This window comes from Melospiza melodia, chromosome 9 (genome assembly GCF_035770615.1).
Source record: "Melospiza melodia melodia isolate bMelMel2 chromosome 9, bMelMel2.pri, whole genome shotgun sequence".
Classification (NCBI taxonomy): domain Eukaryota; kingdom Metazoa; phylum Chordata; class Aves; order Passeriformes; family Passerellidae; genus Melospiza; species Melospiza melodia.
In genome coordinates, this window is record NC_086202.1 from 2,115,075 (window position 1) to 2,187,163 (window position 72,089).

Consider the following 72,089-nt stretch of genomic DNA (forward strand, 5'->3'; position numbering starts at 1 on the left):
GAAACTCAAAGCCCATTGACCAGAAGTTTAAGGACAAGATTTACAGGGAAATAAACAGGAGAACTGGGATCGTGCAGCCATTAATTTAGCAGAGTATGAATTAAGAGCACTGACAACAGCAAGCTGAGTGAGAAAGATGCAAATTAAAGTTCACCTGCCATGATTTAACTGATCGAGTTATACACCAAGAGATTTTGCCACTTTTCTTTCACTAAAAGTTTAAAAACCAAGTTATTGGGGTGGTTTTTTTCTAAACATTGTGCTGTTACAAAAAGCTTCTGGGTTCTTTTTAGGTTTCATTCACTGATTATTTTCCCTCAAGTTTATCCAAGTTCTTCCTGAAGGGAAGACTCCAACTTGAGGCAAAGTCATAAGCCATGGGTTTACTGGGTACATTTTAGCAACGTTAATGGATGTAACAACCACCCTCCCATTCACCAGATGAAATCCCCATCAAAGCAGAAGGATAGTAGGAGGCTTATGACATCCATAAAATGGGTGTCGTTTGCATGGAGATGAATTTCAGCCCCTAGAAGCCAACAGAATCACATTTTCCATTATGTTCAGCCAGCAGAACGGATTTCATTAATCAGCCTCTCATCAAGGGCTCAGTCCTACCACATTACTCAAACTAAGTAATACCTAAGATGCAAATAGGCCCACTAAAGCAAAGGAGGCATCTGGAGAAGTTGTGTCGTTCTCCAGCTAAAGGTGCTTTAATGGACTTTGAGAAATCCCACGTACCACAAGTGAAATCCTCGTACCCTTCCAGCTCTTCAGAAAGGTCCCAACTAAATAAGTCATTCAACAGAAGTATTTAATCCCTCAAACACTGGAGAACAATGGCAAAAGTTAAGCTGTTGAAGGCTGTTGAAGAAAACAGGAAAAATTTAGCATTTACTGCTTTTTCAGCTCAAATAGGGAGTTCAGAATTCCTTTTCACTCAGCAATTCACGTTGATCTCTTTAAGGCACCATTTTGAGTAAGATACAGGAGGCCTTAAGTCCTAGGAATATGGAAAGACTTGGTATGGATGAGGCTTTATTATCATCGATTCACTGGAATTCAAAGTCCTGTCAGTATTTTTAATGTTCTCTATACCCATTTAACCACCCTATTTGATGGAGTGGCTGAGTTTATCCATGATAAGGGATACTTGTCTTTGTACTGAATAAAATCTTTGTTTTCTATCTTATTAATATTTTCCTGAAGTTGGTCAGATGCTGTATTTTCCTTGCTTTATATCCCAAGCACAATCATAAAATTTGAATGACCAAAAGGACTGAACAAAGCAGGAGAAATCCCAACTTTTATATTTGCATGGCGCTGCGATCTGGCAAATCCAATGAAGATTTTTGATCTTTCTTTTGCCAAATGCAAATGAAAACTAAAAATACTTATCTTTCCAATTCCCAATGAATTGAACACTTGCGTATTATTCCCTGTGAAACATCTAATAGATGTTAGTTGATCTTTATGCCCTTTTTTCTACTAGATTCAGTTTGTTGTTTCCTATCATGATCAGTGAGAGACTCTTTGGGTTAAAACGTGGGAAAAGAATGATATATTTGTTAATTGTTGCTGTTCTTGCTATGATCTTTGGCAACACCTGCTGGTGGTACTCTGCAGTGCTGGAACCACTCTACATATATGCCTTCAATGTATAGACCTTCAACTGGCCACACAATCCCTGTCCACCTGCAAAGAACATGGACATGGCCAGTGGGCTTAAAAATACCAGCCCAAGTTCATGAAAACACTTGCACAGGCTTTGCTGTCTAAAACACTCTCTCATATTAAAATGCGCTTGGCTTTTTTTGCCAGTCCAGCTGCTGTGATTTTTACAAAAGTTGTGATTTTATGGCAACTTAATCCAAAAAGAATTTAGTGCAGAACATCTCCCATCCGCTCTCTAGTAACGAGGTACTTTGAGCATCAGGATAAATAACATTTAGGCATCTAATAAAAACTGCAGGTTTTTTTTTTTTAAGTCTCAAATCCTCTTTTTTACATAGCACAGCAGCAAAGCCTCGCATTGTAGGTGAAAAGTCTGTAAATTTGCAGTAACTGAAAAATAACAGAAGGCGCAGCAGCATTCTTTATGTTAGTCTATATTGATCGGCTCTAATGAGCACCAGTGGAGCTGTAGCTAATGGTGGTATGTCTGGTGTTAAGGGCAAATGTGGGAGAAGATTATCAACCCAAGGGGTTTAACAGTTGCTGGACTGCCCTCAGCCCTCAGGGCAATGATGCACTTGAGAGGTCACTGTATCAAATGAGGGAAAAGATTCAGCTCGCGCTGCTGGAAGAAATGCAGCAGGAGCTGTGCTTTAGCCCAGACTACCGGCATCAATAAAACAGTTCTTCTCTGCCGGCTGTTTCTTCCCCTCTCCCTTCCCATCACCTACCTGGCACTGCATTGCTAATTAAGAACCCCAACACAGGGATCTGGGAAGGGATGGCACTGAACTGCTCTGAATTAGGTTGGAAAACGCGCCTTGGCGCCATCCGCGCAGAGAAGGACGAGTCATGGGACAGAACGGTTTCACACCTGACGTCTGCTTGTTACCTGGGGGGGTCGTGCTGCCATTTGATGGGAATTTGCTTGATATTTCATTCAGTGTGTTGCTGCCACCCCCTTCTGAGATCTGAGAGGGCTGAGATGAGTGACCACCGGAGCAGAGAAGGCCACCGGGCTTCAAGGGGAAGTTAACTGGCAGATCCGAGAGAACGCTCGCAGTAAAATGTTTGTGCAGAAAGGAAGCTACAGGTATCCAAAAAGATAAAAATGAGCAGAGAAATGCCTTGAGGTGGATGGCATGTTGCACATTCCATGCTTTAATAGCCTAATGGAATAATTTTAACTGTGTGAGGCTCTGAAACACACCAAGGAGCTCTGTTGAGAACCGAGCGCTGAGATTTCAAATATTTGTCACAATAAACAGCAACATATATTTTTTTAAAAAATCAGAACTAGAATATTTTAATTAATGTTGTAAATAAGCTAATTAAGTATTACCTTAGCTCCATTTTGCCAAAGTAAAATGCTGTGGTTATGGAAAATTATTTATTCGGTCTTTACAAATTCTAAGACATGGATTCCTCTTGTGTCTTAGAGGCCGATGATGGGTCATATTATTTAAAAAATCTTCACATCTTTAATTTTTACAGTGTTCATGTGAAGCAAGCTGGATGTGCAATTCTTTGTTCTAGTCAGAGATTTTCCAACTAGTTTTACCTGAACAAGAAGGAAGAGTCAGGATTTGGTCAAAGAAGAATATTTCCTACCACTGTCAGCAAAAAAAAAGAGACAGTCTAAGACTGTTACCGGGCCGTTGACACAAAAATACCTGAAATAAGTGGAGCAGGCACTAAAGCTGGCATGCACACTCAGAGGGAGCAACGGGGCTGGAGACGAGGAGAAACATTTTCCGCAAAGAAGCCGGAGTTGACACATCCGCCGCTCGCTGCCTGATGGGCTCCAGCTCAGGGGTTTGATGTCTGCAGCTCCCACCACTGTCCATTAGACAGGCGCCCACACCAGGGACGCTGCAGCCACAAGTGACACTAATGTGCTCCACTGCTGACACTGGGGAGCCCACAGGAAAATGTGTTCATGCCCCTGGCTGCTCCACGGTTAAAAAGGGAACCAGTCTGGCAAAACGGACTGAGGGAGTTTGCATCCCCAACGCTTCATCTGTCCCCGTTCTCGTGCCTTGTGAATGCTGAAATTTCTGAATATCCGAAGGAAAAAATAACCTGCATTATTTTTAAAGCGTGTCCTGGAAAGTATTTGGGCATTTCCCTCTGTAGCTTGAATTCCAGTTGGTTTAGGCAAGGCCAAGCTGCTTCTTCACACAATGAACCTGTGAGCAGACTGTGGCAAATTCATGGCATTTGTTTTCTACAACTTAAGTTCCTAAGTAGGACTTTCTAATTTACACAATTATTGCGATTTCCTTCAGTCATAAATGCTCTGTTGCCATGGGATGTGAAGTATGAGCAGAAGACAACCATTTTCATTCACGTACTTTTCTAATACTCTAAAACTCTTCTGTACTCTTTGTTATTTAAATTTTGAACATATTTGAGCTTAAGAAGGTCAGAGTTTAACTTTCAGATGCTTTTTCTCTTCTAATGACAGAGGTAACAATCAAATTCCTAACTCAGTAGCAGAAGTTCCACGGTATAGAAGGATATTTATATAAATATATTTTTTAAAAAATATCTCTATGCGCCTAATTGAAAGAATTCGGTGAAATGATTATCAGAAATAATGTGAATAACAGAACAAGAGGTGTTCTATAATGACTTTTTTCTTAAAGAGACTTAACAAATTTTAAAGTATTGTATAATTTATTTTATACCTATTGTTCCACATCCTACAGCTTTGGACAGATGAGTGTGTGGGATTTAAAAAATATGTGGTGGAAATGCCCATCACAGCACTAGCAGGACAGTGGGTCCATACTTTGGACCTTGTAATAATTACCCAGCTCATGGATCTTAACTCCACAATCGAATTAGTCAAAAATTCCCTAACCAAAGTTCCTCAGAGTTTAATGATGTAGGAATCTAGCTAAGGAACTTATCTGGGTTATTTTAATAGTTGGTATTGACCAGTCATTTTGAACTGTTTGCTTTGAAAAGGACATGCTATTTATTTTTTCTTTCCATTTAAATATCAAAAAGAAAGGATCTTGCTCTAGTTCCAAATGATAATCCATACAATGAATAATCACTTGGTGGCATAACAAATTTCCTCACTTAAATAAAGAAATAATTCCAGCTCTTGAGATTAAGTAGCCACAAAATCTACCTCCAGACCCATCAGTCTCAAAAAATCCTACCAAGTCATTATAACATCAGTAGTAAATAAAATTTTGCCTGTGTATTTTTTTCCATATGCATTCATTGAATGGAATGCAGCTGTTTAAGGGGTTCATAAGAAATGAACCTTATTTTCTTTGCACTGGAGGTTTTCACTGTGCAGTATCCTGGCCTTCATCCCTTAAACACCACTAAATCCCATAAGTGATTCCAAGATGATGTTGTTTAGCACAGTAATATTATTTTCAATGAAGCAGCAAGTAGGAGCACTTGGAAATGGATGAGCAGGAGCACTTGGAAATGCAGGAGTCCTGCCAGGTTGGGAGAGGAGCCCTAAACTTGACCTTTGTGCATTTTACAGGAAAAAAAGAGAAGAGAGAAAAAAAGAAAGGGAAAAATTTTCAAACCTCAAAATTATGTTAATTTAAAAACACTTTAGAAATTAGTCCATATTATCAAGAAGTCTCTTTATAGCTACAAACCACATGGAAATCTTCAAGAAAATGCCCCCCTTCCTACTTACTCATTGATCTGCTCTTGGATAACGTTTGCTCTGCTCCTTGAATCCTGACATCTTCTGAGGGAATCCAGCTGCAAGGATCTTCCCATTCTTCATGGAAATTCATCCACATTCCAGATCACCTTTGAAAGAAGGAGAAGGCTTCCTGGTCCTGACTGTCCTGTTGGACCTTGCTGGTGATTTAAAACAGGTGAAGTGTCAATTAAACCGTTCAAACTCAAACCAGCACAACTGGCCATGGCTGAGCAGCCTAGATGTTTTATCACTCACCTCCAGAGGATCTTGGCTGAACTTCCAGCCTGTTCCCCCATCACAAAACTATCTGTGACATCTTTGGATGATGGAAATCTTTGAACCTTAAAAAGCTCTCACAAGTCATTTGAAGAATATTTAGTAACAACATTCTTTGGTTGCTATTTGAGTTAAATAGCCAAAAAATGCTGAATTTCTCAGTGGAACATGACCCAGCCTTTTTCCACTCATGACTTCATGTGATTTGATCCTCTTTCATTTAAATTCTCTGCATTTCTGTGGTACAAACCCAGCTAAAAAGAATCTTCATCCTGTGGTATTCCCTAAGTTTCAAACTCTATATTTATGGGAATTCAGCAAGGTGATGGTTTCAAGCCAGGTCTGCAGTGGGTCTCAACCCATTTCACTAAATTATTTGAGGTAAATCTTAGTCTTCTTATCTAAACAATGCTCCTTAATTTTTTTAGATAAATATAATCCCATAGTAGAAGGGGTAGAATTTGGCTGAGACATGCATTATGTGACCAGACTGTTTGGCAGAGGATGGGATACTCCCGTTTTCAGGAGCTTTGTCCATTCTCACTTCTCATAGCCAAAAGGACAATGTTTGTGCATCTATTAAAGCTCAGCATGAAGACCTCTGGTAACACCTGCTAAATAAAATTATTACCACTGGCTCCCACCACAAGTTTTGACCAAAAAACTTTCTGTCTTCAAGATTTAGTCCTACATTTTTCCTTCCAAACTGTTTCATATGGGTTTGTTTTGGTTGGTGTTTTTTGTTGTTCGATTGCTTTTTGTTTGGTTTATTTTTTAGTGGACCATCTCTACAGTCCTTTCCTCTCCATCCAAATCAACTAGATTTCTGCTTTTATCTTCTCCCTTTGTCCTCTGCCATCAGCTTCTCAATGAATATCCTTTCAGTGACAATTTACTGGCGTGTCTTCAAGGTTTTTTACCATCCTCTCTGAAGGCTCCATATTTAAGCTCATTGCCACTTGGTTTGGTCACTGAGCTCAAAAATCTTTATTTTACCTCTTTTTTTTTTTTTAAGTTATTTCAGAGAAAGAGTAGACTCAAAAATGTATCTTAAAAAAATTCTCACAGCATTCATGCATAGGCTTGATGCCTTCCCAGAATATATTCCTGCTTCCCATGTACAGAAATGCTGCCTAAAATTGAAGGGTGATTGCTCATATTTAAAGAATTATCAAGAGCAGTGTCACTTATAGTGCCTTGACACAGAAAATAGCAAAACCTAATTCAATATGGTGAAAAATTTGTTGATTGGAAAACAAAGAAATGTATCACTTCCCTCCCTGATCATTTAAAATCATTATAAATAAAAGGAGAGCAAGGAGAGAAAAATCAAGTGCTGAATCATGAAAAGAGTCAGCAGATCAAGGTCTTTCTTCTAAAAAATCTTTAGCAGGGAAAAGAAGAAACAGTAGATATTATTTCCAATTATCTCTCAAATTGGAACAGAGAAAGGAAAATAAAAAAATACACACACACACACACAAAAAAAAAAAATCCCTGACTTGGTGCTACTGGAGTTTGTAGCTGGAAGGAAAGTCCTTGCTTATATTGAAGTAAAGTTCTGAAAATAAGCAAAGAACAGATTTATTGATTTTTGGTGAAGTCTGGGTGTAAAAAAGAGAAAGAATAAAGAAGTGCTCTTTGCCCGCTATGTCCAAATGACATCCCCAGTGGCCTTCTTAATGGTGGGGGAGGGGAGGGGGCAGGTGCCTACCCCGGCACACGGCCACAACTGCCCTTAGGCAAGGGCTAATGGTATTGGCTGAGCCTGCTCTAAGCCTCTCTTTTCTAATAGCCAACTTTCTCTGTGCGAGAAGACAGACAGATATTGATTGGTCCAAATGCCCTTGAGTTGACAACATCTGAAATGAAAATCCACAAGGCTAGCACAAACTTTCTGCAAGTTCAATTCCTTGGAATCTGATTAGGAGGCTGGCCGGCACGAGCGTTTTCATGGAAAAGGTCTCCTTTTGTCGCTGCCTCCACGCGTGTAATTAGCGGCGCGGCCGCGGCTCTGCCAGGTCCGCGGCACAAATGGCAATTTTGGGAAGCAGGTTTAGGATAGCAGGGGTTTCATTTAGGAAACAAAGCCAGCCCAGCCCGTCGTGAAGTTTAACAACAAATTCACAAAGACACGGGTGCCATTTCCCAGATCCGAGCATTAATTAGGTATAGAATAATAAAATGCTTGTTCTCTTTTCATCTGCTCTCAAAAGTTGCTGATAAAGTGATAGAATTTAAAGAGTCCACCTTTAGGGAAGTTACTTCATCCACACAGAAGTTCTAACTCCCAGCAAGTCCAGGTTTATTTTCTAATGACTTTGTTTTCCAGAATTAAAATACTGGAATTACAGTTTGCAAATGTTACGGATGAGGAATGCAGAAGCTGGAGAAGTGTATTTGTACCTTATTAAGGATTCTTTTTTTATTCTACAAATTCCTCCTAAATCAATACATTGACTACTGTATAAAGCTTAAATAAAGCATTATTAAAGTGGAAGCAGCGTTCCTGTCCTACTGGGTTATTTAGAAGCATAAAAGATACACTCGTAAGAATCAGGATCATGCCAGGTAAAGTACAGCTGGAATGCACATTAAATTTATTCAGGCATTGATTTGTAATGTTGATCCTCCATGGCTTCATGTTTCTTTTCTCATTAATCTTAGTTAACCCTCTCAAAACAATGCCAACGTTGGCGTTTGATGTATTGAAGATCCAACCTGCAGAGGATGCTGCTTTCTGGACTGTGATCCCTGCCATCAGTGGGGATAAAGCCACAGAACCAGAGAATGTTCTTTGCTTGATTTTGTGTTAAGTATGAAAAAGAGAAGGTTTTTTCTCAGAGGAAGAAGCAAACAAAGAAAGAAGATGCACAGTTTCATCCCCCATGGTTGGACTGAGGTGATCTTTAAGGTCTTTTCCAGCCCAAACCATTCTAAGATTCTGTGCTGACCTAAGAGAGAGAATGTGAATGTTTTGGCTGCAGAGAATTGATAGATCTGCTGGAGGTGTCCTGTGGGGCAAGGAACAAACTGCTGTGGTGTTTCCACTAACAAACACTCAGCTCAGGAGAAAGTCACTGCAGAGGAAGGCAAAACATTGCAAAGAATCCTATTTTAGAAATTAAGATCTCTGCCTCTAAAGCCAATAACTATTTTAGTTGGAGACTCTACTTACTAAGGCATTTCCATTTTCTGCCTGCCCCTCCCTCCCTACCCGCCTGATAAAGGTGTTTTTGTAGAGAGGCTGGCTCAAGAAGAGGGGCAGGAGAGGTCATTTTTGGAGAAACCAGCTGCAAATACACACAAGTGTGCAGAGACTCAGGAGCCTGGGGCGTTTGCCATCCTGCTGGAGGTGATGCCTGTCAATAAAGCCCAGTCCATTCCTCTGTGGGATGAACTGGACTTATCCATCATTCCTCTGGACTTGATGCTGCCTGTGCACTCTGCTGGCCACCAGCCACTTCTGAAAGTTTTGCCCCATCTCCTTTTGGCAAATACTCATAACAACAAATTTTTTATTTTGTGTCATGACAGAGATGTCAAATTTCAGCTGTTTAAAATAAATGGCCACACCTATCCCATCTCTTGCTGCAAAACTTTAACTGGATTGCAGTCCTTCCTGAGGATGCCAGTGGTTTTCTTATGGAACAGCTTCATGGATTTGGAATTTAGCATCCAGCTTGCTTTAAAATCCATTCATATTTTAATTATCAGGCCCACACCTCCTCATCTGACTTTTTAACAAGCTTAGAATCCCAATGACGCCTTATCGATACAGACCAAAAATAGATAGATAGATAGATAGATAGATAGATAGATAGATAGATAGATAGATAGATAGATAGATAGATAGGTAGATAGATGGATGGATGGATGGTTGGATGGATGGATGGATGGATTCCAAGCTACAATTTCCCCTGTAATTATTTACTGCCTGTAGGAGATCAAGACTGGGATGAAGAATGGCCACCCCCTTTCATATCCATAGAAGTTACACCCAGCATCAAGGGGGTGATGATTTAGCTGAAGACAGACTCTGGGGCAAATATTAGCAGCAAATGTGAGTCTTGTTTGTGGTAAATCCATCCCTTGAAACTATTTCTTCCTTCAGCACCAAATAGTCTTTCTAATCTTTTGTCTTTTCAAATAGCTGTGATGATATTAAAACCATGCTTCATGGCAAACAGCATTTCTGGGATTTTCCTAGGAGATGTGGCTTCGGATAAGAAAGTGCAATTGAGTTAAAGCAGTAGGAGAGCCCGGAGTCAGTGGGGTTTGTTGTGATCCGTTGACCACTTCCCAGTAGGCATCTCTGCAGTCGCTGAGAATTACTAAACACCATTTCAAGGAATATAGGTAATTCAGTCAACCAAAAAACCAAACAAAATAAGCCCAGCATAAAATACATTTTAAAAAACCCTACTGGCATGTGAAAAGCGGGAATCTGTCGAGCTTGCTTTGAATCATTCCTGGTGTACTTAGCTAAGGAAAAATCAGACGGATGAAATTTCTCAGTGTGCACAAAGATTGGAAAATAGATATTTCTGCTAGCACAGAAATGTTTCTGAGACAGAGAAATGACAAAGCTGGCTTTTTTTTTTGCCCCAATGCTGAGAAAGTGACACACCTTTCAGGCAAATATGACACAACAATTAAGGCAGTAAATAAGAATAAAGTAATAGCAATATTCAAAAAAATTACAACTGAAGAAGGTCCTTGCTGTCAGATAGAAGCATGGTACAATTATCCTATACCAAGGCTGGCTCTCTGTGGCCAGGATTTCTGACATATTTTCCTATAATTTTTCATGAGGAATTGAAGCTGATAACAGCCAGGACAAACAGCTGAGGAGCTCTCAGTACAGCTGCCCCAATTCTCAGCCTTTTCATTGAGAGCGCCTGACTTATCATCAAAAAAAAAATCTGTAAAAAAATCCTCAGCCGGACTTTACAACCACTGCTGTCAAGTAAATATTTATCTATATATTTGTCCCTCCAGATGTCAGGGAGTTTACTAAAATACCTGTGCATGCAAAGTGGAGGGAAGAGATTCTGCCCGTATTTTATCATTATTGCACTTCTAAGACAATACCCTGGCTCCCTCTCTGAAGAATGATAGGATGGGCAGGCTGGAGTAGCTGCAGGGGATCCTACGCCTGTTGCCTGCCAAAGCTGCTTACTACTTAACAACTGATCAACTGGCCCCCAAGGCAACAGCTTAACAAGCCCCAGTAGAAGTGGACTCAAGATTTCTTCCTCAGCAAAGAAAATGAAACCATTTACCAGGTATGACCAATATCCAGAAATCAAGGGGACCAGCACCAGCAACTCTTTATCTCCCCAACTCTTCAGAAATAGCAAGGTATTTTTAGGCTAGAGTCCTAAAGTTGAGCAGGGTTTAATAACATTGGGCTAAGAGAGGGGAATGGGGTCCAGGTTTGCTTAGCAGGTTGGTTGTGCCTTGCACAATTCCTGCATCCCACATTTCCAGGGAGGAGGGATGCTCGTGGGTGCTCTGGGGCAGCGCTGTGCCCTGTGTGAGTGTGAAGGAGAGACAGAGAGAGATTGAGGGCTGAGCTGCAGCAATTCCTCTGGGGTGAGCTGTGGCAGCTGTTTACCAGCACAAAGCAATTCTGTGCCGCGCTTTCGCGGAGGAAATGAGGAATCCTGGACTCGGCTGAAACTACAGGGGGGATTTTAGGAGCGCAGAATTTAATTACCCAGGCTGGAATTTGGCCAGGACACTAGGGCTCACACCTCTGCTCTTGTGAAAAGTGCCAAGAGGTCTTTAATAGTAACAAACAGTCAGGATTTGGGGTTAGGGTTTCACCTGAATGCCTCTGCCTTCAGTAACACTTTACTCCTTGCCGGTGTTATCAAAACTTTATCCAAAAGCCCTCAGAACTGCAGTGGGGTTACCATGAAGAAAAGCTTTTCTTATGAAGTTTCTGTTTATCTCAGGATCATCCAGAAAAAGCCACCTTGTAACACGTCTTCAGGTCTGCTGCAGGAAATGAAAGGAATATTTGCCATGCCCAGGTGGGGTAGACCAGGGAGATTTCCCCTAATACATCCAGATTAGCTGAATCAGCTCCATAACCTCCCAAAAGCCTGACACATTTCCTAAAGCATCCATACCCCAATTCTTCCATCCCTCAAGTCATCAATGATCTCCTTGGGAGGTTTTTTTTTTTTTTTAAGCAGTATTTCAAAAGGAAACGTGAAGCTGGAGGGAGGGTTGGCATTTTCCAATTTGTTTCCATGACCTGCTTTTTTAATAGTATTAATCCTGCAGCCATCAGGAGAGGTGTGAAGAAAACCTGCGAGGACAAACCTCATTTGAAAATTGGAACGACCTGTTGACAACTGCCCTTCCTGCACACGGATTTATGAGCACAAGTTGCTGGGTGTATTTAGTGGGGGCTTACGTGGGTGACTGGGGGAATGTTATCCAAATTTCTCCTTGTTTTCCCTGCTGCCATTTCTTCCTCAGTCGTATTCCCAAAATAAACTTGCAGCTTTTTGAATGTTGTCTTATTCATGCCTCCAACTGTAGGTCATTATTCCCCTTCTCTCTCTATGAATTTCCTAAAGAAATTCACAATAATGAGCCTGCAGATTGCTGAAACCCCCTGTATAATGTTTACCAGGGTCACATCATCTCCTTCTGTTTTCTACTTTTAACAGCCTCTTTTTGCTTAGATTGCATTCTTCCCTGAAGAAGAGCTCATAAACATTTTTGCAATGATCAGATTACTGTTATTAATGAACAAGGTACCAACTTTAGAAGTCTGCTAAACATCCAGCCATTTGCAAAAGCCTGGGAAAAGCTAAGGCACAAAAGCTGTGTCTCACTCTTAGATGTTTGTGATGACAACTAAAAGGGTGAGACACCTCGAGAAGAGGATATTGAATAATTTGAGGTTTTGGAAGAGCTGTTTGAGACCTTCAGAGGGTTTTACCAGGAAACACCAGAGCTGAGGAACCTGCTCTAGTGGAAGATGTCCCTGCCCATGGAAAGGGTTGGAACAAAGCGATCTCTAAGGCCCTTTCTGACCCAGGCTATGCCATTCCTAGAATCACGTTCAATACAAGAAGAAAAGATTGCATCCTGTACATAAAATCATCAAATCACAGAATGGTTTAGCTTGGAAGTGACCTCCAAGCCCTTATAGTCCCACCCCTTGCCGTGGGCAGGGACACCTTGCCCTAGACCACCTTGTCAGGTATACAACAGACCTCAGTAAAATAACCTGAGTACAAGAAAGAGGGACAAAACATAGCAGGTTCACTCAACAAAAAAATATAAACAGAAACTTTCACTCGAAATTCCAGGCATGACTGCTCTTGTGCTGCTGCAACAGTATGTGAAATGTGAGCTCCAGGTCTGCCAGCACCAAGAGGATTTCAATATCACAAGCCCTAATGATTTCTATTGCCTCATTGCAGCATCCTCTGAAAGAAAACACAGGCCTGGATCAATGCAGTCATTGACTGACTCAGTGTATGGATAAGTGATGCACATTAATACAGCCTGCATTGAACTGGAGTGGCCCTCGGAATTACAACGAAAGGTAAAACAATGCAGGCTTCCCTTTAACCTGAGCAAGAGCTGCATTGACTTTTCCAGCTCTGTTTTCCAGCAGGCTCTGCCAGCTCTGTTGCAAGGCAGCCTGGCCAGCCCCCGAGCACCTCTGCACAAAACAGGGAGCAGCGTTAGGTGAACCAAGCCTTAAACACAGCCCAGCAGACAGCTGCACCATTTAAAAGCACTTTGCACTCTAAAACATCTCTGCAGAGCTCACTGATCTATAGGTGCTTCATATATTCCCTTAAAAATCTCGCTGGAGATTGTGAGAGATCAGAATCAATATCCTCATTTGATAGATGAGCAACCAGATTAAACAGCAAACCAAAGGCTGCACAACTTTTTGTACCACGTGGTGCTAAACTTGAATCCTATTCTGGGGCTGGGATGGATATAGGATTTTCTCCTGAGCTATAAAACTTCTTTTTCTCACCACCACACTGAACTTGCCTGTAGCACAGAACTGTTCTGCAACTGCACAGCTTCCTTTTTTTCTCATCTTTTTTTTAGAACTGACCCAGTATCACCTCTGGAACGTGGAAACTCAGCCCGACAATCGAGTCCTGATTTCTGACACAGCAGAGCAAGGGGATTAGAGAACAACACTCAGGCTGTACAATTAAATTATAGATGCTGTCCATGCCATGCCCCATTCCATGTGCTGTGGGAGGGATCTGGCGCAGCTGAGGCCCGACATGTTCCACACTTCATTTCCAGGGAAAAGTGACCAGGAGGAGGAAATCCCAGGGCTTAATAAAATTAACACTGGAATTCACTAGTGCCCAGAGGCCAATGGCAGCCCACAGGGCTTGGATGGATCCCTAGGAAGCAATAATTCATCCAGCCAGGATAACTATCCAGAATAAACAAATGGAGATTCAAAAATAATTTTTGATATAAATGAAGCCCTACATACCTACCTTTCAAATGTTCATCTTCAACTTTCATTAATTCAGTATTTGGTCCCACTTTTTTACGCAAAAACAAACAAAACCTACCTCTCATCCAGGGGATTATTATAAAGAGAAGTATGAGGAAACTTACAGAGTTGAAGCTTTCAAGATGCAGATTTTTCAGAAAATTGTGCTTCAGTGCAATTAAGCTGCATTTTTGGATGTTTGTTTGGTACATTTCAACAGAGAAACTTTCTGTCTAATAAACTGAGAGAGCAAATTAGCATTATACAAATACTAAAATATTTACTGCTGCAGAATTTCTTATTTGGTGAATTTATCACCTATATTTGTTGCTGATGCCATTTGGAAAATAATTAATAGGTAAATTCCTCAAAGTAGGGTTAAACTTTAGGTATTAAAAATAAATTTTAAGTAATTTAGTAAAAAGAAACCTTTTTTTTTTCTTTTCCTTGGTTTTCTAACACAGAAAACTGGTCAATCATGACTCGTTTCCACCACTCAGTTGATTCAGCATGGACTGATTCAAAATTTCAAGCTGAAAGACCTTTTTCCTGATGCCACAAAATGTCTACCAAGTTTAAGCAAAAAATATAAGATGTAAAAGTGAGTTAGAAATAATAAAATCTCCTTCCCTGTGCAAACTTTTTTAACATAGAGTCCTGACAAGTCTTTGGGGAGTGCTGTTTTCATGTAGGTACTGTGAGCCAGAGATTCATCAAGTAACACAATACACACAGTACAAACTTCAGCTCCATTATTCTTTCTAAGGAATGCTGAGAAATAATTTATCATGATCTCAGCTCTAAAAGCTTTTATTTCCTAAAAAAAGTCTCCTCACATCCTTTAATTTTTTACTCAATGTCATTTCAGAGTTTCTCAGTAATCATTTCCTGGTTATTAGCAACTCTCAAGTGGGACAGAGTGTTATATACAAGGCTAAAATACAGGTAAAAATCATACATTTAAAATTAAATATCTATTTTTCATGTTTGCTCCTAAATCTTCCTTCACAATGAAAAGAAACTCCAAATACCTGTTGTTAAACACCCTGGACAGATGATACATTGAAAACTTTTTGAGGATTTTAAAAAAAAAAGTTCATGAGCATTTTCATGTCTAGGACTTCCAACATTTTTTTTTCTTTTCCATTGCAAGAATTTCACTGAACATCACAGGTCAATCAAGTGTTTCAGTCTCTGGAGAAAGTGGAAGAAATCACTTGAAAATGGCTGGAAAAAATCTTGGTTCCAGAAGGAGTTTTGAAAAGGTGGAGTCAAGGTCAGCAAAGTGCTAAACGCTGTTCCCGACTCCCACGATCCCTTGGCGATCCCGCTCCTGCAGAAGTTGATTGGAACAAGCCAGGCTCAGGATGCCTTGTCATTGACCACAGTGTGCCTGTTGGACTTGTTAAAAAAAAGAAATATTTTAGGGGAAGCCAAAGCACTCTTGTTTGCACAGCCTGGAAGAGGAAGAACAGATGCTCGATGCTTTAAAAGTTATAAATACGTTTGCTGCGATTTAAGTCATGAAGATGCATCAACACATAATTTTTTAAATCATTCCCAATTTCCTTTGGAGAGCTGAAGAGCTGGGCAACTTTTCTGTCTAATTGGAGGAAATAAAAGCCTTTATATCATAAAAATATTTAAAAACAGGAGCTAACCATAGAACAAAAGCATTTCTGAGTTGGGTTAGTCCAATTTTGTTATGAATTAAGCACAATAATCAAATTACTGAATGCTGGAGGTGACTCTTCTGTCAAGAAAATAAATACAATTATTGACCTGAATCCCGATAAAATGACATTCTCATGTTCCAACTGGTCATTTTTATACTAAGAATAAGTTGGTGCAGGTAGAATTGATTATAAAAGAGAAAAGCTCTTGGGATCCACTGCACTGAAATTAAGCTCCACAAGCTCCTAGGAAAGCTGAACAAACTGACCAGGCTTGGGAGGCTTTGTGCAGGATGGGGCTGCTGGGAAAAAGAGAAAAGAGGATTTTAGGTTTCAAAAAATATCTTCCAAATAGATCAGGTCTCTTTTTAAAGCACTTGTTGGATTCCTAAGCTAGAAAGATGTTAATCTTCACTTTTTTTCCCCTCTATGAATATATTTATTAATTTGATATATTCAGAACTAGTTCAGAATATTTTAGACTGCAGTAGTTGACCTTGCAAATACTTAATTGCACTAAAACTCTGATTTTAACACCAACTTACCTTCTTTTTAAATTTCAAGGGGTTTTTTTACTTCTGTAGATGATCAAAGGTGAAGTCATAGACATGAAATCGTTTCAAGACAAGAGATTAAATTTTTAAACTACAGAAACCTAATGTCTAATGGCATAATTATAATCAGGGATCAATCAATACATTTATTTTTACATACATTTATTATATCTTTTCTAGACCCATACTGTAGCTTTCAACAATAATTTCGGAATTTTTGTTCCTAAGAATTTCAGGCAAAGTTCCAGAACACATTAAGAGAATGAAATACAAGAAAATTAATATTTTTCCTATACAAATAAATGTATGGTTTAATTAATTGGGGTCACTGGGATTTACCACATGAAAATGCACAGGCTGATACAAATTTAGGGATTCTACAAACTCTACATTCTGAATTCCCCAAATGGAATTCCACAAAGACAACAACCCCTGAGGAGCTGCCTCAAAGTGTGAAACTTCACGTGCTGATGAAAAGTCAACTCTAACCTATCCATCAACTTAAAATAAGTAGGTTTAATGTTTGGCCTTGTTGATCTTAGAGGTCTGTTCCAACCTAAAAGATTCTGTGATTCTAAGAATATGAGTTAATTAAGCTCATTTGTACCTATGTAGAACAGAGAAAAATTAAATGTAAGCAGTTTAGGATTTCAGGAAAAGAAAAAAGGAAAGTAGTGTTTGTCCAAACCAAATATGAGAAAGCTTATTTAGAGATTTTACAGACATATTAAAATATATCTAATTTAGAATTTTACAAACATATTAGAGTATTTAAGGGTAGAGCTAAGGCTACAGATGCCAAATTGCCTTGAAAACTTCTCTCAGTGGAGATTTGAGTAGACGCTGCTCCTAAGAGCTCATATTTGTTTTCTTCTAGGACAATACTCACACACTGGTAGAAAGGTGTATTCAAATGCAAAATTCACTCCAGGCTGATAGTTCTGATCTCCTTTAATCTTCCTCTCTTGATTAACAGTAAGGGCTTCTGTGAAGGACAATTGATGTGGTGCAATAGGTCGCCTTCTGGTCTCAACCTTGGCAGAGTAATCAGATACCTGGCAAGCTTAATAGAGGTCACTTAATGCAAAGATTAAAATTAACTGGAAGTCAATAAGGGAATAATAAAGGAAAATGATCACCCTGTTGCTCCTACTTTGTAAAAGTAAACCTCACATTGCAGGCCAGGAGTAAAAAAAAATGAAGTAGCAGGTGATCCAACAGGCCTTCAAAAGCCCTCCAGCAAACAATTTAATGATTTCAGGTACCCTTTAAACTAAGTGGCCAATCACTGTTAAATCCTTTGGTATTCATTGTAATAACACTGATCATGATGAACTCTTTTGGTATTAATGTGGATGTAACATATACGTTTTTAATTATAGAACAAGAAAATCCAATTACCCCTTTGCCTCATCAAAGTTCTTTGCTATCTGCGACTGTTTAAACATACATTATGAAACATTCAAACTGAGGGAGGTTTTTGTGCAAAGCAAAGGCCAAATCCTGCTGGGTGCTGACCACTCCTAACTGGCGGGAATTCTGGGAGAAGGTCAGTGGGCCAAGCACCTCCTGCTCTTAGCAGGATCAGGCCTGGATAGAGCATGGAAAAAAGCAGGGAATGCATTGATCAGCTTTGGAAAGAGCCTTTTTAACAGGCAGAAAGAATTCATTTCTACAGTGAAGCAGAACCTGCTCTGAACAGTTAAAATGATCATCAGGTGGGACAAAATTCACTCTGTAGAAAGAGGAGGAAAAATTGATGGCCTGAGCAAATTGCTTTGGTTTTATTCCATGTTGCACAGGCTGCAGTCTCCACGTTCTGTTCCTGTTCTCTGGGAAAACCTTGAATATAGGCTGGATATAGTGTTTAAAATTTAACTATTGGGAGATAGAAGCAGAAAAATTCAAGATCTAGAGTGAAGTCCTTTTTGAGCTGATATTCTGCTGTAAATAAAACCAGCTTCAGAAATGTGTAATCATGGGGTGTATCAGTCAGGTCTCATAAGCAGTGGGAGTCAGAAACCTTTTGGAGAGTGAGATCAGCCCATACTCAATGATGCCACTTCATTCATTAATCAAAAATAGGGAGGTTTGCTCAAATACATTTGTGGTTACCCCTTCCTAGAAATTGCCCAATTATGTTAAGATATTTAATTTTTTAAATTTTTTTGGCCACCCTGTCAGTTCAGTGTCATAAAAGCAAAATTTGCCAGAACATTTCCAGGAGAACTTCAGATCCTTGTGAAGAATCCAAAATATTACAGACCACTGCTGTTATAGGGAACCTGTGAGGCATCCTCTCCTATTCCAGTTGAAAACTACTAGAAAATCATACTCAAAAGAAAATTTTTATGATACCTCCAGCAGATTAATCTCAGCACAGCTGTCCCAAAGGTGAGCTGTAAAAGGGGTAGAAAAGCTCAGTGCTTGCACATAGGAGTAGCGTCTGAGTAGGGACCAGGGGAAATACAGACCACTGTGGTATATAAATATACTTAAACAACAAATGCTTTTACAGCAAAACGGCTCTGTAATCATGTCAGATGGTAATTTGTAAGATATCACTGAACATTTACAAGATAATTGCCCAATTTCTATAGCTCCATTGCTACTGCAACCAGTTCATCACAAAAGGAACATTCAGAAGGAACAAAACCAAATATTCACAATGCTTTAATGCTACATGAGGCAGTATAGGACTAATAAAGATATTTTAAATGCATTAAATGTTGCTCTTTCTTTAAAAAATTACATTATGAAAACCTTTCTTAAACATTATTTGAATAAAGCCTCATTACTCACAGTCCAGAGAAGTTCATTAGGAAAAGATCACTTTGGAAAGCATTCAACTAACTAGCCTTTCTTCTCAGCAGTGAATTACATTAGCTACTTCCTAGTTATTTAAATCTTGAAATAAAAGATGTAAACGCTACAGTGACATCTTAAGATCATTGGTAAGGCAGGTCTTGCATGCACAAAAATGCCCAGCTGGTCCAGAGATAAAACAGATTGATAATTAGTTGCAAAATGTAACATTTCATCAGGAATATTTTGAATAATCCAATTTATCTTTGTCAGATATGCGGCACATATTTTTCCTTTGGAGACTCTTTGTTCTTTAACACAACATTATAATTTCAGCCTCCTAATTAACGCGCTCGTCGGTCGGCCCTGCCTTGATGTCCCGCCGCCGAGCGGGGGCCGGCGGGCCTGTGTGGAGAGAAGGTGGCTGCCCTGAGCCACAGGCCACCAGTGGCTCCCGCTGCTCCCACCACCCTACTGGGGCCCAACTGGTTTGATACTGGCGAGATCAAAGCCCGCGGCTGCCAGGGAGGAGGGCCTGGCTCTGCCATGCCGGCGGGGCCTGCGGAGCAGCTGGGATTGCTCAGCGCTCTCCAACAGGCTCCCAGAGCCTCGGCTTCCTAATTAACTCCTGGAAAACCGTCCTGGCCACGCTCGGGGCCTGCTGGTGTGGGGGTCCCAAAGTTGCTCTGCTGCCTTCGACGTGGGTGGGTGCGTGAGGGATGGCCGGCCTTGCCGGGCGGCCTGAGGGGCGCAGGAGGGTGCGAGCACTCCTGGCACTGCTCCACTGCCATATCCACTGGCTGGCACGAGGCAGTTCCGGCCTCACGTGTTGGCTTCAACTCTCTGGTAACCTCATGAAAGGGTTACCAGTGTTTGGAGCCCTTCCTGTGACCCGATTCTGTGTTTGCACAGCTCGGAGAAGCTCCTCACCACTTGTGGTGGGAACAGTGATGCTCCTCACAGGAGCACAGCATCTTCACATCTCCAGCTGAATGGGGCAGAGCTGAGCAAAACCAGCTGGAACCTCCAGGAACCAGGCCAGGAACTTCCTATCTCTCCTTCACTGGTTCCTCTGCCTGAGGGAGGGGTGCCATGCCACAAATTCCAGCACAGATCCCACACTGAGCCCACTGCAAACCCAGTTAAATCCCTACTGTCTTCCACTGCTCCAAACATCAGCCCTGACATATCCCAGGGTATTTTTAAGGAAACCCTTCTTCCAGACACAGCCAGCACAGAGGTCAGGTTTACTCCAGAGATACCAAAGATTTGCTTTTGCACCTCTTGGGGAAATCCTGCCCAGCACAGCCTGATTCCCCAGCCCAGATCTGCAAATGCTGCCCCATCAAAAAAACAGCTTAGAAACGTAAGGAAGTTTCCAGCCAGATTTTTATTAACAACAAAGTGGTTGTCACAGAAGCAATAAAATAACCAAACATCTCACCTGGCAGAGAGAAGGCTAGAAGGTTTTCCACCAGCTTTTGTAACAAAACATTGTCTTTTTGTAATTCTTCCTCTGCTTCAGAATTTGTGTCCTCACTGACCCTATGGAAGGAGGTACAAAGTGACCCTGGGTCAGCATGGCTGTGTCTGGGCTGACCAAGCATTTGTGACCTGCAACAACAATTTGTACCCACCCCAGGTGCTTTAAACATTCATCACCCTGTTGGTTTTACCTCATTCGCTTCATTCAATAGGTGTATCTTCACGTGCAATGCTTTGACTTTTCAAATTTCAGCTGGTGTTTAGGAAAATAAAATAGTTTGGAGAGCTAGATGAAAGTTGTGTGCGAGTTTTTTGCCAAACTCTCTTCAATAAGAGATGGAAGTCATGTAGTCTTATCAGCCTGCACCTCTGATATGATAATGATATCAGTACCGCCCAGAAAGTAGGTCACACTAATTCTTCATAGCAGTTTTTGTAACCTACTCAGGGACTACAAGGCCAGCTATTCTAAAGATAATTCTGAATTTCTTTAATAAGATTTTATTGGATTCAGATAATTGATCCGATTATTGAAACCTGGGGAAAGCGCTATTGACCTGAATATATACATCAGTAATTCTTTTTTAAATGAATTTAGGTCATCACAAAGTTATTGCCTCTGCTTAATGTCAGGCAAGGTGCTCACCACAGGCCTGGCAAACAGACACAGCTCCCATGGTCCTGCCCTTCCCAAAACACAGGGGAAGCTCCTTCCTCCACCCTCAAGAGGGGTTGAGGAACTTGAAGCCTGAGTTAAGCACTTTGAGACTGCTCTGACTTTCACAATGAGGATCATTTCTTTTGATTTATTGAATTTTTTTCCCTTGTCTCTCTTTTTAGCCAGCATCAGGAGATGTCCAGAGTTTTGCAGGTGCCTTTTATTCTTCCCATCCATGGCAAGGAACAAGGTGGTCTTTAAGGTCCCTTCCAACCCAAACCTGTCTGTGAGTCTTTGATTTCGTTTCTGATGTGCAAATATTTCTAATCAACCAATTCCAGACAACTCCAATTCATTTTCCACCTTACTCTTTGCTTACTTTCCATATCATCATCTACACAATGATATTTATTCCCACAGCACTGAGCCCAACCAGCCCTTCCACGCTCCTCCTCGAGAAGGAGAAACCACTTGGAAGTAACTTTTAATTATGCCCGTTACCCACCTTGCTCCAAGCCTATTGCAGTGTGAAGACACCAGTTCCACCTTTTGCAGACCCAGCAGATGTCCCTGGGAGGTGACAGGGAGAGTTTCAGAGCAGAGGATCCATGGCCATCCTGTCGTGGGTGGGTGGAAGAGCTCTGGCTGTGCTTCCTTTCCCGCCTCACTGCTTCTCACACAAACACACACAGATAAAAGCTGTTCCTGGGAAGGAAAAAAATGGCATTTCCCCACTTCTTGCAGTTGATAAGTCTCAGTTGAGCGTGGCTGGGCTGCTCTGATTGCCTGGAGTGCCCTGCTGGCCGGGCTATTGCTGCCCCTATTTCCTTGCTCTAATGCAATGTGCCTGATGTGATCTCCCACGGCAGAGCTGGCAGTGCTGGGTGTGATGGAAATGCACCTGGAGACAAGGCTGGGACAGCCTCATTGCACTGCCCATACAGAATGGGACTGAAATTATCTGTACAGCTGAGCTGGGAACCTGCCTCTATCATCCCCCATCAGTTCCCAGTGACTGACTTTCCACAAAATGCTGTGTTTCATTCAGGAGGAGATAGGAAAAAAGGCACATTTTTCTTATTTGTTATTCTTTGCACTCCTCAGCAGCACAGTTCTCAAAACAAAACTTCTCCTTGACCTTACTAACCCCCCTTTTAACGTGACTATGCAGAGTATTTCTTTCTACTTGGATTTTGCTTTTTACAAGTATTTTATTCTTTCTTTTGTACAAATTCCAAGCCACACTCTTGCTACTTTAAGCATTTTCTTTTTCAGATATTTCTGTACTGAAGCAAAATTTTTCTCCAAATAGCACAATTTTAGCCTATTAGCAGCTTGAGGTTGGTTGTGGAATTACCCTTACCTCCTCTACCAACCTCTTGGAATTGCTTGAAACTCTGAAACCATAGGAAGACTTGTCTAAGTGGGTGTGAACACCAAGATGAAACGTACAAAATAATTACCAAATTCAAATTAAAGGGAATTAACAAGCCTTACACTGCAAACCTTTGGGTGTTACTCTCTAAATCAGGATCCTCAAAGGCTGCACAGAGTGCTCGAGACCTTCTCCTTCAGCTGCAGGTGGTGGTGGTGGAGGAAATCTCTGCAGAGAACCTGGGTGATGACAAGTGATGGAATTGGGATTGTTCAGCATGAAGAGGAGAAGGATCCAGGGAGAGCTCAGAGCCCCTTGCAGCGCCTAAAGGGGCTCCAGGATAGCTGGAGAGGGACTGGGGACAAGGGATGGAGGGACAGGACACAGGGAATGGCTTTAAACTGGAAGAGGTGAATTTTGGTGGGATTTTGGGAAGGAATTGTTCCCTGGCAGGGTGGGCAGAGCAGCTGTGGCTGCCCCTGGATCCCTGGCAGTGCCCAAGGCCAGGCTGGACATTGGGGCTGGGAGCACCTGGGACAGTGGGAGGTGTCCCTGCCATGGCAGGGGTGGCACTGGATGGGATTTGAGGTCCCTTCCCACCCAAACCATGCCATCATTTCATGAAATCCCACCCATGCTGGAGACCAGCTGGTGACCACCACTTGCAGAGCCAAAGCCATCCTTGAAGTTCCACCAGGGCCTTATTCCAGTCCTGCATAACCAACTGATTCCTGCCTGTACTTTCCCATGATTTCTTTTGTTGCTGCTTCTTCTTTCCCTTTGCCTTGCGCGGAATTACGAGCTCTAATTACGTAAATAAACAGCCAGCAAACAAACCAAACCTCTGGCAGTCCTGAGGGAATTCCCTTCCCTGCAGACACACTGGCCATTTGCAGGTTCCCACTATCTTTGCTTTCCTCTTTTTTTTTTTTTTCTTTCCTTGTGCTGCCTAGAGGGGAGGATTTGTCACTAAGCAAAGCAAGTCTCTCAAACTTCTGAGAAAATCATAAACAGGCTACAGTCCCTCATGAAAGCAAAGAAAACAAATGTGTGAGCGGCAAAATCAACTATCTCTAATTTATTTATCATTGAAAAGCTAATTGCATCCTCCTTAGAAGCATCAAAAAAGCCTCAAAGTGCTGCAAAACACACGAGCGTTTAGGGCATCCTCTGGGATTATCCCAGGCAGCTCCTGCTATCCTCCCTCTGATGCTGAACGAGGCGGCTCAACCCTACAGGCTCCATCCTCCCAAAAAATCATCCCTAGATGGGGGTGCAGTTTCCCAAAACTCCCTGGATGGGGTGCAACCTCCTGTAGAGGTTGTGTATCCCTCACCAAGTTCCTGTAAAATATAATTTTTAAATTTTTTTTTTTCCCAAGACACTGTTAGATGTGAAAATAGTCTTCAACATCATGAGAAGGGTTGGGATTTTTCCAAACCTCCTGAGGAATTAACTTTACCCTTGGAAGAGTCCTGTGTCATTCAACAGGTGCAGCTCCTGGAAGTATCTAAATAAAAAAAATGAGTCAATTGTACAGACATTCCTTAGTAAAAGAACTGAACAGAAATAATAATGTTTCCTGGGATTTTTATAAAAAACACCAAATTTCTATGGCAAGATAAAACCCTCGATTAAATTTTACAGTCTGGTATAAAAAGTGCTGTCTAAAGGTTGTTATTTTCTATTATCAGTGAGAGTTTTCTTGAAGACACTGAGATAATTTAATGGGCTTTTCCTTAGCTCTGACTTAAGACACCTGGAACTGAGGAAAATTTTCCTGGAGGTGAAGTGAAACATCAGAACAGAAGAGCACTGACATGGCAGGGATGATAATTTTCCCTGTCTTCTATCAATATCCAACTATGAATATTTAGGGATTTACTGCAAGCCCACAGAACTTTAATTTTCCCTCCCACCATTTGATAGTGAAAAAGTGTTAAATATAAGCTGTACCAAAATAAAATCTATTAAAATTATCGCCATTTATTCTGTTTTATCTGTAAATTATCTTGCTGTAGACTCATCAAAACAATATTTATAGACTTCTAAATTTGTTTTTTTTAGTTTCCTCTGGTTGCTCCTTTGCAGTGAAATAATTGCAAGCAGAGTTTGTTTGTGGCCAATCAATATCCTGCTGCCAGTGTTAATGGGACATGTGACAACATAAGGACAGTCCTCCTCCAAAACAAATTCCTGAAAATTACTATTAATCATTTCTGAAGGGTTTGGGGTGTTGTTTTTTTTCCAAATCACAAAAAAGCCAGGAGTTTGTTTTTTGTGTGCACAGTCATAAACGGATTGTTTGGGAGAGCTGTAGATTATCTGTGAATAATCCAATCTTTCATCACAGATTTATTTTGGGTTTCTAGAAACTGTAAGTGGTGAATAACTCAGCTGTGTGTTCAGATGTGTTGGTGAGTTTGCAGATTAACAATGTAAATGTGTGAGTACAGGAAAATACCCCTTTTTTCACCAGACAGAAGCCATCAGCTCTTCATACTCTCAATAAATTTCCAACCTGAAAAATTGCTTTTCAGTAAATCCTCAGAGCACAAACAACAACAGTGAATCACAGAATCAAAGAATGGTTTGAGCTGGAAGGGACCTTAAAGATCATCTCATTCCAAACCCCTGCCTTGGGGAGTGACACCTTTAAAAGATTCCTTAAAAATAATTATCTGTAATGACTTAGCAATCCTCTTTGAAAAATCCCATTTTTAAAATAAATAAAAAGCTTCTTTACTCCAATAAAATCCTATTTCAATCCATTCATTTAACAAACAGGAACACAAATATTATTTATGCCAAGTGGAGCTGACATCACCCTGTGATACCTCCTAAACTTCTGACCTTGAGTTAATTGTGAAGCAACAGCAAGTGAAAATCAGTGGGAAAAGGAACAAGTATAAAGAAAACAACCCCTAAATTAAAGACCTTTTCCTCTCCAGCAGTTTGGGCAGCAGCTCAGACTGTCAGCAGCAGATAAATCAGTTTGCAGGGCTGCGGACAGCTCGTTAATATGAGTGTGAATGGTTTAATTGGGGAAGTGTGGGAGAAGCTGGGGTGCAGAGTCAGGCTGAGTTCAGGGCAGGTGTGGGCACCTGGGGCTGGGTGTGCTCCTACAAAACTTCTCTGCCCAGAATTCCTGGAACCTGCAGCCATCTCACACCTGGCTCTGCTCATCAGTGAAACTCCCAGGTACTGCTCCTGCCTGGCTTCTCAAATGACAGGGGAAAATGATGATGTGGGTTATGAAACTGATTAAAAAGTCAAATTTTACTTTTTTAGCACAGCTTGGGCCTGTTTTCTCCTTTGAGGATGGTGCTTCTGGACATGGGAGGGCTGGAGATGGGGCACAACTTCCAAAAGCCTTGGAAAAGATTCAGGAGGCACAGCAAAGGGATGAGGCAGCCCTGGAAAACACCTCCCTCTGTCCCAGGAGCTGATGTGGAATGATGAGGGCCCACCTCAAACTGCACCAGGGGACATTCAGCTTGGATATCAGGAAAGATTTCTTCATGGAAAACAGAGTCAAGCATTGGGACAGGATGGCCAGGGCAGCAGTGGAGTCGCATCCCTGGAAGTGCCCAAGAACTGAGTGATGTGGCATTTTGTGACATGGCTCAGTGGGCCTTGCTGGGGTGAGATCAAGGTTGGCCTTCATGATCTTGGAGGTCTTTTCCAGCCTTAATGATTCCATGATCCTATCTCTTAGTTTTACCTGATCTAATGTAAATAGTGCTGCCCAAATCTCTAATTCCTCATTATTTAAACACTGCTGATGTCTCAAATTCCTGTAGCAGTGATCCACATCCCAGCCCAAAGCCCTGTCTGCTGTCACCAGCCCGTGCTGTGGGCCCTGCCACATCTTTTGGCTGTTCCTGGATTCTTGTGTCAGCAGAAAGTGGAGGAAAAAAGGGATCCTCAACAACCTCCTGAGATACTCCCTATCAACTATTCCTTATCTGATACATTTTTGCCATTTTCATCCTTGTTAGCCAGGAAATTCATGTTCCAAACTTGACAGGCTCTCATCACAAGCACATCTCACCCTCTGTCTAATCATTTCCATCAGCCCTCTCTGAACTTTTTACACTTCAGCTGTACCTTTTTTGAAATGGAAATGAAAGCAGCGTTCAAGGCAAAGGCTCCTCGCCCCTTTATGTAACAGCATTCAAATATTTCAGCACTGTTTTCTCTCACACATCCTGTGCTGGGGTTTGCTTTTTAGCAGGGAAAAATGGGATCAGTGAAGGGACAGCAGGGTGGTGCCATGAGTTGGAATTGGTGGAGGGCAAATATCTGCTTGTGCCTGGTGTTGACCAAGGCTGGGTCATTCATTTTCTCCAAACTGCAAAGTTGACAGTGAAATAAAGACAATTTTATCTCCAAAGTTGACAGTGAAATAAAGATTAAATCTTGTTGGTGAACTGCTCAGGACCGTCTAATATTGGGACTGTAGGATGTAATTGTCACAGAAATATAAATTCATGGAGCGGTTTGGGTGGGAAGGGACCTTAAAGCTCATTCAGTTCCAGCCGTCCCATCCCATCCCATCCCATCCCCTCCCATCCCATCCCATCCCATCCCATCCCATCCCATCCCATCCCATCCCATCCCATCCCATCCCATCCCATCCCATCCCATCCCATCCCATCCCATCCCATCTCACCTCCACTGTCCCAGGGTGCCCCAGTGTCCAGCCTGGCCTTGGGCACTGCCAGGGGTCCAGGGGCAGCCACAGCTGCTCTGGGAATTCCATCCCAGCCCCTCCCCACCCTCCCAGGAAACAATTCCTTCCCAAAATCTCATTTCACCCTGATGGTTTAAAACCATTCCCCCTCTTCTGGGCCCTCCAAGCTCTTGTCTCTCCATCTTTCCTGACACACATCCTACAAGGAGTAAGTTACTCTGTGTAACCAATGCTCACCTTTGCCCAGGAAAGGAGGACAAGGAAGGGCTGGGTTATTCCAGGATTCAAGATCAGATCTCCAATATCCAAATTCTTGTGCTCCCCTGGACCCTGCAAGAAATAAAGCCCTTTATTTTGCTCTAAATTATTGACTTTATCCCACAAATAACTCTCTCTGCTGGCTGGGAGGCCATGCTCTGTCAAAATCCATTTGTTCTCGAGTGTTTAATGGAGTCACTTCAAAAGCTGCTCCTTTCCTCATCAATGGCAGTGACAAAACAATATTATTTTTCCCAAATATTGGAACCTCAATAATACATCCCACTAATCTCTCAGCCACAAAGGTATTTTAGAAGTAAAGCAGGGTGTTTTTTATGGGTCAGATGTTGTTGTCCTACTGCACTGGAGCTTGTATCCTCCTGATACCACACATGTTTGTTCTCTACTTAATTTTTAATGTATGAATTTGTTTTTATATTAAAATTCAATAAAATTTTAATTATAAAACATAATATATCACACTGAAGTATATATATCTACGGAGAGGCACATCTGTGGTTTTACAACAGATGTGAGGAACTCTGCAAATGTTTAATACGCAGATTTTACCACTAAAATGAGCTCAAACCCAGCTTGCCTGCAGATGAAAAACTCAGGTAGGCCCAGGTTGAGGACACCTAAATGGGTCCCTGATCTCAGTGAAAGCAGAAAGTTGATGAGGAGTTACTGACTATCACCAGGGAGCAGGAGCAAAATCAGAGTCACAAGAAGCCGAAAGAAAGGGAGAACCTCTAAGGTGCAGAAACAGTTTATCCATAAATACGCTTTTATAGTTCTGAATCCTTTTTAATTTATACCTTTTCTGAACTGTAGATCTCTCTAACATTCCCTGGCAGAAGAATCCTCTTTCTCAACTCATGTAAGGTCTGCAGAGCATCTTTTGTGCAATTTACTCATTGCCAGTTGCTATTCAGTACTCTCCATATGAAGAAATTCTCTATTTCCTTTTAATTTTTAAATCAGAATTTATTCTGCTGCACTTGCCATGTCTGTTGTACTTTAGAAGTTATTCCCATGAACCTTTCCACAAGAGTAAAGTCAAACTAACAATTCAGGAGAAACCTTGGATCAGAAGAAGGACATTCAAATAATAACAAATGATGAAAATTAAAGGCTGGGCTTGGTGCTTATTCAAAGTAGTCCAAAGTGGAATTCTCATGTAGATATAAATCAAAAGTGAACAATTAAAAGGGATGGGAAGAGAAATAGGTCTTATGAAGAGAAATAATGTAGAATTTATCAGAGAAAAATTCTATCAGGAAGGGTTTTTTCATTTTAAACATCAGCTTTTCAGTTTTGGTGCAATTTTGGGGTGGCTCCTCTCACCCAGCCTCAAGGTCCACAAAAAGCCATCATGGATTTGGGGCTTGGCCAGCACAGAGAGGCCACTGGAAGTTCTTCTTCTGCTCCTTTATCTCTCTTTTTTCACCAAAACTCTCCGTTTCTCAGCTTACACTTGCACAAAAGAATGTGGAATATTGAAATCCAAATCTGAATAATAAATAAAACCAAATCTCCATGAATTATCCAGAGGAGCTGAGCTGCGCACTGTAACTTGCTTTGCACAACCTTGAGCACACACAAACCCCTAAACTGGCATCCTAGACATTGTTGCACTAAACATCACCAGCATTTTCTTTAAAGACATGGAAAATTCAGTGCCCGAAATGCAGCAGATTTTCCTATTCACTGCCCACATCAAGAGGCTGACCCACATAATTTTAAGCAAGGAGCTGAAATCTCAGCCAAACTCCACAGAGATTCCACGTGATATTGTTTTAACTGTTTGCTGAACTCTTTCTAGAATTATTTGTCCTGAATTTTGGTGACATGAAGCGAATAAATAATCACGTCTCACCTGGGAGTAGGAAATCTGAACAATGAGTTTAAAGCAGCAAAACCATTTTTGGGGAGGGGAGAAAGGAGAAACCTGAGTCGAAGAGCAAGGTCTGCAGGTTGTCTACATGCTTAAAATATTAATCAGTTGGCAACATTTCTCCTCTGGAACAGAAAAAAAAGCAGAAAAAAATAAAAGACATTTCATAGAGCCAATAACACAACCTGAGAAAGCGTAAGATGATCCTTTCCTTAGAAAAATCCATCAGCAGCTAAACTCCTAAAGCAGGGGCAGTTCTCAGGATTGTTTGAAAAAAAAAATAAACAATAAATGAAAAAGCTGCTGGTTCTCCTAAAAGTAAGGAAGGGCTGATGCTAATGATTGCTTTCTGTCATAATTGCAGCGAGCTGTCATCAACAAGGAATTGCAGCTCAGAACTCCTGGGAAGTACAGCAAGAGAGGCAAATCTGTGTCAAACTTCTGCAGATGGTGCAGATTTATGCTCTCTATTAGACTCCAGTGGAACATGCTGTCTCTCACCTTTTGTTTTTTTTAATTAAAATTTTTAGAAAAAGAAGAAAAAGGGGAAAAGAAGTGCCATTATTAGTAATCTCCTTGGCATTTTTCACTCTGCGATTTGCTTTTTAAAATGATGACTCTGCCTGAAGTTTTTAACACCATAAATAAACTGAAACCTTTCTGCTTCCAGAATGTCACTGCTGTTTGTGAGCAGCTTTCCCTTTCTTCTTTCCTTTTGCTTCTTGCAGAGAAAGCTTAAACTCCATCTCCTTGGACTTTCAAAGGTGCCACTCAGATCTATTTTTAAGCATCTATTTTCAGATGCAGAAACTTCTTATTTCTTCTTATAATCAACTTCTTATTCATTTCCTTTTTTTGTTTAATATTATGGGGAAATCTTCAGCACTCAGTGCAGTGCTGCAGACACTGGAAATTCTGGATGTGGGATGAGACCAAAGTTCAGCGTCCCTCTGCAGAACAGGATGAAGGGGAATGGTTTTAACTGGAAGAGGGTAAATTTGGATGGGATTTTGGGCAGGAATTGTTCCCAGGAGGATGGGGAGGGGCTGGGATGGAATTCCCAGAGCGGCTGGGGCTGCCCCTGGATCCCTGGCAGTGCCCAAGGCCAGGCTGGAGCACCTGGGACAGTGGGAGGTGTCCCTGGTGGAATGGGATGAGCTTTAAATTCCCTTCAGCCCAAACCAGCCTGGGGTTCTGTGATAACAAATTGGGGTTTGCCACAAGCCTTTGTCCCTTGGCAATCTCTGGGTCACAGGTGCCACTGTTTCCCAAACCATCATTTTCCTTTTTTTTTTTTTCTTCTAAGACTGAAGACTGGACCCTCAAACCCCTTTGCAATTCAGTCTAGCAGCCATGCAAATACAAATATTTCCATAATCCAAGTATGAATTAAAAGTCAAATTACTTTATGGATTTATTTATATTTGCACACGAGGGACTTCATCAAAACAGACCTCAAGAGCTGAAAAACATTTTTTTTTTTTAAGCACAGCTTTTCTCTTTCAGTGTTAGGTTAACAGGTTCAGCTCTGTGATATTGTAAAGCCAAGAGGGGAAAAGGAACTGTGCTCTGTGAATTTAATGAATTCTATACTTGTGGTACAAGGCATCTAAATGGCTGTGAAGGAAGCATGAGCATGTTACAAGAGTGTTTTAGCAGAATTGTTCTTCTTGGAGTGGTTTGGACAAGGCTGGAGGTGGGATTTGCATGCGGCTGAGCCACTCCAGCTCTGGAAAACCCCACAGAGATGCTCCTAAACCAGCCTGGGCCCAGGGCCTGGACTTGCACACAAAATTATTTCAGTCATGGCTTCATGGTGATTTGCTTCTTTTTGGTTTTTTTTTTTTTATTTTTTTCTTCATAGCTCTCCTTTCACATTTGGGAGAATTTAGTCTTTTTTGCACTGATTAAAATTTGGGATTCTGGAAAAAAAAAAATAGCAGTGACCTTTTGATGCAGTCTACAAAGTACTCCCACTAAACAGGCAATAAGTGAATCTAATAGACACCCCAACCCACGCCAAGTCCCATAAAATCAGGGTGTGAAGCATAAGGGAGAGAGGGATTCGTATTAATAATTCATTCCAAGCAACCCCCTGGAGCAGTTTTACTATGATATGCTATGCAGAATGCTTCAACACACTAATTAATATTTTCAAAGTGTTCCACGAGCCCCTTTTAAAAGCACTTTTGCCATTCATTGAGCATTCTGCATTTCAGGAGGGGAAAGCTCAGGCCTGGCCCCAAACCCAGGGCTGGGCTGCAGGATTGGGGTGCAGAGGAAGACCCAGCACCCCTCAAAGCTGCTGCAGCCCCCCTGTGAATGTCCTGGGCCTTTTGCTCCCCAAATCCAGAAAGAAGTGGGATTAATTCCCCAAAATGCAGGTGATCTCCAGAGAGATCCCATAATTGCACTGAGGAGTCCCTGCTGCACTCCCTGCCCAGATTGTTCCAGGGAAAAGCTCTGCCAATAACCTGAGACAACACCAAGTTCTTCTTCTTAGGCACAGATCTATTGTTTTTTGCCATATTTACAAACCAACCCAATTTCCTGCTTCACTTAGCAAGAAAACACAGCGAGGATATGCTCAGCAATGAAAAAAAAGTGGAGTTTTTTAGAGCTAATGAACTTAACCCAGTGTTGGAATCTCAGTACAGAACTCCATCTCCAGCAATAAATCTCTCCATTAGATTTCTATTAAATGCACTAGAACATGAAAAGAAAGGAAAAGGAAAAGGAAAAGGAAAAGGAAAAGGAAAAGGAAAAGGAAAGAGAAAAGGAAAGGAAAGGAAAGGAAAGGAGAGGAGAGGAGAGGAGAGGAGAGGAGAGGAGAGGAGAGGAGAGGAGAGGAGAGGAGAGGAGAGGAGAGGAGAGGAGAGGAGAGGAGAGGAGAGGAGAGGAGAGGAGAGGAGAGGAGAGGAGAGGAGAGGAGAGGAGAGGAGAGGAGAGGAGAGGAGAGGAGAGGAGAGGAGAGGAGAGGAGAGGAGAGGAGAGGAGAGGAGAGGAGAGGAGAGGAGAGGAGAGGAGAGAAGAGAAGAGAAGAGAAGAGAAGAGAAGAGAAGAGAAGAGAAGAGAAGAGAAGAGAAGAGAAGAGAAGAGAAGAGAAGAGAAGAGAAGAGAAGAGAAGAGAAGAGAAGAGAAGAGAAGAGAAGAGAAGAGAAGAGAAGAGAAGAGAAGAGAAGAGAAGAGAAGAGAAGAGAAGAGAAGAGAAGAGAAGAGAAGAGAAGAGAAGAGAAGAGAAGAGAAGAGAAGAGAAGAGAAGAGAAGAGAAGAGAAGAGAAGAGAAGAGAAGAGAAGAGAAGAGAAGAGAAGAGAGAGAAAAGAAAAGAAAAGAAAAGAAAAGAAAAGAAAAGAAAAGAAAAGAAAAGAAAAGAAAAGAAAAGAAAAGAAAAGAAAAGAAAAGAAAAGAAAAGAAAAGAAAAGAAAAGAAAAGAAAAGAAAAGAAAAGAAAAGAAAAGAAAAGAAAAGAAAAGAAAAGAAAAGAAAAGAAAAGAAAAGAAAAGAAAAGAAAAGGAGAAAAGAAGCAGGGCCGACACTTGACCTCCTCGTGCTCCAAAAATCAAAACAAAGGGATCTCTTTAGGAAAACTAAGGCAGAGCATACCCAGAGAGTGAATTCTGCCCAAATCATTGTTTCCTGGTTGGTCCAAATAATCTCTTGTCTAATTAAGAGCTGAAAAATTCAAGGAGTGAAGTTTTTTTAACCCCTGGAATGTTGGGGATTGTTTTGTAAAGGTTGGGGGCATTTCTTAAAAAGTGACACTGGACTAAATTTCAGCAAAAACTGACTGATTTTAGAGAGAAAATATAGAGAATGAAGGTGCCTGGGATACCTAGGAATGCTGGAAAAATATGCCCAAATTTCCTCAACCCATCTAAACTACAGGTCCTACCTGTCCTTTGAAGATCCAGGAGATCTACACCAGGCTCAGTGCATCACATCCTGGGCCCACTGTCAGGATTTGCCCCAAAGGAGGTGCCACTAACACAGATTGCATCACAAACTCTCCTGACATTTAGGAAAACACCCAAAAAATGGGAATGTCCACTCTGTAGCTGAAGCAGCTGCTGCTCCATGGGCTCAGCAGCCGTGCAGCACCGGGCAGGGAGGGACTGCGCTTCTCCACACAAACCCACGGCAGCCCTGCCAATGCAAATATTAATAATCAAGATAATCATGTTGGTTTTGGACACTCCCTTGAGGATGCCCTCTAACCCCAGCTTGGCAGATCTCAAGAGATGTGATCCAGCACAGCTCAGGAGCCTCTCTCCCCTCTCAGGAGAGCCCCTGTGGGTGCTGGGTGACAGCAAGGACAGGACCCCGAGCCCACAGACACCCAGAAAGCAGCAGAGAGAGCCACCAGGATTGAATCTTCATTCCCAACTCCTGCCCTGCCCCTGCCCAACCCACTCTGCTTCCCTCTGATACCCCAAAACTCACCAGGACTGGGCACATCCCAGCATGGGGGAACAGCTCTTTCATCTGCAGAGCCCCAAACTGGTACCAGTGTGCTGGGACCTTCAAGGGGTGTCTTACCCTGGTACCTTTAGGATGTGCATTATATTGTGACTTTTAGGATGTGCATTACCTTGGAACCCTTAGGATGTGCATTATACTGGGACCTTCAGGATGAGCATTATATTGGAACCTTCAGGATGTGCAGTTTTGTACCTTTAGGAGGTGCATTATATTGGGACCTTCAGGATGTGCATTATACTGGGACCTTCAGGATGTGCATTATACTTGGATTCTTTAGCATGTGCCTTATACTGGTACCTTCAGGATGTGCATTTTTGTACCTTTAGGACGTGCATTATATTGGGATCTTTAGGATATTCATTATATTGGGATATTTAGGATCTTCATTATTTTTGTACCTTGAGCATGTGGGTTACACTGGCAGCTGGAAATCACCCCCACAAAGAGCTCATTTGGTGTAATAGTCAGAAATTTGTCCATTTTTTTCTAGGATTTTGTGCTCTGGCTGCCCCTGATTTGGTGCTGCAGTGACCCTTTGCCAGTGAATTTTTAATAAGGGGTTGTGCCACTTTTTCAGGATGAATTCCCACTCCTGCAGCGAGGGCTCCTTGATACGAGGACAGGTGACACAGGGGCTCTTCTGGAACCTTCCAAACCTCACTCCTGCTCCAGCTGCTGATGAAATGCCCTTTTCTTTTGGATCAGTGCAAGGGTGAGGAGAAACTCTTCCCTGAACAGCAGCTTGGCACAGGCTGCCCCAGCAGGAGCAGTGGCTTTAACACTGGTGGTCGAGACCTGGTGGAGAATTTGGAGCTCTGTATCCAAAGGCAGAGGATCCTTCCAGGTGAAGGAGGAAACAAAGGAGCAAGGTCTTGTTTTTTCCCCTGCCAGGAAAACACAGGAGGTCAGCAACCTGTACCCAACCCCAGGCTGAGCTTTGTGAGAGGGTTCAAGCTGCTGCCTGGGCAACCACGGCAGACAGGGAAGGTGGAAAATCCTCCCTGAGCCCTGAGCACAAAGCCCAGACCTGCCTGGCAGGAGGGCAGAGGGGAGGAAGGAGCAGGAATTGCTTCCATGGCTGTGCTGGTGTGCCGTGATTTGCTGCATTTTCCACCATCCCTCCTGGCCAGGGCAATGCAACCTTGGAATGAGAGCTCTGGGAAAGGGAGGATCTGCCTCAACATCCCCCTGCCTCTTCTTTTTCTTTTCTTTTCTTTTCTTTTCTTTTCTTTTCTTTTCTTTTCTTTTCTTTTCTTTTCTTTCTTTTCTTTTCTTTTCTTTTCTTTTCTTTTCTTTTCTTTTCTTTTCTTTTCTTTTCTTTTCTTTTCTTTTCTTTTCTTTTCTGTTTTTCTTTTCTTTTCTTTCCTTTCCTTTTCTTTTTGTTTCTTCTTTCCTTTCCTTTCCTTTCCTTTCCTTTCCTTTCCTTTCCTTTTCCTTTCCTTTCCTTTCCTTTCCTTTCCTTTCCTTTCCTTTCCTTTCCTTTCCTTTCCTTTTCCTTTTCCTTTTCCTTTTCCTTTTCCTTTTCCTTTTCCTTTTCCTTCCCAATGGAATTTAGTGCTCCAGACTGGCCTGCAGGACTCCTGTTTATGCAGTACCCTCAAAACCCTCCTGACTTTTGTACAGCCCAGGCTGTGCAGAGAAATCTCCAAAACAACAACTCTGACCTTTTTCCCCCATCAGTGTCCCGACATGAGCTCGCTCTGGGGCTGGGGGCTTTGTGGCCCCCTTGCCGTGCAGAAGGGATTTTAAAGTGATTTTTGGGTGTCTAGAGCAGTATTGTCAGGTGTCCTTTCCTCCAGACAGCCCTGTCCCTCCCTGCCCTGCAGGGTGTCCTGCCCATCCCCAAATCCCTTGGGATGCAGCTCCAGCAGGGGTGGGATGGGGACAGATCAGGACTTTGGGATTCCAAGGGGGACTCCAAGTTCTGAGCGTTCTGTTCCCCCCCTCCAGCTCCTCCTTGGCTTTTGGCAGGGGAAAAAAAACCAGGATTGGGTGAAATGTTGGGAGCTGGGGAAGGAATTGTTTGAAAGCTTAAGAGTGCCATCGTGTGGATCTGGGATTGGTGCTCCTGCTCCATGGAGCTCTGAACCCTCCTCTTTATCCCCAAAAACACAGTAATTTTAATTCCCTAATAAATCTGTTGTTTGGGGTCCCACTGTCTCACCCACCCTGCATTTGTAACTCCTCACCCTTTTCTTTTTGTTAATCATCTTTTCTTCTTTTTTTTATCATCATTATTTTTTATTATCATTGCACTTCATTACTGGTTTAACCTTTTCCCTTTTTTTGTTTATAGAACACACTTTGTCCTGGCACAAATCACATGAAACTAAATAAACCATGGGACAAGAAAGCAAGAAGAAAATAAATGTCTTCATTCTGAAGCCATTTCCTTTGTGCTTTTGGACTCTGGGGCTCTTTCCATTTCAGAGTTTCATGTTTTACTGGCTATTAATCGCCAAATTTAAAAAATAAAAAGATAAACTGCTCTTTCTGCCTGTGGTTCAGGAACACACAAAATAGTATATTTTGAACATTACAAATCAGTAAGGATTTAAATTCCTTACATCTCTCAGTTAAAAAAAATAGAAAAGGAAATAACCGAGATTTCCCAAGGTGAGTTACATTTTCACAAAAAAAAACACAGGTAAGGAGTTTTTTATATTCAGATTTGAATGGGCAAGCAAAGATATTTTCATTTTCATGAATGCAATGGATGTTAATTAATAAAATAGTGTTAATAAAGTATTTAAGGGCATGGGACTGATCCTGCTCTAAACTTGATGGCCTCATTTCCTCCCAGTGCTGCAGGTCTGGGCTAAAATCTGTGTGGGTTTTTTGTCAGAAAGTTTTAAATCCAGGTTATTGAAGTCAGGAATTACTCCCACTGCCTTGACCAGGGTGGTTTGGAGCTTCCCAAAAAATCTTCCCCCTAAATTTCCATTTTTAAACAATTCAGCCCTAAATCTGACCTTGGCACTGTTGTCTGCTAAAACACAGCCTCTGGATCCCAAGGATTTGCTCCTTTTTAAAAGAACTTTTGCATTCAAACACCACGGGCGAGTATCAAAAACACCCAAAGCCAAAATCAGAAAAAAATAAAATTAAAAAAAGCAGATTTTTACCCAAAATATTGGTGAGGTTTTGTGTTCCAGGTGTGAAAAGCAGCTCCAGCACCAGGGCAGGTGAGACTTTCATGGATCTGGAGGTTTCAACAACAAAAAGTGAGAATATCAGGGCAGAAAATTGCATCTAATTTGGTTTAAATTCACAGAAGTCTCAGTCTTTTGGGACATATTTTTACTTTACATATTTGTTAATGCGAAATGTTCTCGTCACCAAACATGCTTTAATATTCCAGGGGAAACTGATCCTGCTTTTGCCTCCTTACTCTTCCCAAACCAAAAGTAAAAATAAAGCTGCATTTGCATCACCCAGGTTTCCCTCCTCCCCTATCCTTCAATATTCCAGCTGAGAAAGTAAAAGCACAAATAACACTGGGAAGTTGGGATTTTTCTTTGTTAAAAAATGTGCCAGTAAATTCCTGCTTTTCTCACCAGACCTCGCTGCGGATTTGGGAGAAAGAATCCAAAGCTTTTAAAGCAGGGCACATTTATTTCCAGTGTTAAATCTCAGCCGCTGCAAGTGACTCTTATAAACTTGATTTTAAAAGCAGGCTGCAGGCGGGCTCTTGCAGCCCTGTGGTTGAATAATTCATATTATTTGCCATCATTTAGGGATGCTGCTGAATGCCAGGGAATAAATATTTGGAAAAGTAGGGAAATCTGTCCTTCGACAACAGGGGAAGGGAGAGGTGCCAGCAGCAGGGACCAGCCAAACCTTCACCTCCTCTGGGTGGGGTTTGAAGGACCAAATTTAAATTAAAATTAAATTAAGAGTAAAGAACCAGTTTAAAGGACCTGCTTAAAATACCAGTTTAAAGCTCATCCACCCAGCTCTGCCAAATAAAAGTTCAGTAGAAAATCCTCCCTGGACAAGCCGGAATAAGCCAGGCTTGAATCAAGCAGCAAAAAGCCCAGCTGAGGGAAAATCCTTCCACAGGCTGCCTAAAACATCCCCCTACCTGTAAAGATTTCCCGTCCAAAATATTTGGGGTGTGGAACAGGCTGGGTGAGGGTTTAAAGGAGCAGTTTAAGGGACCAGTTTGGAGGACATGTTTAAAGGATCAATTTAAAAACACAGTTTAAAGGATCAGTTTAAAGGACTTCTTTAAAGAACCAGTTTAAAGAACCTGTTAAAAACTCATCCACCAGCTCTGCCAAATAAAACTCCAGTGGCAAATCCTCTCTGGACAATCCCAAATAAGCCAGGCCTGAATTAAGCAAAAAAGCACAAGTAAGGGAAAATCATTCCCCAGAAAAAGCCTAAAATGTTTCCCCACCAGCAAAGCTTTGCCATCCAAAGATTTTGGGGTCTGGAACAAGCCGGGTGGGGATTTAAAGGACCAGTTTGAAGGAGAAATTTAAAATATCATTTTAAAGGACCTGTGTAAAACTCCTCCACCAGCTCTACCAGATAAAACCCAGTAGCAAATATTCTCTGGACAATCCCAAATAAGCCAAGCAAGAAAAGCCCAAATCAGGGAAAGTCCTTCTTCAGGAAAAGCCTAAAATGTGTCCCCACCAGTGAAGCTTTCCTATTCAAACGTTTGGAGTGTGGAACAGGCTGGGTGGGGATTCAAAGGACCACCTTAAGGGATCAGTTTGGAGGACATGTTTAAAAGAACAATTTAAAAACCCAGTTTAGAAGACAAGTTTAAGGGACTACTTTAAAGGACCAGTTTAAGGGACCTGTTTAAAATTCATCCACCAGCTCTACCAAATACAAATCCAGTGGCAAATCCTCTCTGGGCAATTCCAAATAAGCCAGGCCTGAACCAAGCAAGAAAAGCCAAATCAGGGAAAGTCCTTCCCCAGAAAAAGCCTAAAATGTGCTCCCAGCAGTGAAGCTTTGCCATCCAAAGCTTTTAGGGTGTGGAACAAGCTGGGTGGGGGTCTAAAGGACCAGTTTGAAGGAGAAATTTAAAATATCAGTTTAAGGACCTGTTTTAAACTCATCTACCAGCTCTACCAAATAAAACTCCAGTAGAAAAGTCTCAGTAGAAAGGTCTCTGGACAATCCCAAATAAGCCAGGCCTGAACCAAACAAGAAAAGCCCAAATCAGGGAAAGTCCTTCCCCAGGAAAAGCCTAAAATGTGTCCCCAGCAGTGAAGCTTTTCCATCCAAAGAATTTGGAGTGTGCAATAGGCTGGGTGGGGATTTAAAGCATCAGTTTAAGGGACCAGTTTGGAGGGACCAGTTTGGAGGGACCAGTTTGGAGGACATGTTTAAAAAATCAATTTAAAAACCCAGTTTAGAGGACAGGTTTATGGGACTACTTTAAAGGACCAGTTTAAGGGACCTGTTTAAACTCATCCACCAGCTCTGCCAAATAAAACCCAGTAGCAAATCCTCTCTGGGCAATTCCAAATAAGCCAGGCCTGAACCAAGCAAGAAAAGCCCAAATCAGGGAAACTCCTTCCCCAGAAAAAGCCTAAAATGTGCTCCCAGCAGCGAAGCTTTGCCATCCAAAGCTTTTGGGGTGTGGAGCAAGCCCCCTCTGAAGGAATGGCTTCCCCTGCTGCCTTTGCCATCAGTCACAGGATGGCAATAAAACCTGGAGCTGTTTCCTTACACCAGCACTGCGATTTACCTACTCTAATAGACAATGCAAATGCTAAAAGGCACATATACATCTTCATTATATAAGCTGGTGCCTGAGTCATTTTCCTCCAGAGACAGTTTTATTCATTTTTATACAATTTGCCTACTGTACAGTGCAGATGGTTTCTATTAAGTAAAATATCTGTTTGCTTCCAAATTTTTAGTTTTTTGTGATTAAATTACTTGAAAATGATGGTACATTGTATTACCCTCCTTCATGACTTAATGCACTTGCAATTGCACGAGGCTGAACTGGAAAGCCCAGTTCCATCCACTCAGAAAATGGGGATTTTTAGCCACATGCTGGGAATTTCTGAGGTCTGTTTTATATGTGCTGCAGCGTTTTTTCCAGAAATCAAAACTATGGGAATTATTTAGTAAATATATATATCTTTATATATATATATATATAAAGATATATATATAAATAAAGATATATATATATATATAAAGATATATATATCTATTATATATATAAATATATATATCTTATATATATATTTAAACAAAAATGTTGGACAACATGATAAGAGGTAATAAAAAAGCTGATTTTTTAAATTTTCTTTTAAAAAATTTAAAGAATTTGGGGGTTCTTGTTTGCATTGGTGTGGGGTTTTTTTCTTTGGCTTTTTGGGGGTTTTTGTTTGTTTGTTGTTTGGTTGGTTGGTTTTGGGGGTTTTTGTGGAGGTTATTTTTTGGTTTTGGGGCTTTTTGTTTTGGGGGATTTTGGGGATTTATTTTTTGGTTGTTAGGTTTTTTGGGGGGCTTTTAGGTTTTGTTTTTTTTTTTGAGGGTTTTGGTTTTGTTTTTTGGTTTTTTGGTTTTGATTTTGGTGGGGGTTTTTTTGTTTCGTTTTGTTTTGGGGTTTGGGGGGTTTTTTTTCTTTTTTTTTTTCTTTCTTTTTTTGTGGGTTTTTTTTTTTTTTTTTTTTTTTTTGGTTTTGTGGGGTTTTTTTGTGGGGTTTTTTTTTTTTTTTTTGGTGGTGGTGGGGGTTTTTTTGCTTTTTTCTGTTTTGTTTTGTGTTTTGGATTATGGAAAAGCTGCCGCTTCAGCGGGAGCTCGGGCTGGGAGGGAAGGCCGGGGTGCCACATCCATCGCTGTGCTGCCATCGGGTGGATGGCTGGGAAAGCTGCACATTCCCAGAGAGCTGCAGGAGCGGGGAATGAGGAGCAGCAGCTCCCAAAAATTCCCCCCACAGCCTGGGAACAGCGACTTTCCCTGCAGCAAGGACGCCACTGAGCTCAGCTCACCTGTCTGCCCGCCCGGCCATCATGGCCTGGGGCTGCACAAGGCAAAGAATCCTAAAACGAAAATGGTTTGGGTTGCAAGGGAACTTTAAAGGATGTCTAGACCACCCCAGCCATGGCAGGGACACCCTGCACTGTCCCAGGTGCTCCCAGCCCAATGTCCAGCCTGGCCTTGGGCACTGCCAGGGATCCAGGGGCTGCCACAGCTGCTCCGGGCACCTGTGCCAGGCCCTCAAAGCCAAGAATCCCTTCCCAGTATCCAATCCAAATCAACCCTCTTCCAAGTTAAAGCCATTCCCTGTGTGCTGTCCCTCCATCCCTTGTCCCCAGTCCCTCTGCAGCTCTCCTGGAGCCCCTTCAGGCCCTGCAAGGGGCTCTGAGCTCTCCCTGGAGCTGCTCCTCTCCAGGCTGAACATCCACAGCTCTCCCAGCCTTTCCTCACTTGGGAGCTGCTCCAGCCCTCAGGATTCCCAGGTCCTGCTGAACTTTCACCAAAAAGGAGCCAATCCCTCACTCCCAGGTACGGCCTCACCTGGGCAGACCCCAAAGCCAATCCCTGGAGTTTCCCCAGCCCCCTCTGCTCCCCCACAAACACCAAATGAGCACCAGGTGTCCACAGGTGTCCCAGCACCACCCCACGCCTGGGGTTTACCCTGATCCCCTGAAAGGACGAATCCTGTGGAGTGTACAGGAAGGGGAGCACCAGCATCCCACAAAAAGCAACTCTGGGACATAAGTCCTCCGTGTTTCACTGCTTCTGAAATTCCCAGAAGTGGGAAGAGGTGCAGGAACACGATGGGGATGGGGAGAGCTGTCCCCTGGCAACTGACTTTGGGAACAGCCAAAAACCCCCTGGCATGAAAGGCTGGAACAAAGAAATAAATGAAGACAAACTAAGAGGATTCTATCAGCCAATGATTGGTGCCAACCACCTGAAAATGAGGTGACAAAACACTCAAGAGCTCCACTAAACATCATCAGTGCAAACTGGAAAGGAATAAAATTTCCATCCCAGGGACTGGAGAAGAGAAGCAAATCCTAAGGAAGTGGCAAGCCCAAGGAAAGCTGCTCCAGCTCTCATGGCTCATGCAAACAGTAGCATAAACCCTTCCTGTGCTCTTCCCAACCCAAAACAAAGCTTGTGGTGCCTGCCAGGACGTGCAAATCTTCTGGAGGAACAGAGGAGAATAAATGTACATCTGTAACGAATCTCCACAATCTCAAGTGAAAATCCATCTCGTCTGCTGGCATTGGCAAGGCACACCCATAAATCAGAGAAAGCAAAATATTGCCTTCATATCCATCGGAGATGTTGAGGGAAATCAGGATCTCATCTCTTGCGCTGCCACAAAAATTATCTGTTCCATCAGAAAAGGCAGATTTTGGATGTCAGCAAAAGCAACAAGAGCAGCTGTTCTGTTCAGCCCGTCCACTGCTTTGGCCTGGAGAGCAACCAGGGGACAAAACTCTCCTGCAGCAGCTCCTGCTGGGGCACAGGGTGGGCAGCAGAGCCCAAAGCCCACCCTGAGGCCACAGGAACCCCTGACAGCACCAGCAGTGACCACAGAGTGACACAAAAGAGCAAAACTGGGAGTCAAACCTCCCCTGGGTCTCCAAACTGGGAGGGCACAGGAGCAGGGGATGAGTCAGGGAGTTGTGGTCACACACAAACAGAGCAGAAAGCAGCCCCAAACAGCCATCAGCAAACAGGTTCTGATCTTTCCACCGTCTCACCCCCAAATTTAGAGATTTGTTGAAGATGGGAAGCAGGACATTAACATGTACAACATGCCAGCCATCACTGCAACATAAAATTCCTGTTTTTCCATCTGCCATCTCTCAACAGGGTAAAGGAATTCCTCCTGCAACATATGAGCAGTTGTCTCTTTTATGGCTTTTTAATGGAAAGCAAATAAAAACTCTCCAACTTCGAATTTATCAGAACCATCTTGAAGAGTCTTTCAGAGGAGTTTTTCAGCCTTTCCAAGAGCTGCAGCAGCTGCATCCAATCATGGCCAATAATTCCTTCCCTGCTATCCAGTGAGCCTGGGAAGGAACCAGAGCCTGCAGCTCAAACCCAGGGATGGTTGGTGACACAGGGAAATGGGATTTCCCACTGGAGTAAGGCTGCAAACAAATTGCAGGTGACGGATATCCATAAGGACAAGGTTTTTAAAGAATTAAGTTCCATCAGGTAACAACAACACAATAAAATAATTTCCAGGCTCTAGCACAGGCCTCATTCTCTGACTACACTTTTTTTTGCAAGTACAGAACCCAAAATCTGAATTGGGAGATTCCTCAGAAGGGTGATGCTACTGCTTCAGCCAAAGCTCAGTGTGAGCCCCACCAGTGAGGAGGAGAGGGAAGTGCTGAGTTTATACAAAACCAGCACCAAAAATAAGTGTTGGCCTCAAACTCTGAAAAGACCGCTCCAAAATTTTCATTTCTGAGCCTCTGTGCTCTCAAGACACAACTCTGAGCAATTTCAGGCACAACCAGGACTCCCAGAACTGCAACACTTTTGGAGGTCTCTGATCCCTGGAGTTTGCAGCAGTTTGGGTTTTAAATTCACCAGGAAGTTCTGAATGTACTAAAGAAATGGATCCTGCAGAATAAATGAAAAATACTGAGATGTCACCACAAAACCACTAAAATAAATTAAGTGTTGACACAGCAACACAAATACAAAATCTTAATGCACAGAGCCCTCAGAGAAATCTCCAATAATTCCTTGGGGCAAGGGAAAGGGGAAAAAAGCAACTAAGAAATTTTACCCTGATTTTCAGATTACAAGGAAAATTATGATGAAGGAAGGAATCAGGATTATAAAGAGATGTGGAGGGTGGAAGGTGATTATCCAAAGGGTCTCAGCTCCTCCACCAGAGTCCCCAGATAAGGAGAACCACAGAAATGAGATCCAGGAGTAAAACCATGGATAGGTTTTATGGAAAAGAAATGACATGTGTGTCCTGGAATCAATTTATCTATTGAATCTAAGAGTTACAGAAGTACATAGAATGAAAATATAAGAATATAAAAATATGCAGGATGGCAAAGGGAACAGTGCTATCAAACCATCCAACCACAGGAAAGGAACTCCTGTTGTTCTCCTTCCATAAAACCACGAAAGAATCAGAGAATGGATTTGGAATGGAGTTGGAATCAGAGAATGGAGTTGGAAGGGACCTTAAAGGTTGTGTTGTTCCAGCCCCCAAAAGGGCACAAAGCCAACACTGGGATGAAATAAGTCCTTCCCTGAGAATGTGGGGGCCTCTGAGCATCTCTGAGCCCAGGAAGAGCAGAACAGAACCCAATGGAGCTTGAAGTGAATCCAAAGAAGCAAAGCTCTCCCTGCTCAGCCCAAAGGGCAGAGAACACAATCATTGGTGGATGTTTGGGATAGAAACCAGAGTCACACCAATAAAACCCTTCCCCAGCAGGAATACTGGACAAAAATGTGCCTTCATGGCTGCTGTCATTGCATTTGGAGTAGTTTTAAAGCACTTTTAATTGTTTGTGCTTGGATGAACAGGAAAGGGAAGGAGTGCTGGGGTTTGGTGCTGTTCATTTTCAGCCCTGTCTGAGTAAAAGTCCATGTGCCATTGAAGAATGGGCACTGGCTGGAGAAAAAACCCAATATTTCACTGCACAGGCTTCCTGTGGTGCTGCACCATGGCGAGGATTTGGGGTAATAATGCACAAATTGGAATGCAAATGAAATATTGCAGAGGTAGAGAATAAAAACTTAAGAACAGAGGGGAAAAGGGAAAAGTTTGACATCATTTTAGCAGCACACACATTACTACAGCCATGTCCACCAGCCAATGGCCAGGGAGGGAATTCTTCCCCAGTTCAGAGCAATCCCTCAACTGGAATCCCAGCAGGACCATCCCTGTGCTGTGGGGTCAGGATCCTCAAGGGAAATTAAGTCGTGATCTTCAAATATTGGAGCTTGAGACAAGACATTCTCAGGCTCTGCTCCAACACAAGACCCACAGATCAATGAGAGCCTTATCAAACCTTATCAGTGCTGTGTATGGAGAGAAAGCCCTAAACACTGAGGGGGTCAGGAGGCTTTCAAGGTATTCCTATATGGACATCCAGTTTGGGTTGGAACTAAGATATAAAGAGCTGCCCAAAAATAAACCCAGGCCAAGATTAGAGGAGTTCTGCTGTCCCATCACAAGGGTAAATACACACCCTTGTTCACTGAATTAATCCAGATTGAGGACTAATTTTATCTATATCTAGATTTTATATTTTATAATTATTCAGATTTTATCCTACAATAAAACCCATGATTTTTACCTTCAGGCCATCCTGTCTCGTGCATCTTGGGCTGACAATTCCAGCAGTTGGGAGCTTCCCCATCTGCTGAATATCCCAGGTTCCAGCAGAACAAGTGGATCCGTGCTGGCTGCAGGCCAGCTGAGAAGGAGGAAGATTTATGCAAACTCTCAGGAAAACATTTCCAGCAGCTGGAATGGAAAGGAAATCCAGGCAGCATCTGAATCACAGAGTTATTACTCTGCCACTCCACGCAGAATCACCAGGGTCCCTCCAGCAACCACATTATTTAATAGACCATTTAATAGACTATCAAAAATCCAGTTGTCTTCATTACAGCAAACAGGAAGCTGTGGGATAATGGAGTGATTTTGTGAGTGGAGCAACTGCTGAGAACCAAAGGTGAAGCAACACAGAGAAGTTTCACACTGACAGAAATAAGGATGCTCCGCACAGGCTGAAAATTGGGAAATTTCAGGTCCAGAAGAGATTAAATTTTAGTCCTGGTTAGCATGAATAAATAAATGAATAAATATAAGTGGGAGGGGGAGCAGCCGTTTGGAAGTGCTTGCACAGATGTTGGACATTTTTTGGGATGGGTTGAGGCGCTGCTCCTTCAGGACAGGCCCAACATCTCACTGCTCCTGCAGAACTCAGTGAGTTCACACTGTAGGGTCACAAGTGGCTCAATCCCACAGTGCCTGAGCCCAGAGATTCCAGACAGAAACCAGGGAAAAGCAGGGGAATGCCCAGCTCAGCTCCTAAATCACCCCAAATTGCCCAATCCTGCTGAGGAATCCCCAAATTCAGTGGCTGCAGAAGACCATGGAAACTCCTGGGAGCAGAGCTGAACCTCAACACCTCAAAAAGGCAGCTGGGGTGGCCTGGAAGTCTTTCCCTGATGTAAAAACTTTAATGTTTAAAAAAAAAGGGTTTTTTTCAAATACTGAACTTTGCAGTACTTTCAAATACTGAACTTTCACAGGGGGATGTTTAAAGGGTCGCTAGCTGAGAAAACACAACAAAAATATGAATTTATAAATAATAATTTCCTCTTTCACTGCTTGTCCCAGAGCTCAATTGAAATATTAACAAATGACCCCAAGTTAGGAGCAGCTGTCCCAGAACCAAGGGCTGGACAGATTGGACAGCTGTGAAAAGGTTTGACAACCTTGCTGGAATGCTGGAATTTTTCCTCATTTTTCCACATTTTTCCCAAGCCAAACCTCTCCTGGAGGAACCTGAGGCCACTTCTCTTTGTTTTATCCTGAGATGGATCTGCTTCCCTTCCTGGAAACCCAAATCCTGTCACCAAAGGGTTATGCAATAATACTTCGTGACAAATTTTACCTAATTAACCAAACACCACAACATTTTCCCATTTTTTTCCACTTTTAGTACTTCATAAAGCAAATATAAGATGACCTTACCATTTTCTACAATTTAATGAAGCAAAATTCCAGGAATTTATAACACTTCCTTTTTCCTACAACAAACAATACAATTCTTTTTCCGGATCTGAAATACTCACATGTTTTATGTCTGAAGCCTGAAGTTTTTCCAGGTTTTGGGGTGGAAACCCCAAAGCTAGGACACAAACCTTGGGGTTTGCCAGTGGGGATCCCAAACTGTGGGGGAAAGCAGGATTCTTTGTTGTCATTTTTAAAAGCGACACTTCAAAAGAATTCCAATTTTTTAAGTATTGTTGGAGTAAAATCAGCCACTGGTGTGAAATAAAGCTGCTCTAGGAGTGTTTTCTGCAGGTAACCCTTTACAGCCTCAAACCTGAAATAAAAAATTGGGATATTGAAAGGGGAAAAGAAGGGAGGGAAAGGGAAAGGGAAAGGGAAAGGGAAAGGGAAAAGGGGAAAGGGGAAAGGGGAAAGGGGAAAAGGAAAAAGGAAAAAGAAAAAAGGAAAAAGGAAGGAATTTGGGGTGTCACAGATCTACTGCCACACAAGGGAGCAGAAAAAGGTGTGTTAATGACTGGCAAAGTCAAGGCAGGCCATTCCCAAAATGGATTTACCTGGATTTACCTCAGGAGCACGGGCACAGCCACGCTGTTGTAACAAAGAACATGGAACCCTATGGAGCACAAGAAAACACCAATCACTCCACAACCAAATAAGCAAAGACACAAATGTGAATCACACAGACATTCCAACTTACACCTAACACCTTGTGCCTCACCCACAGAAAACTGAGAACTTTAGGTTTCTTTGTAAGTGTAAGGATCGGTAGCGTAGTAGAATTTTTTGTTAGGCAATAGTTTAAGAAAAATATAGAGCTCAATCAAATGTTATGCTTCAACTTTTTCACTTTACTTACTTTTAGTAATACGAATTTACCAGTTAGCCAACCTAAGACCAATATTTAGGTGACTTTAGCTAATATATCAAGTCCAACACAACCCCAGAAAAGCCATTTTCCACCTGTCTAATTAGGGTACCAGTAGTTGCTTAACCAATTAAAAAAAAAAATTGATTAAGCCATAACAAGTACATTCACAAGATCATCCACTGCTGATTTTTGGCTTCCTTTTTCCTCCTCTGTGGAGGCTGGGATTGAAGGCACTTGAGAGGACAGTTCAGGTTCAGACTCAGGTGTTCATTGTTTCTTATCAATGTTACAGCCTCACCACAGTAAGTAAAACTGCAGTATTTCACTAACAAGGCACAAAATGGCCAGCTATCTCTTGTTACAAGGTCTTTTAAGACTAAACTATCCAATTAAGAAATGACACCTGAATTATTTTCACTTTTAACCCAATAAGTGATCACTCAAAGTCTGCAATGTGGACTTTTCTGTCCAATTACAAAACATCACCCAAGCCATGGAGAAGAAGGAAGAAGAAGGTGAAGGAGAACAACCTGTCTCTGCCCTTAAACCTCCATCTTTCTTCATATATATTACTATATCCTAAAACCCCAAACTCCAAGTTTTCCACACTGTGACATCACGCACTTCTCTCCAACCTCCACACCCACAATCCCAGTTCTGCCATTCCATTTTGGGATCTTCTCCACAGCCTCAGGTCAGTGCCGTCGTGCTCTCCTGGGAGTCAGTTCCTGTCAGCACAGAAAGTTTAAAACTCAGCATCCAGGACTCCAGCAACCCACTGAAGATCTTCAGTCTCCAGACCAGAACCAAGAGCAGCCAGGCCTGGCTTTGTCACTTAGGCCGGGCTGTTGGGCTGGGCCCTGGCTTCCACAGGGAGAGGAGCAGCCCAGGTTCTCCAAGGACTCGCCCTCCTCAGCACTGCCAGCACTTCATGTAGGGTGAGGTGGATGCTTGGAAGATATTCCTCATTAAGAACACATCAGCCACATCCTCTTGCTGCCCCAAGAACAGGAAAGCTTCTCCTGAAGTGGTTTGCTGACAGGAATTTGAGTTTGTTGGAGACATGTGCCTTTAAACCACGCCGCCGGAGGAAAGCTGCTTCAACAAGTTCATCTTTTGTAATGAATACAAGGAGATTCACAGCCAGGAAGGAAATTGTATTTAGGAATAAATTTGTGTTCGGATTTTATTACTAATTCATTACATTCTTAATCTGAAAAATCCTGAAGCAGCACAACTGCTTGAGAATTATCATTAATAATTACATTGATACCGAATTCTTTTATGCAAATAGTACAGCAGACTTAGAGATAGGACTCTTTGTAAACCTCCTGAGTGTTTGCAGGAAGTTTAATTCATTCCCTATCTCCTTTAGTTTGCAAATGAGGTGTGAAACAATTGTCTGCTCCTGGAAGGTGGCAGCATTCAAGTGCCACAAGCAGGAGTTGATGGGTGAGGCTGTCTGCAATGTCATCGAGTGAGGTCGCCCAGATATCATTAATTATTACAATTTATTGAGTGCCGGCAGTGCAGGGATGCTCTGGGTGCCTTTGGAGCGTGCCCAGGTCCGTAACTCACCTTTGGATGAGAGGAGGCAGCATCAGGATTGCTGTGGGGCTGGGGCTGAGCAGGACCCTCCTGATAACGCTGGGAACATTCCTGGCCCATCATTAGGTCTCCTCCTTCCCCAAGGGGGGAACAGCTCCCAGGCAGGCAAACATGATTAACAAGATGCCATAACCTCCCAGACACCTCTGTTTTTCTAAAAAAAACCAAAATAATACATGCTGCTGCTAAATATCTCGGAGAAAGAAACAAAACCATTCTGAGAAAGAGATTTCATTTGAATATGTTGTGCCTGAGCCTCATCCTGGAGTTTCTCAGCTTTCCTATCAGTTTCTGCTAATGAGTTTAGCTCCCTGGGTAGAATGTGTCTGGTAAATTTTTCAAGAACTGATCATTAGCAATGTTTTGTATATTTTATTTTCTTGTTTTCGCCGTATATAGAGTTGTCATTTTTAATTCATTGCCCACTGGAATTTTACGAAGGAAAACTCACATTCACTTAAAAATGAGATCAGGAGGCTGGCACGGATTTTAATAGATGCATGTTGTGCTGCAGGTGAAATTTTCCAATTCTAATACAAGTGGGTGAGAAGCAAGGAAACACTGAGAAAGCAAAGTGGTTCTGGAGATAAGAAACTCACTCCTCCCATGGCAGGGGGAATGGAGCACTGACAGTTTAAGGAAAAATCCCTAATTTTTCCAAATACACAGCGTGGTCGTTGCAGTTTCCAAAGTGCATCCCCTCTTCTGGCCTCTGGCTTCAGATTAGAGAATTTGAGCTCAGCAAATTGGGGATTTTGTTGGCACAAAACCCTGAAAGCACCAGTTTAATCCTGATTTATGGGGAAGGGGGTAACATAATCTTCTTACTTTACAGCATTTAAAAGGGCAGAGCAGAATCAAGTGGTTTAGCCTAATTTAGCTGGGTTTTTCTCTATTAGATTTGTAAAACAAGATGAAATAAAACGAGCATGTCCACGCACAGAGCTTCTTATAATGAGTTGAGAAACTCTACTGACAAAGAATTCTAATTATAAAACAGGGTCACAATGCAATAAAATGCTGTTTTGACTCATTTTACTTTTGGGCATTCTATGACATCACAGCCCTGACATTTTTCTATGTGACATCATAGAGATGCATCTCTGAAATGTGCTCACCTGTGGTGCTAAAGGTGCTCCCCACTCCAGCTCAATCCTTTTATAAAATAACCCCATTTAACCCTAAAATTAACCCTTCCCAGCCAATTTTCCATGACTGAGGATGAGGAACTCCTCCTCCTGCAGATCTGACCCCTCAAGGCAGGGTTAAAATGAGACACAGTTCTCCAAATCTTCCAGCTTACAGCCATTCCCTGTGTCCTGTCCCTCTGCAGCTCTCCTGGAGCCCCTCCAGGCCCTGGCAGGGGCTCTGAGCTCTCCCTGGAGCTGCTCCTGTCCAGGATGAGCAGCCTGGTTCTCCCAGCCTGGCAAATTCCTACCAGACCTCAGAAACACTGATAGGATTTAGTCACTGCGCCCACCACTGAATTAGAAGTTAAGTTTAAAACCCATTTTTCTCTCTCCACGCAGCCAAGGAGACCATTCCCATTACCCAGTGAAAATCTGCTCCCATCCCATCCCATCCCATCCCATCCCATCCCATCCCATCCCATCCCATCCCATCCCATCCCGTTCTCAGCAAGAGGATCCAAATTTCACTTCTCTCCCTGTGCCACAAATGAAAGGAAAGCATTCATGACCTCGTGCAGAGAATTTCCTGACTTCCCACTTGAAATCAGGAATGCATTTGATAAGATGCATTGAAAATATTGCACCAAAACACCCTGACAGCTCCAGTGTCTCTCAAGGAACATCCAGAGCAGAACCACATGGACATTTTGCAGGAAATTGGACATTTTAAATGACAACATATTTATCTGCTTTTGTTCCCCCTTTACTCGTGCCTATTGAAGATGGATATGTGGGATCAGTTATGGGGTAACTAAGCCCAGATATCAGGAGGACAAGGAAATATTTGACGTCCTCGTGGTAATTTTTAATCAGAAAACCTGCACCAAAAAAGAAGGGAATACATAATAAAACGATTCCACAGGAGAAAAATGCCTGACTCCAGCCTTACCCAGAGCATTACAAATGGATTTTGTCAGCCTGCAGCCTTACAAGGCTCGTTGGTAGTAAATTAAATTTGGTCAGTTTATAAAGGTATTGCTTTCATGTTTCTCTCCCAAGATCTTCCGTCCCTCGGAGGTTTGGAATCACCTTGCTTCTCCTCGCTTGTCTTCTATTCTTCATTACACAACAGATGACCTATCAGATATTCTTCTTCTACCCCAACAGCTTTCCCACTGCCAACCTTCAACGAGAATAAAGCCTGCAACCCTTTTTATCTTCATTCCACTGCTGCTTCCATCGGGGGTTTTATTTTTTTCCTCCTCCTAAAGATCGTTTGCCGACGTTGCTTCCGCGGCTTTTACCCAGCGGAACAAGCGGTGTCTTCTGAACTGACAATTCTGACTTTTTGCTGCTTGTGATTTTTCTAAAGCATGACAAGTGCTGGCATGAAGACATGGCAAACCTTTTCAGATAAGGAGCTGGGAAAAGAAAAAGCACGGCCTTTCAAGGAGCAGTGGTGGTTACTGCACAACAAAACAAGTCTCCCATGGATTAATTTAATTCAGCTGCACCTTTTCCAGGGCAGCAACAATTAGAACTAGCACTTTTTAAGGCATTTTATTAATCTTTTTAAGTCTATCTTAGCACAAAATAAAACTTCTTTTTTGTGACAACATAATTAATATTTGATATATTTTAGCCTGGATGAGAAATGGAAACAGAAATAGACAGGAAATGGATCCCTGCAACTCTGTTAGAGGGAAAGGCAGGTCTGGGGCGAGATTTAAAAAAAATTCCACCCTGTGTATCTCATTTTCTACTTTACACATTGTTCAGAAGATCATCCCAAACTGAGAATTAATAGATTTGTGAATGAAAGGAAAGGGTTCTTGAGCACCTGCCCAGGATTTCAATTTCTCCCAGAGCAGCTGTGGCTGCCCCTGGATCCCTGGCAGTGCCCAAGGCCAGGCTGGACACTGGGGATGGGACAGTGGGAGGTGTCCCTGCCATGGCACTGGGTGGGATTTAAGGTCCCTTCCAGCCCAAACCATTCTGTGATTCCATGACTTTGGCAGCGTGCAGAATCCTAAGGCAGCAGCTGTGTGTGGGGATGAGACAAGGCAGGCTGACACTGACAAATAAACAACATAAATATGAAAATAAAATATATATATATATATATATATATATATATATATATATATATATATATATATATATATATATAAATTTTTAAAAATAAAAAAAAAAGGAAGAAATGAGCAGTTGCCAGTCCTCAGAGCAGTGGGGTTTGCAGCCTGGGAAATGGGAAAGGATGGTGGATGGTGATGGCAGAGATGGAGTTTGTTCTCCTCAAGCCTTAACACCCTCCATGGAAGGTCCAGGCAGAGGGCTGGGTGTCTTTCCAGGGCATAAGGCATTGCCCAAGGCTTTGTGTGTGCTCTTCAGAGCATCTTCCATCAGTCCCCAGCTGTGAGAGCCATTGAGGCATCCAGGAGTGGGGACAGCAGTGCTGGGAGTGCAGCAGGGTGAGTCGATAGCTCCTCACACACAGAAACCAAACTGTTCCACCCCTGCTCCGTAATGGGTCAGGAGAGCAGCTATCAGGCTGCATTATCTCAGGGCAATGTGAATGGAGGCTAAGAGCCTGCTCCAGTGCTGAATTAAAAGCAGGATTGAATCAATAGATGGGAGAAGATGAATCAAGTGTCCATTTCCTCGAGCTGATAGCAAGGATAATGTGATAATGCACGAGGAGCTCTCCTCTAACACTCCTGGGCTGTAACTGGAGAGCTCTCACCCAGTGCCAGCCAGGGATGAGGCTCCTCTGAGTCAGGGAGCCAAAAACAGGACAATGCAAAAAGGAAGGAGAGCTGTGAATTCAGCCACTCACCAATAACTCAGCACCAGCTCTGCCCCCTGCTTTGCTTTTCCTCCTCCCAGCCTGGGAGCAGTGCAGAACAGATGCTCTGGAATGATTCATTTTCATCCCTGCTGCTGTTCAGTGGCCCTGGCAGCACCTCCACCGCAAGCAATGGTCCTGGAACAGCTCCAAACTGGCTTTAGGAGCTGTTTTGCCAAGCTGAAAGGCAGCAATCAGAAATGCATCACTGCTCTCTGCCTTTCCAGGACAGCTTAAAGGTGAGAGAGCAGAAAACACAGCTCAACCCCACCTCAGCTCTTGCTGAGGATGATGATGCCATCAGTGCCTTGGCTCATCCTCTTTAATTTGAGGGAGAAGCAGCAATGATGGCAGAGCAGGAGCCTTTGCCCAGTGCTGTTTGCAGCAGCCCTGATTGATCACACGAGGATTTTAGCAATGAGATCCTCACTGAGGTAATGCTGCAGGGGTGAGGTGCTCATTGATGCTATTAATATATCCATATATTGATGTTATAAATATATGGACTGGGGGAAAGAGCCTGGTTTCTGCTTCCAGCTCTGCTCCCAGTCCTGGATGTCACCTTGGGCTTCTCCCCTTCTCCATCCCATTTCCCCTTCCCCATTTTCTCCATCCCATTTCCCCACCTGCACAGCTGCAGCGCCAACTCCTCACCCCTCACCTTTCTGCTGGGATGGGCCACATGGATTCACTTTGGACAGGACACTGAAGGGTTTGTCCTGAGCCCATTTTTGATATAACACAGACATCACACCTCTGCTCTGAAAGAGAGTTTGCCTTAAAAAAATAAATAAAATAAAATTAAATTAAATTATAAACAAAATTCTGTAGGAGAGTGGCCCAGAAGCTGCTGAGTACTCCAAATGCCCTCCAAAGAGAGTTTGCCTTAAAAGAAACCAAAAACAAACAAGCAAATAAATGAACAAAATTCTGTAGGTGCTGAGTACTCCAAATGCCCTCCCCATGCAATATTGGTGATATATTGATGTTTTTGGTATCTGTGAGAGCCGTGCAATAAGTGGGCTGGCTGAGGCTGAATTATCCACCCAGAGCAGCAGCTGGGAGCTCCCATTCATTCCCACATTGCTCAAGTGCAGAATTTCCTGTGGGTTGGTCTGAAAAGGGCCCGGAGTGGCTCAGGTAGGACAAAGCAGCACTGGGAAAGCTCCTGTCCCAGGGGAACCAAGGACAGCTCCACAGTTCTGTCCATCTCCACCTGAATTCCAACCCAATCCCAGCAGCCTGTGACCAAAACTCAGGATTCATGAGCTGCTCTGGAAATTTCTGCACCTGCTTCTCTTCCCCTTCAGTTTTATTCTCCTCTTCGCCTTCTTCTCCAGAGTATTCCATGAAAGGCCTCCTGCTTCTCCTGACAGCGAGGGTGGAACAGAGATATTCACACAGATATTTAATGTCTGTTTTGACAGAAATGACCCTCAGATCCTCCTCCCTGCTCCCCAGTTTGTCTCCTTTCATTCAGCCTTGCCTTTCTCTCTCTCTGTTGGCACCTCTTCCTGCGAATTCTAATTTAAAGTGACCAAAATTGGAGTCTTGCTCTTTCCTCTTAAGCATCCTTCCTTCCCAAATTCACTGTCAGCCCTGTCAATATTCTCATTTTCCTGTCATCCAGGGCTATAAATGAGGTGGTCACAGGTGATGACAACCCATCTTTAATATTTTAGCCAATTAACGGTGACTTGGCTGACAGAGATATGAAGATAATGAGGATCTGTGCTATTATTTGTAAATGTAGCCGTGAAACTTTGATTTCTATCAGTAAAAAAATGTTATGTCAATAGGAACTTCTGCCTGGACGTGCTAATTCCAAAATCTGGAAATAAGTCCTGTTACCCTTCTCCCACACACACAACTCCCATGTTCCTGGTTATTAACTCAGGGTAAAGAGCAGAAAATCTTGTGGAAAATCCTAATTTAAGCATAGTTAGATTAAAACACAGATCTCCATGATTTTCATGGGGAAGAAAAACCAGAGAAGTGTTGGGAAAAATATTACAAGTATTAGCAAGATATGCTTTTTTAAAGTTTCTAATTTGGAGAGGATGCCAGTGGATGGTTTATAAGATGAAATATGACAGTGGATGGTTTATAAGATGAAATAGGGAAGTTTATAGGTTAGGTTTGGACTTCCAGGAAGGCAATGCATTCCCAAGTCCCAGGTCATCCCTCTCCTGCTTTCCCAGCCTCAGGAAGGTGGGACAGGGGAAACAAACCCCACAGTGCATTATGGACAATAAAACTGTAAATCCACACCCTCCCAGTAACAGGGACCTAATCCAGGTGCTCCCAGCATAGCAAATGAATGGGAATTGTGTCCCCCAGGAGCTGCCTGGAGCTCATGGGCAGCCCAGCCTCAGATCCAGGCTGGAACATCTGTTCCTGCTCCTCAGGAGCCCCGCAGGAGCCTTGTTCCTCCCTGCTCCCTGCCCATAAAAAATAAATTTAAAAGCTCATAAATCACCAAGGGCAGCAGAAGCAATGTCAGCCAGTGTGAGACCCCGACAGGGCTCTGCCCACCTTGGGAAGGACACGCCAGGACACTCCTGGTTATTATATATATATTATATATATTATATATATATTGTATATATATATATATTGTGTATATATATATATATATATTGTGTATATATATATATATATATATATATATATATATATATAGTATATATATATATACACACTATATATATTGTAATTATTTTAATAATATTAAAATATTAATTATTTTTACTATTTTAACTATTATTCATATTATTATTATTTTAATAATATTAATAGTATTGGTGACATTGACCTAAAATAATTATAAGTATAAGTATAAGTATAAGTATAAGTATAAGTATAATAATAATAATAATAATAATAATAATAATAATAATAATAATAATAATAATAATAATAATAATAATAATATAGAAATTACAGGGAGAGGGAGAAAGAGTAACAAAATCCAGCAGAAACAAGTGATGCCCAACACAATCTCTCAGCACGCCCTGACCAATCCCCAGCCCATCTCCCAGCCACAGCTGCTGCCTGCCAGCCAGTCCCCCCGTCCCCATTCTGGGATGCTGTTCTGGGGTGTGGCACATCCCTTTCAGCCAGTTTGTGTCCCTGGAAGGCCTCTCTGCCATCTCCCCATGAATCCAGAGCTGTGGCATCACTCAAATCCTGTGAGATCAGCTGAGGAAACAGCCTGGGGAGCACTGGCAGGTCCCTCATCACCTCCCGCCCTGATCCTCAGGTTTGGCTTTTCTATTTTTCACATTCTGTGCTGCTTTAGTGTGTGGGTCTGGGCTCACATCAGGGATGCTGAGCTCTGTGCACAGAGCAGGGACACAAAACAATTCCTGCTCCAGCTGGGCACCAAGGACAAATGCCCCAAATCTCAGCCCAGGAGCACAAACCCCGTGGGCTGGAGAGAGAAAAACAAGCAGGGTGGGACTGCCTGGGCTAAAGCTGGAATGGGACAATGAACTGCAAGGGGCAAATGGAGCAGAACTGATCCCAGGGACAGAGCCCGTGCCCGGCCGTGCATTTTGGGGCCATTTTGGTTCATCTTGGGTGCAGCCCTGGCTGGGCTCTGGTGCTGCCCAAGGTGCATCCATGGAGGAGATCCTTTCCATAAATCCCCGCTTTATTCTGGAACTCTGGTCTCTGTTCCAGCTCAGCCTTCACAAGGCTTCAACCCCACACCCAAATCAAAGGAACCCTTGGGCTTTGGGGCTGCTGCTGGTGGTGGCTGCTGTGTCTGGAGTGGGTGTGAGGCCCTGGAGCCTATAAATCCACTCTTGCAGTTTATTCTATATCAGAGCACTTTGATTTACTCAGGAAATAAAGTGTCTCCTCCTGCTGCATTCAAATGTTATATACAGATTTAATCACAAGCCCCGTGATACTTCACATTACTCACAAAGCTTTTGTACTTCTCACATTCCTTCCCTTTGCCTGGTTTTTCTTTTTTCTTTAAGTACCCATAAGATTAAACTAAAAAAAAAACCTCTGAACTTAAAAAAAAGGCAGCAGCCAAATACAGGGTTACAAATTATATTTTTCTTTTAAGAATCCTTATTTTTAGACATGATCTGGGAGACTCACCTTGATTCCTGGGTGCTTGGGACTGCTTGTGCATTTTGAGACATTCTCTGTCATTAGCATAGAGAACATTCTGATGAAGGACTGAACTCCACGAGTGACTCAACAATGCAGTAACAAGAAGGTGCAGTGCCTGCTGGGGGAAAAATGGGCAAAACATGCAGGAAGGGAACAGAAGGAAGACCTGGATTCAATTTCGGAGAAGAATGGGGTGCCCTGGAAGCAATAAAAGCTTAGGAAAAGAAGTAGAGAAAGGGGTAGGAGAGAGTAGAGAGCTGAAACAAAGATTTGAAAGGGTCACACCTTTCTAAAGATACTGATCTGAAGCACCAAAGCTTTGTCAGGGTTGAACTTCTGAACTTTCTGAGGTGCCAAATGAATCATTCCCTTCCCTGGGCTCCATCACCCTCCTCTCCAGCCCTTCCTCCCTGGTCAGTGCCCAGGTCTGAGCTGTGATTCAGGAGAGCTGGATGAGGAGCAGCAGGAGAAGCAGGAGCAGCAGCTGAGCTCAGCCCTGGCTGCAGGGACTGAGCTGCTCCTGCCCAGCACAACAAACACACAGTTTGTGCCCCCACAGCTCTCCTGGGAGCCTGGGGGTGCACAAGGCGCAGTCCCAGGAAAAGTTCTCCTGTGCCTTTATGGAGGTGTTGGCAGAATGAAGAGACTGAGGGAGGATGTTGAGAAATACCTCCACTGTTTTCTAATTTACTTCCTACAATCACAGAATCCCAGCCTGGTTGGGGCTGAAAGAAACCTTAAACCCATCTTGTTCCACACCTTCCCCTGTCCCAGGTGCTCCAGCCCCAATGTCCAGCCTGGCCTTGGGCACTGCCAGGGATCCAGGGGCAGCCCCAGCTGCTCTGGGCACCTGTGCCAGGGCTGCCCACCCTGCCAGGGAACAATTCCATCCCAAAATCCCATCCAACCCTGTCTCTGGCAGTGGGAGCCATTCCCCCTTTTCTGGCTCTTGCAGATCCGTTGAGGTGTCCATCACACTCAGCTCTCCTGTGCTGACCTGGAGATGAGCTCTGGTGCAAGGCCACAATCACCCTGTGAAAAATGAGCATTAAACCATTGCAGCACCCCTCAGCAAAGGCACTGCAGGAACAAAATACTCTTTGGGCAACAAATATGCCCAAAAATGCCCCATAGGAAAGACACCAAACTTGGGCTGGGATGGTTTAAATCCTTCTTAGAACCATGGATAGGTCCCACCACAAACCCCCTTGGAGCAGAACAGGGGGAGAAGCCTCAGTGGAAGCCTCAGGGCCGGCAGAGGTGCCTGGTTAGAAGATGGCCACACCACAGAGCCAGGTTCAAGGTATGAAAACGAGAGGCAAGGATTTCAAACTTTGCTCATAGATATTCTTCAAGTGGCGTTTAATACCGCTCCTTTTGTTTGTTTTGACAATGGATCTTATCTTTTGCTAGGGGCTGTGTTCAGGGCTATTATTACCCTCCATAAAAGCCTCCCAGTCTTTCTTTCCACTTGTTCAGCACACCAAAGTGGCACAGCAAATTTAATCGAAGAACGCAGCTCCAGGGAGAGCCTTTGGAGACTCTCCCCTTTTTCATAATGCCGTTATCTCCCTTTCCTTGTGTCGGGGATGCATAAAAATCACAAAAAAGTCATTCTGAGTATATTCTTCCTGATAATTATTGTCAGACTGCGAGATAAGTACCCTACGTGATGTAATGTGTGTTAGAGCCGGCTCTCTGAATGCAAATCCTGCCACCCTCCAGGCCCAAACAATGGGCGCCCTAAACACCAGGGCCTGGTATTTTGCCACAGACAAGAGAGAGCTTTGATTTTTTGTGTTTCGATAAGGCACAATCTGGGTGCCTTTATCTCAGCTGTTATATTTAAAGATGACATTCTAGCCTTGCAGCCTTGCCTATTGTCTTGACCCTGATTATCTCCAAATGTTGTTGTTTAGTCAAAGTCGCCGCTTTAATGAAAGGCCTGCTCCCAATTTAAGGGAAATTATTTAAATGCAGAGTATCCTATACACTGCGGTTTCCAAAAGAACTAGGCGGTTAATCAAAAGTTAATTGTATAATTCTCATGCAGATTAGGGCCTCTTGCAAATGAATCCCAGGTTGTGATTATTAAAAAAAGGGAAAGTGCTGGAGTAATGCACAAGGGTCTTCAGCCTGGTAAACAATCAGCTAAGGTTTAATTTGTGGTAAACAAAGTGCTGATACACCAGGGGTCTCCAAAGGAGACAAAAAGGTGAAAATAAATTAAAAAACAACATACAGATATGATCTTTTTGTTTTTAGGCATCCTTCAAAAACACGGGCAAAACGAACAAAAAGTAATCCATTAATATTTCCTGGCAATATGCAAATGAGAGCAGTGCCATAATTACGCTGCAGCCCTCGGACAGGGATCCTGCTCACGCAGTGCCACTGCTACCACCTCCAGCCACCACCTCTGTGGTGCTCCCGTGGAAAATAAACAGCTCTAATGAACTCTTGGATTAATCACAAACTGCTGCTCCCCGTGCCAGCCAACAGCCCTGGCAGGAAAGGGCACCAGTGGCAGGGTCAAAGCCTATCTGTGTGCTTTGGGGTTATGTGAGGCAAGGAATACACCAGCAGTGATGTCTCCATGCCAAAAATGTCATCATGGCTCAGCTGAAAAATATGAAGTAAAGAGGAGGTGGAGTTCCCACAGAACTCAGGCTGGATAAACAGCTCCAGGTTTTTAAACAACGGCCTCAAAAACTGAATTTTCTTACCTGGATAACAACACATGGGAGAAGATACTTTTGTTATCAAACTTTCAAAGGAAGTTCCTTGTTGGATTTCTGGATGCTGAGAATTTCAGACTTTCTGTGCTGACAGACTGAGCCCTAAGAGAACACTGCATTGACCTGAAGCTGTAGAGAAAGCTTCCAAAATTGATTGATAGCACTGGAATTGTGGGTGTGGAGTTTGATTAGAAGTGTGTGATATCACAGGGTGGAAAACACAGAGTTTGGGGTTTTAGAATATAGTAATATATAGAGAGGGAGATAAAAGGTTTTAGGGCAAAGGCTGGATGTTCTTCTTCACCTTCTTCTCCATGGGTTTGGGTGGTATTTTGTAATTGGACAGAAAAGTCCACAGTGCAGACTCTGAGTGATTAGTTACTGGGCTAAATGTGAAAATAATTTTAAGTGTCATTTCTTAATTAAATAGTTTAGCATTAAAAGACCTTATAAAGAAAGATACCGACAGAGGAGAAAAGAAGCCAAGAACCAGCAGTTCCTGACCCAAATTGTGGCCAGGATGGAAGCCGGGGGGTTAAAGGATGGAAGCCAGGGGGGTTAAAGGAGGGAAACCAGCAGGGTTAAAGGATGGAAACCAGCAGGGTTAAAGGATGGAAACCAGGGGGGTTAAAGGCAGCTCTCTGTGTCCCTTCAAACTGGGACCCAAAGCGAGACCCCTGGACTCTTTGAGAGCAAGACATGATCTCCATCCTGGGATATTGGTGCTTGGTACTCACCTTCCTGTTTTTCCTCTTTTTAAAGGGAATCCCAGCTGTAATTTTCTTCTGCCATGAAAGGATTTATCCTTTAAATTTAAATTAAGAGCAGGACCTTCAGCCAGGTGTGGGTGATTCAAGGAAAATTCATAGCTGGCCACACTTGGGCAGGGAGAGCAGGGTTGGATTTTGGGAAGGAATTTCTCCCTGTGAGGGTGGGCAGGGGCTGGGATGGAATTCCCAGAGCAGCTGTGGCTGCCCCTGGATCCCTGGCAGTGCCCAAGGCCAGGCTGGACACTGGGGCACCCTGGGACAGTGGGAGGTGTCCCTGCCATGGCAGGGGTGGCACTGGGTGGATTTAAGGTCCCTTCCCACCCAAACCATCCCAGGATTGTAGGGTTCCATAATTATACACGTAAATTAAACCAGAATAATAATTTAGACTGCTCTACACACTGTCAGATCCACAATGGGGATGTTGGCAAAACTGGCTCAGGCTCTCCTGGAACTGGGCTCAGTTTCTGAAGGCATGAAATGAAATGTGGGAGAAGGGGTGGAAACAGGGACCAGCTGCAAGTCTCTGTCATTCTGCACTGTCAGAAACTCCAGTTTCAAAAAGACATGAACAGAAAACACCCCCCAATATTCTGAAATTAAAAACAAAAAATGGTAATAGTCTGCCATTTCCTATGATTTAACAACTGTGGTATTTTAAAGGGATTATTTGTGTAAACAATGACCACCAAAGCATCCAAGCCTCAATTAGTGTGAGCCATCACCTGGAGGTGAAGGGAATGCTATTTGACATTAATTAGGAATTTAGGGATATTAAGGACACTCATGTTTATTTGCCATTAATTTTAAAAAAAAAGTAAGAATGAACAAACTTGTCTCCAAAGGGTGGCGGGTTTTTTCATTTTCACTTTATTATCGTTCTCACTTAGAACATTTTGTTTCAAAGGAAAAGGAGGGAAAATGTTGCCTTAGAAATAAAAACCTAGGAGCCATAAATTATTATTATTATTATTATTATTATTATTATTATTATTATTATTATTATTATTATTATTATTATTATTATTATTATTATTATTATGTTAAATATTATATCTAAATATCAATATAGTGTATTAATTTAATGTTTAATTAATTTATTATTATTAATAATAATATTATTAAATTTTTGTTGTTACTGTTATTATTTTAATGACAATAATATTTCCAGGGTATTGCTCTGTGTTCCCAAGAGCAGAACCAAGAGAATTTCCCTGGAAAAACTGAAAACCTGGAGTGCTCAGAGCAGCTCCTGGGGCAGCCGCAGGAGCCTTGGGGTCGTGCCAGGGGGGAATTTTAAGGGATCTGGGAATATCATCCCATTTCCCCACTGCTCACTCCTTCAGACATGCCCAGAGTTTGGAATTTTGTTCCCTTTAACCCAGCAACCCCAGCCCAGCAGAGACCTTCCAGCTGCCCTGCCCGGGGTGCAGGTGAGGGCAACGCTGACTTTTCCCACCTTTCAATCAGCCCGTGGCAGATCCCAAATAAATCTTCCCATCGGAGGCAGACTTTGGGAACTAAACTGTACAGTAATATGCATTTTCGATCAAAACACAGGGGAGACTTTAAAAATTCACTGCGCATAAATAAAAGATTTGATGGCTCTGATTCCCATTTTCCAAACCCTCACAGACACTTCATACTAATATTGACATTAAACCTCAATGTTGATGTAGGGATGAGAAAACAGATCTGCTATAAATACTTGAACAGGATGCAGGAGGAAGTGTTTTGACAAAAAATAGGGGTTTTCCAAGAGGATTTTGGGATCATTTCTCCTCTTGGGAGATACAAAGAAGGCTGTTCCACACCTGAGCAGGACACTGGGCTGGCGTTACAAGAGCCAGGTGGGCTTTGGAATTATGGAGTAGTTTGGGTTGGAAGGGACCTTAAAGATCATTCCTGCCACGGCAGGGACGCCCTGCACTGTCCCCATGTCCAGCCCGGCCTTGGGCACTGCCAGGGATCCAGGGACAGCCACAGCTGCTCTGGGAATTCCATCCCAGCCCCTCCCCACCCTCCCAGGGAACAATTCCTGCCCAAAATCCCATCTAAATCTACCCACTGTCAGTTTAAAGCCATTCCCTGTGTCCTGTCCCTCCATCCCTGTCCCTAGCCCTGGGGCTCTGAGCTCTCCCTGGAGCTGCTCCTGTCCAGGTGAGCACCCCCAGGTGTCCCAGCCTGTCCCAGAGCAGCTCCACACCCCATTTTGGTGCCCGTGTCCCAGAGCAGAGATGTCCCAGCCCTGGAGCAGCTCCTCAGGTTTGCTCCTCATGCCATTTTGGTGCCCATGTCCCAGCCTGTCCCTCTGAGCACCCCAGGAGCTTTACAGCCCAGAACAGCCTGGGAGGGTCCTGCTGAGCCCAAAGCCTCATCTGGAGACCAAGCTCAGGCTCCAGGAGATGTTTGCCAAACGCCCAGGACTGGGAGGGCTCCTACCTTGAGAGCCTTGGTGCTGCTGCCCAGCTCCAGGTGGGACGGGAGCATCCAGGGGCTCACTGGGCTCCAGCCCTGGGAGCAGGAACAGGATCTGAAGGTCCTGAGCTCCATCCTCACACGGACACCAGGTGTGGCTTTTCCAGTTGTGGGTTTCTCTGGGTCTGGATTGAAGGCACTTGAGAGGGCAGTCCATGTTCAGACTCAGGTGTTTATTATTTCTTATCAGTAAAACAGTCTCGCTGCTGTGAGTTCTGCAGCTTTTCATTAGAAGGCACAAAATGGCCAGCAATCTCTGGGTACAAGGTCTTTTAAGACTAAACTATCCAATTAAGAACTGACACCTGGATTATTTTCCCTTTTAACCCAATAACTGATCCCACAGTTGCAATGGGGACTTTTCTGCCCAGTTACAAAATGCCACCCAAACCCATGGAGGAGAAGGAGGAAGAAGAAGCATGAAGAAGAAACCGAGGATGACACCCTGTGCCCTCCATCTTGCTGCCATCCACAAGATACTAAAAATCCCAAATCCTCAATTTCTCACCTACACCACTCTCTATAATCTATTTCAAACTTTTGTGGATTCCAGTCTATGGTGAAGTCTGGGAAACTTTCTCCATGGATGAGGGTCAGAGCCAGTGCTCCCTGGGGGTCAGGGCACCCCAGAGCAGACCCAGAAATATTCCCTGTGGTGCCCTGGGTTTGCACAACCCTGGAGCACGGGAACATTGTCACCCTGTGGGGATCTGTCCACACTGTGCCCGCACCCATCAGGTGAGCTGAGAAATCTCCTGGAAGTCACAAGTCTCCATAAAACACATCAGGTGCCTGCTCAACACAACAAATAAAATAAAATAAAATAAAATAAAATAAAATAAAATAAAATAAAATAAAATAAAATAAAATAAAATAAAACATAAATCAAAGAAAATATTTTTTAAAATAAAATAAAATGTTAAATTTAAATTATTAAAATATTAATTATTTTTAAAATAAAATATTAAAATAAAATGGAAAGGAAAAGAAAAACAAAAACAAAAACAAAGAGAAAAAGAAAAAGAAAGTGTTTTTAAAAAATAAAATAAAATGAAAATTTAAAAATAAAATTTAAAAATAAAAAAAATTAAATATTTTCAAAAATAAAATAAAATAAATATTAAAATAGTAGATTTTTTAAAATAAAATATTAAAAATAAAATAATAAATTAAATAAAATATTTTTCAATAGAATAAAGTATTAAATAAAAATATTTTTAATATAATGAAATATTTAAAAAATAAAATCAAATAAAATAAAAATAATATTAAAATAAAATAAAACCACAGTCTGCACAGCACAGCAAGAACATGACAAACTTTGAAATTTCTTTGAAAGAAATGCAACTGAAGGGCACAGTTATTTCAATTTAGGCATGGTCCATTTTTGCTGTGGAGGAAAAAGCAAAGCACCAGAGCCAACATCAAAAATAGCATCAAATTTACTTTAAAACCAGTAAAAATTGCAAATAATTAGAGCTGGGTTGCCCAGGAATCGTTAGAGAAATCAATATCCAGCACCAGCAAAGTGTCTACAAAATACCAGATGGTCACGAGTAAAACCCAGAACATGAAAACTCAAACTCTGCCTGTAAAGGGGAAAAAAGAGAAGTGTGAATTTTCCCTGGGGCAAGACAAAACTGATCAAAATTAAATTCAGCAATTTCGCGATGAGCTTGTTTTGCTAATCAATATCTGAGCAGAAGGGCCAGGCTGGGGTGGGCACGTGCCCTGCCTGGCAGGGATCCCAGTGCGCTCTGCTCCTGAAAATGCTGTGCCAAGGGCTCATCAGAGAGAAGGAAGGAAGGAAGGAAGGAAGGAAGGAAGGAAGGAAGGAAGGAAGGAAGGAAGGAAGGAAGGAAGGAAGGAAGGAAGGAAGGAAGGAAGGAAGGAAGGAAGGAAGGAAGGAAGGAAGGAAGGAAGGAAGGAAGGAAGGAAGGAAGGAAGGAAGGAAGGAAGGAAGGAAGGAAGGAAGGAAGGAAGGAAGGAAGGAAGGAAGGAAGGAAGGAAGGAAGGAAGGAAGGAAGGAAGGAAGGAAGGAAGGAAGGAAGGAAGGAAGGAAGGAAGGAAGGAAGGAAGGAAGGAAGGAAGGAAGGAAGGAAGGAAGGAAGGAAGGAAGGAAGGAAGGAAGGAAGGAAGGAAGGAAGGAAGGAAGGAAGGAAGGAAGGAAGGAAGGAAGGAAGGAAGGAAGGAAGGAAGGAAGGAAGGAAGGAAGGAAGGAAGGAAGGAAGGAAGGAAGGAAGGAAGGAAGGAAGGAAGGAAGGAAGGAAGGAAGGAAGGAAGGAAGGAAGGAAGGAAGGAAGGAAGGAAGGAAGGAAGGAAGGAAGGAAGGAAGGAAGGAAGGAAGGAAGGAAGGAAGGAAGGAAGGAAGGAAGGAAGGAAGGAAGGAAGGAAGGAAGGAAGGAAGGAAGGAAGGAAGGAAGGAAGGAAGGAAGGAAGGAAGGAAGGAAGGAAGGAATCACAAAACCCTCCAGGACCATCGAATCCCAGCTGTGCCCATCCCCACCTTGTCCCCAGAGCTCTGAGTGCCTCCTCCAGGATTAACTCAGGGTCTTCTTCAGATTTTAACTTCCTAAACCCTCCAGTTTCAGTTATTTCAAGTAAAGCTCAGGGACTTTGTTCCCCAATTAACCTTGGAGAATAAATTAAATTGGAGAACTCTTCTTCTTTCTGCTGACAACTCATTGTCCATATGATGCTGGTTGGTATCCTACAACATCTCCCAGGAGAGTTGTCTTTTACCAGGCTAACAAAATGGGGATTTGGCTCCTTTTCCAGCCTTTCTGATGGTTATGGAAGTGTGTCCATGTGGCCTCTGCTTCCATCTAATTCAATCTCCATTAAATAAGTGATTGCACCCACTATAAATGAAAGAGGCATCCCCTTGGATAATTAATCCACAGCAATTGCTGTGACTGTCCCAGGCTGTTTTAAATGGAATTTTAAGGAAAGTCAGGGAATTTGGTGTGGCTCAGTCATTGCAGACTTGTTTCTTTGGAGCCCAGGGAATTAGGACATGGAAATAAATGTGAGATTTGGAGCCCTGAGTTTGGATAAAGCAGTGAGGGTCAGAGCTGGGGCTGTGGGAGGTGGCCAAAGGGAAGCTCAGAGGCCATGGCAAAATTAGAAATCACAGCTCTGAGTTTAACAGTTATTTTAGGGCAATTTGAAAATTGAAATTTTATTGAAATGTACTGAAATTTTAATTGTAGGGGAATTTTTAAATGGAAGCAGATTTTTGGCTCCATGAGGAGGAGATCACATACAAACAGCATCAGTTTGGCAGGAATTTTTGGTTGGTTTTGTTTGTACCTGGATATCACTCTGAGGGGTCTGAACCAGCCAAAATTGCTGCAACTTCAGCAAAGGAATAACTCCCTTCCCTGGAAATTCAGGGATGGACAGAGGGAGAAATGCCAAGCATATTCCTAATATGAATTGGGCTGATCTATGAAGAGGTGAGATAGTTTTCATTTTTAAAAGAAATTTTAAAAAATGAAATTAAATGGATTTACATTTCTGTCAGGTTTTAAGGCACTGAGGATTGCACATTCCCCTGCTCTTGGCTTAAGTGCAGAAAAGATGCAGAGGCATCAATTAAGTAATTTATCCTCCTCCATGAATCAGTCAGAGTCCATGGCTGCCCTTGTGACTGTCAGGACTGTAGAAAACCAGGTTGGACAGCAAATATAAACTGAAATTACAAAGCAGGCAAGGATAAATATCCTGAAGAAGAGCCTGGTTTGGGAAGGATTTTATCTCTCCCATCTGTTGGACACCAGATCAGAATTTCTGCTCCTGCAACAAAACTTGAAGTACTTTAAAGCTGATAGTAAATGAATGTGGCTGTGCAGCTTCAATACAGCACAACAACCTACAGAGGGGTCATATTTCATCTTTAATTCATTTAAAATCAAGAGGCTGCATGACATCACTCTGACATTCCCTGAGATAGCAGCAGGCAGCTGATGTCACACACATTCTGAGGAAATATGTCAAATTATATTAGCTCATATTTTTATCTGGACAGCTATCAAATGAAGTCAACAGCAAACAAGCTCTGCTGAAAGCAAACATTTCCATTTTCACAGTCTCAGAAGGAACAGAACAAATTATTTATAACACTGCAGTTTGTGCATGCAGGCACGACTTCCTCTTCAGACTTTAGGAAAAGGAAAACAAGGAGAGCATTAAAAACCAGTTTCTTTTCAAGCCTGCACTAACTCCAGTTTCACAGGTGTACAAACCAGCCCTCCCAGGAGACTGTGATACAGCAAAATAAAATAAAGTCAAATTCAGGCTGGAGATGGGCTGAGCACCACTTGTTTAAATGTGTAAATCGTGAGAGCTTGGGAGAAAACACCAGATTCCTTTGTTGGGGGTTGTTTTCCCAGAGCCAGAGGCTGCTTCCATCCCTCCTCTCCCAGTCCCACTGGGAATCACACACACAAACACTGGCATGTCTCAGATTTGCATCTCACCCAAGCCTGAGGGGCAGAGGGCAGGGCCTTTTCTCTCTTTTGGAGAGGCTCACTGAGAAATGTTTGATCCTCTGTCACACAGCTCAGCGAAACGACAAAATTCACGTTTTTATATTACTGACACATTTATCTGTGGCAGGGCATCCCTGCAGCCCTCCTTGGCCACTCTGTGCTCTCAGAAATGCTCCTTGGGCTTGGCCTTGATAAACAACACCTGAATCAAGCTCTGACTTACCAGAAACTCCCATTTGCTCCCAGGAATTTGGGCTGTTAGTAATTCTCCTTGGAAACTGCTTTTCCTCACCTGAATAACCCAAATGGAACATTCTTTTTGTCCTCAAAATTTCCAGGAAAGCCACCGACCTGAACTGCAGCCAGGATGGAAGATATGAGGACTGAAATCAATTCTCTTGTGATCCTGTAAAAATTCCTGTCTGGATTTTGGGGGGGAAACGTTTAAAAAATGCTTAAAATGTTAAAAATGTTGAATTTTTTATTGGGGCTCCCCGAATAAACAATTCAGGATTTGATGCACCTCGTGGGCAAAGCTGGGAAGCCTCGGGTGGAACTGAGGAGTTCCACTGGGCTGGTGGGGATACAAATAAAACCTGAAAGAATTCGGGGTGAATCAGAATTCATCAACCTTTTAGAGATGCAAATCCAGCCTAAAATCCCTCCTGGAAAGCAGCACCCCGCGACTGACAGGGTTTTGGAATAAAAAGCATCACTGAAGGAACTCATTCACCTGATAATAGTGTGTGTGTACACATACATATATATACCTACCATTATTATTATTATTATTATTATTATTATTATTATTATTATTATTATTATTATTATTATTATTATTATTATTATTATTATTATTATCCTAACTGCAGGAGAGTCCCACAAAAAGATACGGGAAGCAGCAGCAGGATGGGAAGTACTTCATGAAGAAGAGGTTGAAATTCTACCTGAAAAATGTCAAGGACGAAGAAAAGAAGTGAAATCTTTGGGTATTTGGTGCAGCACAAGTAGCACAGGAGGTTCTTGAGACACTTTATGAAAAATAGGTCAAACAAAGATGCCCCAATCAAAGAAAGAATTACAACAATTAACGGGAATTGCAGTTTATGGGGGGAAAGTCGTGCCCAGATTTTCCATAATTTCTGTTTTCTATAATTTCTCACCCACTTTGCACAATTCACAAAAGGGGGAACAGTGGGAACAGAACTCAAACAGGAGGAGGCAGGCAAACCCCTGATAATGGGAATTACAGCTTCAGAAAGGACGGCAGGAAAAACATTTTCAAATCCCAAGATCTATTTCCAAGCTGCAATTAGACAGTGAGGGTGACCAATGATTCTGTTAGAAATGTACATTTACACACGATTTCGGGCATTTCTCCATAATCCACCACTACAAAATCTGCTTAGATGGGATACTCAGGAACAGAAAAGTTTCTAAGTTTTTATAGTTCTACTTAATTATAAAGGCAAAACCTTTTATCAACACCTTTTCTTTCATTCTGGGTAATGCAAAGATTTTTTTACATTTTTAAGTCTAATTCTTGTTTAGCTTGATGTGATTTTTCTTTAATTGAAAGTGCTCTTTGAAACACAAACCAAAACAGTTTTTAAAAAATTACACTTGCTACAGACACTCATAGACAAGAACTTTAAGTTTAAATGTTTACAGAAATGGAGCTTGCAGATAAAGCAAGCTGATCAAAAATTAAGTTCTGGCCACAGAAAGTGCCACAGCTCATTTTTGGTTTTGGGCAGGCACCAAATGCACCTCTCTGGAGAGAGGGACTCCAGCCCTGTGTGTCACCGTGGATTTTTGGCAGCCTTTAGTCTGAGGAGCCACTGAAGTTTGAAAAATATTTACATTACATTTTTGATAACATATACTAACTCCCCATACACAGCAGCCACTTTTCAGTACTCTGACTTGTATCTAAATTTTTTTAATAATAAAGAATGCACAGTTTTCAATGGTGACAATGTTCAGTTGTGGTGGTGGAGGGCTGACCCTGGCTGATGCCACCAAAGCCCCTCCATCAGCTGGGCAGGGGAGAGGAAACACAACCAAAACTCAAGGGTGGAGATAAGGGCAGGGAGGGATCCCTCACCCCTCACCCTCACGGGCAAAACAGCTTCCACTTGGGGAAATTAATTTAATTTATCACCAATCAAATCACAGCAGGATAATGAGAAATACAAATCTTAAAACACATCCCCCCCGCCCCTCTCTTCTACCTGGCTCAGCCTCACTCCCCGTTTTCTCTCCCTCCCCATTCCCAGAGGCACAGGGGATGGGGAATGGGGCTGGGGTCCCTTTGTCCCCCTCACCCCTTCCCCTGCAGCCTGGGTCCCTTTCCGTGGGTGCAGGGACAGCTCCTGGCCCTCCCTCCTCATGCCTGGGGCTGCAGAGCTGCTCCTCTTGCCCGTCCTCTCTCCCCTGCCCAGCTGAGCTTGTGCAGGGTTTAAAATCCCCCTCCTAACCCTGGCAGCAGGGCTCAGCCTGGCCAGCACTGGCTCCATCCTGGAGCTGTTTGTCAAGCTGCTGCTGGGTTACAAAGGCTCGTTTCATCAGCAAAAATATTCCTGGTTTCATTTGTCCCTTGTCCTGTACATAATGAAGGGCCTGGAGCTGGAATTGGCTCTGTGGGAAATGGGGAAAACTCCCAGCAGCTTCTCCCAGAAACCACCAAAACCTTGTCAAGCGAAGCCAAAACAGCTGTAGGGAAGGAATTCTTTTGGAATGAATGAGCCACTGGGTTGGTTTATTCCCCCCTTGAGGAAAGCTGAGGAAGGGAGCCCAGCCACGTGGACATCCCATGGTTTGGCTCCTTGTCTTCTCTCCTGGAGGATCCCTGGAAAAGCTTCAAGCTGAGCATCTAAAAGTGGGGTTCAGGGTGTAACATCTGCCATGGGAGTGTGGCGGGGAATGGGAGGATGCTGAGTGGATTGGAGGACAAATTTGTCCCTTTTGGAGTCAGTGCTGCTTGTCCTGAGCTGGGTCATCAAAACGAGCTGGCCCCAAGACCTTGGGAGCCTCCAGGAGTCCTGGAGTTTGTAAAAACTGGAGAAAAGACTTCAAACAATGTCTAAGACAAGGTCAGAGCCCTTTGGCAGCAAGCCTGGAGCTGCTCTCTCCCTGCAGGAGATCCTTTGCCATTTGCAGTGGGAAGTGATGAACCAAAGTTTCAGCCGGGGCAGCACCTCCAGCCCAGAGGGTGGAGAAACCACCCTGAGGAACACAAGGAGTGTCCTGAGATCCAGAAAAAAAAGCATTTTTCGGGGAGGAACCACCCCAAGGAACACATTTCCAGCAGAAATGTTCTGAGATCCATAAAAAGCTGCATTTTTCAGGGAGAAACTATCCTGAGGAACACCCATCCAGCAGGAGTGTCCTGAGATCCAAAAAAGGCAGCATTTTCCAGAGAGAAACCACCCTGAGGAACACAAGGAGTGTCCTGAGATCCAAAAAAGGCAGCATTTTTCAGAGAGAAACCACCCTGAGGAACACACATCCAGCAGGAGTGTCCTGGAAATCCATAAAGGGCAGCATTTTCCAGAAAGAAACCATCCTAAGGAACACATTTCCAGCAGGAATGTCCTGGAAATCCAGAAAGAGCAGCATTTTTCAGAGAGAAAGCATCCCAAGGAACTAATTTTCCAGCAGGAATGTCCTGAGATCCAGGAAATGCAGCATTTTCTAGACAGAAACCACTCTGGTGAACACATTTCCAGCAGGAATGTCCTGGAAATCCATAAAAATTCAAATGAAAACTGCAACCAGCATTTTTCAGAGAGGAAACCATCCAAAGGAACTCATTTCCTTCAGGAATGTCCTGGAAATCCAGAGAGGGCAGCATTTTTCAGGGAGGAGCCATCCCAAGGAACTCATTTCCTTCAGGAATGTCCTGGAAATCCAGGAAAGGCAGCATTTTCCAGATAGGAACTATCCCAAGGAACACATTTCCAGCAGGAATGTCCTGAGATCCAGGAGGGGCAGCACTGGGGAATTGGATGGATCAAATCCACATCCTGGCAGCAAAGTGACAAATATATTCCTTCCTTTTCTCCTCATGGTGAATGACCCACACACAGCCTGTGGCCCTGAAGGTCTCCTAAAATATTAGAAATTTTAGTTCTGTACAAAGAGATTTTTTACATGAAATTCAGCATTTTTTAAACTTAAAAGACAAAACTTCAAGTGTCACTCCCTATCACCCTGTGTATAAAAATAGAGATTCTCAGTTTAATTCTACCTCAGTTCTGTTT